This window comes from Culex pipiens, chromosome 2 (assembly GCF_016801865.2).
Source record: "Culex pipiens pallens isolate TS chromosome 2, TS_CPP_V2, whole genome shotgun sequence".
Classification (NCBI taxonomy): domain Eukaryota; kingdom Metazoa; phylum Arthropoda; class Insecta; order Diptera; family Culicidae; genus Culex; species Culex pipiens.
In genome coordinates this window covers 216,055,878-216,127,744 of record NC_068938.1, presented here as the reverse complement: position 1 = coordinate 216,127,744, position 71,867 = coordinate 216,055,878, and the positions used below count along the sequence as shown (strand labels likewise).

The following is a 71,867-nucleotide window of genomic DNA, read 5'->3' as shown; positions in this document are numbered from 1 at the left end:
TTTTTTAATCCGGCCGAAACTTTTTTGGTGCTTTCAGCATGTCCAAAGAAGCCATTTTGCATCATTATTATGTGCTAGAGGGTAACGAGCGGGAATTCGCGGGAAATCGACCATTTTTGGACCTCTCGATTCGCGGGAAATTTTACACTATCGAAGCAAAATTTTATAAAATAATCAGAAAAACATTTGAAAAACTCGAAATGGTTTAGAACATCAGATGTTAACTTGTTGAAAATTCCAATAAATATAATTGAGAGAAGCTTCAATAAATAATATGGACCACAAAATTTTCCTTTCAAAAGCATACTTAGCTGTTACATCCCAGAAATGAAATATAATGTTTTTTTTTTAATTTTTTTTTATTGTTTCTAAGAGAGAAACCCCTTTTCAAAAAGTTGAATTTCCATATCCTCTCTCGAGCATAGCAATTTCATTTTTGATGTCAATACCTCATTTTGTGTTTCACATCAACCTCAATATTAGGATATATTTTGGAAGATTTTTTTTTTTGCAATCTGTAAAGATTGCCTTAATCTTTGTTAATGTCCGCTAATTGTGAACATTCGGGTTTTCCTGATAAATGTAAATATTTCTTCAATGAATATTTTCAGTTGACCTTAAAAAAGAAAAAAATCAAATTGGATCCTAAAATGAAGCTTAGATTGCTGATATTATTGTTTACAGCGATAAAGCTTATTTTTCTGAGTAAAATGACCCTTTGTACGACCACAAAGAGTTTAAAATGGATTTTTAAATCAATTTCGAAAAATTAACCTCGCGGTCCTTCTTGACAGAAAAGCTCCTACTTGACAGCTCGTTCCAAGGGGACCATAGTTGATCCATCGAAAAAATGTTGTCTTGTCAAAAAAAAAAATTGCATTAAAATGAAAAAAAGTGATCAGAAATGGTTTTTAATCGTGTTTTTTTCCGTTGTACATAAAAATTGACATAGGGCTTTAGTACCCAATTGTTGCAAAAATGCCGATACTGGGAAATTATTCAGCAATTCCACTTGAAAAGAGCCTAAACCGAAAAAAAGTTTTCTGATCGGGCTCAAAATTATAAGACCCGTATTTTTTTTTTTTTTTTGCTGTTAGGGTGACCATAGTTCAAAGTTGGTTCGAAAATTGGCAATTTTCGTCATTTTTCGCAAAAACCACTTTTTTCAAAAAATCATATCTCCACGTAATTTCATCCGCTTTTAGCGCAAAAGAAAGGTGATTATAGTTTGGTTTTTTTGGGAAACATAGTCAGAAGATTCAAAAATCTAGCTTAACATTTCAAAAAGTCGTATGAAAACTTAAAATTACGTTTTGACCGTTTCTGGACCAAATAGCCTATGTCTGAAAATATGATTATCGGATTCCTCAGAAATGTCAAACCGTACGTTCCCGAGATATGATTTTTTGAAAATAAAAACTAAGTTTTTAACGCGCCACACGCAAAAACAGAAAAATTACGAAAACGAGAAAATAACAACTTTTTTTTTACTTAAACTGCGATAAATTCTAAATTTAAGCGATGACTTGGGTACATGTTTGGGTATCAACAGTTGCGTCTACCGATTACGAAAATTGAAAATAAAAAAATATACCTTTTCTTTTTAAATTATTGGCACTGTAATCATAGTAAAAAAAAACTCTCGGGTACTGGGAATTCCCGCGAAATGGCCAAATTCAACTCTCGATTCCCGGGAAATTCAAAAACTCGAGAATCGTTACCCTCTAGTTTGTCCATATAATTTTTCGTACAAATTTGGCAGCTCTACACTGAAAAAATGATACACGGAAAAACAATTGGTGATTTTTAATTTCAGCTTTTGTCACTAGAACTTGATTTGCAAAAAAACACCGTTCCTATTTTTTTAAATTTTCTGCTGATATGAAATTTTCAGAACGGGCAAACAATCTTTGACCGAGTTATAAATTCTTCAATCAATACTGATGTTTTAAAAAAATCGAAATATTGGTCGCAAAAAAAATCAACTTCATTTTTCGATGTAAAATTGAATTTGCAATCAAAAGTACTCAAGTGAAATTTTGATAATGTGCACCGTTTACAAGTTATTGCCATTTTTAGGTAACTTTTTGCCTTCCTCACCTTACTGAGGAAAGGCTATAAAATCACTCGAAAACTGAACTTCTCAATTAGACCTCCTAGACCCACCTTCATGTATACCTATCGACTCAGAATCGAATTCTGAGCAAATGTCTGTATGTGTGTGTAGGGATGTGGGTCTGTGCACCAAAAAATATGCACTCGATTATCTCAGCACTGGCTTAACCGATTTGGACCGTTAATTCGATTCGTCTTGAGGTCCCATAAGTCCCTATTGAAAATTATGAAGTTTAGTAAAGTACTTCAAAAGTTATGCTAAAAAAAAGATTTTGACTGAAGTCCGGAAGATTGTAAAAAGGGTGGTTTTTGTAAGAAACCCCAGCATGTTATACATTTTTAGAAAGATCTTTCCAACGCGACCAATACATTGAAGATCTGACAACCCTATCAAAAGTTATTAACAATTAAGTTTTATTTATGCACTTTTTGGAAGCCGGATCTCAGATATCACGATGAAAACGTTGTCCGGATCTATCATGCAACCCGTCGTTGAACAGGTAATCAAAAGACCTTTCCAACGCGTCCAGCTCCTGTGGTCTAATGGTTACAGGTTTCGCTTTACGAGCGGAAGGTCGTGGTTTCAAACCCACATGGCTCGGCACATCCTTTCCCCTGTACTCTTCACATGTATAAGGACCAACTGTTCTCTGTATAATTGCCCTGCAGAGCTCCACGGCCCGATCGCAAAAAGTGCTTTGAAGGGACGAGTTTTTCAGAAACCAGAATTTAAGGGCTAGCTGGGTATAAGTAAACGTAAAATGTGCACTTCGGTTCTAGCGATACATTTGGACAGTACAGAGTGGAAAAGGCAGAGCCAAAGAGGATTGAAAAAACATTCAAACCTCTTCGGCGGCGAAGTTACGGTAGTGGATCGCTCGACACACTTGCTCAACAATAGCGTGTGTGCGTGTCCCATCTGCCTAATAACAGAAGAAGCCTTTGTGATTCTATAAATAGAATTGCAAGTCCGCAATAGATCTAATTCCTGGTCGCAGTGGATAGTGGCATCAAACAAAAAAAAAAAAAAAAAAAACGCGTCCAAAACATTGAAGATCTGACAACCCTAAAAGTTATAAGCATACACTTTTTGAAGGCTAGTTCTCAGATATTTAGATGAAGGATTCCAAATAAATCATGCGACCTATCTTTGGAAAGGTAATTTAAAGACCTTCCCACGAGGGTGTCTATTTTGGATAGCATTACCCTTTGAATGAGAGGAAGGCACCAAGCTTCAATAAATAATATGGACCACAAAATTTTCCTTTCAAAAGCATACTTAGCTGTTACATCCCAGAAATGAAATATAATGTTTTTTTTTTTAATTTTTTTTTATTGTTTCTAAGAGAGAAACCCCTTTTCAAAAAGTTGAATTTCCATATCCTCTCTCGAGCATAGCAATTTCATTTTTGATGTCAATACCTCATTTTGTGTTTCACATCAACCTCAATATTAGGATATATTTTGGAAGATTTTTTTTTTGCAATCTGTAAAGATTGCCTTAATCTTTGTTAATGTCCGCTAATTGTGAACATTCGGGTTTTCCTGATAAATGTAAATATTTCTTCAATGAATATTTTCAGTTGACCTTAAAAAAGAAAAAAATCAAATTGGATCCTAAAATGAAGCTTAGATTGCTGATATTATTGTTTACAGCGATAAAGCTTATTTTTCTGAGTAAAATGACCCTTTGTACGACCACAAAGAGTTTAAAATGGATTTTTAAATCAATTTCGAAAAATTAACCTCGCGGTCCTTCTTGACAGAAAAGCTCCTACTTGACAGCTCGTTCCAAGGGGACCATAGTTGATCCATCGAAAAAATGTTGTCTTGTCAAAAAAAAAATTGCATTAAAATGAAAAAAAGTGATCAGAAATGGTTTTTAATCGTGTTTTTTTCCGTTGTACATAAAAATTGACATAGGGCTTTAGTACCCAATTGTTGCAAAAATGCCGATACTGGGAAATTATTCAGCAATTCCACTTGAAAAGAGCCTAAACCGAAAAAAAGTTTTCTGATCGGGCTCAAAATTATAAGACCCGTATTTTTTTTTTTTTTTGCTGTTAGGGTGACCATAGTTCAAAGTTGGTTCGAAAATTGGCAATTTTCGTCATTTTTCGCAAAAACCACTTTTTTCAAAAAATCATATCTCCACGTAATTTCATCCGCTTTTAGCGCAAAAGAAAGGTGATTATAGTTTGGTTTTTTTGGGAAACATAGTCAGAAGATTCAAAAATCTAGCTTAACATTTCAAAAAGTCGTATGAAAACTTAAAATTACGTTTTGACCGTTTCTGGACCAAATAGCCTATGTCTGAAAATATGATTATCGGATTCCTCAGAAATGTCAAACCGTACGTTCCCGAGATATGATTTTTTGAAAATAAAAACTAAGTTTTTAACGCGCCACACGCAAAAACAGAAAAATTACGAAAACGAGAAAATAACAACTTTTTTTTTACTTAAACTGCGATAAATTCTAAATTTAAGCGATGACTTGGGTACATGTTTGGGTATCAACAGTTGCGTCTACCGATTACGAAAATTGAAAATAAAAAAATATACCTTTTCTTTTTAAATTATTGGCACTGTAATCATAGTAAAAAAAAACTCTCGGGTACTGGGAATTCCCGCGAAATGGCCAAATTCAACTCTCGATTCCCGGGAAATTCAAAAACTCGAGAATCGTTACCCTCTAGTTTGTCCATATAATTTTTCGTACAAATTTGGCAGCTCTACACTGAAAAAATGATACACGGAAAAACAATTGGTGATTTTTAATTTCAGCTTTTGTCACTAGAACTTGATTTGCAAAAAAACACCGTTCCTATATTTTTAAATTTTCTGCTGATATGAAATTTTCAGAACGGGCAAACAATCTTTGACCGAGTTATAAATTCTTCAATCAATACTGATGTTTTAAAAAAATCGAAATATTGGTCGCAAAAAAAATCAACTTCATTTTTCGATGTAAAATTGAATTTGCAATCAAAAGTACTCAAGTGAAATTTTGATAATGTGCACCGTTTACAAGTTATTGCCATTTTTAGGTAACTTTTTGCCTTCCTCACCTTACTGAGGAAAGGCTATAAAATCACTCGAAAACTGAACTTCTCAATTAGACCTCCTAGACCCACCTTCATGTATACCTATCGACTCAGAATCGAATTCTGAGCAAATGTCTGTATGTGTGTGTAGGGATGTGGGTCTGTGCACCAAAAAATATGCACTCGATTATCTCAGCACTGGCTTAACCGATTTGGACCGTTAATTCGATTCGTCTTGAGGTCCCATAAGTCCCTATTGAAAATTATGAAGTTTAGTAAAGTACTTCAAAAGTTATGCTAAAAAAAAGATTTTGACTGAAGTCCGGAAGATTGTAAAAAGGGTGGTTTTTGTAAGAAACCCCAGCATGTTATACATTTTTAGAAAGATCTTTCCAACGCGACCAATACATTGAAGATCTGACAACCCTATCAAAAGTTATTAACAATTAAGTTTTATTTATGCACTTTTTGGAAGCCGGATCTCAGATATCACGATGAAAACGTTGTCCGGATCTATCATGCAACCCGTCGTTGAACAGGTAATCAAAAGACCTTTCCAACGCGTCCAGCTCCTGTGGTCTAATGGTTACAGGTTTCGCTTTACGAGCGGAAGGTCGTGGTTTCAAACCCACATGGCTCGGCACATCCTTTCCCCTGTACTCTTCACATGTATAAGGACCAACTGTTCTCTGTATAATTGCCCTGCAGAGCTCCACGGCCCGATCGCAAAAAGTGCTTTGAAGGGACGAGTTTTTCAGAAACCAGAATTTAAGGGCTAGCTGGGTATAAGTAAACGTAAAATGTGCACTTCGGTTCTAGCGATACATTTGGACAGTACAGAGTGGAAAAGGCAGAGCCAAAGAGGATTGAAAAAACATTCAAACCTCTTCGGCGGCGAAGTTACGGTAGTGGATCGCTCGACACACTTGCTCAACAATAGCGTGTGTGCGTGTCCCATCTGCCTAATAACAGAAGAAGCCTTTGTGATTCTATAAATAGAATTGCAAGTCCGCAATAGATCTAATTCCTGGTCGCAGTGGATAGTGGCATCAAACAAAAAAAAAAAAAAAAAACGCGTCCAAAACATTGAAGATCTGACAACCCTAAAAGTTATAAGCATACACTTTTTGAAGGCTAGTTCTCAGATATTTAGATGAAGGATTCCAAATAAATCATGCGACCTATCTTTGGAAAGGTAATTTAAAGACCTTCCCACGAGGGTGTCTATTTTGGATAGCATTACCCTTTGAATGAGAGGAAGGCACCAACCACCCAAGGGTGGATTAAGTAACGTTTTTTGAAAATAGTCGCAGTTATTCATTTTTTTAAATTGGTGGCCATGTTTGCCCACCCCAGAAAAAATATTTTTGATTTTAACAGGAAAATTGAAAATTAAAAATTGATCCGAAAATATCATTTTCTTTTTTTTTTAAATCAAAATTAACATTTCAAATGGAATGTTTGGTCTTTTGAAATGTTAGTCTCGATTAAAAAAAAATTAAAACATTGTTTTCGGAAAGATCGCAAAATTTCAAAATTCAAACCGCTGAAACTTTTTTTGTTGTGAATGAAATTGGCTGAAATTTTGGGTAATTTAAAGAAACTAATTCAGGATTAAGTGCTCAAAACATGAAATTGGTCCAATCAATACTTATGGAGATATCGTCCAAATAGTGAGTGTCTGTCAAAATCGCATTTTTTACGAAAATGTCAATATCTTTGAAATGTTAATAGGTAGCTAAGTTTTTCAAAAAGCATCTGAAAATAAACATTCCGAAATACTTAAGCTGAAAATTACATAAGGTTTGGTCGAAACATGAGCGAACAGGAACACCAACAATTTGAATTTTTCAGTTACAAATCGTCTAATGTCATATACTTTTGACCAGTACATAATGCAAACAAAAAATGTTTTGTTAATCCAAAGTGACGCAAATGACTTTATTTACACAGTTTGGTTTGATTCTTAATCACAGCTGAAATTGTTTATCATGCTAGAATTTAAAATTGAGAATTCATTTTGGAAAGACCAAATTTAAAACATTTGTGTCAATTTAACCATTTGCGTCAGAAAAAAATCCCCAAAACTTTCATTTTTTTTTTGTTTTTTTTTTTTTGTTATTTACACACAGAAATTATTAAAAAAAAAAACACCTTCAACAAACAAATCATACCTATAAAACCCACCTGCCTCGCCCAGTGAAGTCCCAGTTCAGATTCCAGCCTGAAACAGCCGACAAATTAGCCCAGCAAAATGAAGTTCCTCACCATCCTTGCCCTCATTGCCGTGACCCTGGGAGCCGTACTCGCAGCAAATACTGCCGCCGTCAATGGAAAATCCGCCGCCGCCAGAGGATTGAAGGCACTCAACGCTACGAAAATTGCCGAGCTTTCGCAAAAGGTCAAGACGCTGAAATTGAAGTACCCGAATTTCACCAGAAATGTGACCAAATTCATCCGAGAGAAACCGGAGCTTGTCAAGTTGGTTAAGTCGGTGGCGCCCAAGGTCGCGAAGGTCGCGAAGAACTAGATGCGAGTTCCAGACAAGTTGACGAATTTGTCGAAATTTGAAGTTTTTTTTGTGTAATAAAATGTCAACCTAATAATTCAAGTAACAGAAATACATGCTAATTAAGCTAAAACTGAGTCAGGTGATTATTGATGCAGTCCAGATTTCCTCTAAAAGCTAAAAAAATGGAGCGTTTGGTCCAAGAGTGTGCCACTTCAGGTTTCGGGCGCGGTGCTGGCTCGGAGACGGAACTTTTGAACTCCGAGCCAACTTTTCTGCCAAATTTGAGTACATTTGCTGAGAGTGTAACTTTTGACGTTTAGAAACGTCACGCTCATCTTGAAGTTGATTGTTTACCTTTTGAACACAGTTCTTTTGGTGGAATAAGCCACCGGAATTGCCGAATTAGAGGGTACCGGATTTTATTTCACGTTTGCGGCTGTCGAATCTACATGTGCTGGAATCAAGTGGCAAAAGTGATCGGTAGCCACCGTTTAAAGTCGGGCAACACTCAAGCGCTTTTTGGTGTTATGAATCGTGTTTCAGTGGACTTCCACGGATTTTTTATATCCACTGAAACACCACAACTGTCCCCCTTCCAGAATCTGATGTTCCGCCACCAAATTTGTCCCCAGCTTCTGCAGCCAGTAGCCAGCCGTTGGTTCAGCCGCCGATGTGGAGTCCTTTTTTTAGCAACAGCAGCAGTTGCCTAAGGTTTAACCACCAGCCGCACCAAAAACACACTGGTCCGGTAGCGGATTGACCGATAAGCCGGGATTCATGGCAACTGCACCAGCAACACATTTTAATGCTGATTACGGACCTGATGGCATTATTCGCGATCGCTTCCGAAACGCTTCACATCCACAACAAGCTGGCGTAATCTGGGTTACCCGCAGAATCAGGTGCTGGAGAGGATGTTTGGCGCTGCCAACCAACACCGGCATGATCTTGGTGAACAATTCGAACCGCAGATAAGCCAAGATCTGCCGTTTCACCAGCAACAGTGGGCGGTCGCATGCAGCAGAAATGCTCTGCACGACGGAAGGTTTTTTGGAAAGGGATTACCTTTTTTAACGCCAGTGACCGTTTGTGAGGGATAAAACGAAAGAGCTAACGCGTCCGACTGTAGACGGACTGTCGGACGTAGAATAGGCTTTTTAAAGTTAATTTCGATTTGGTTAATCGACACGTGTTGTTTTTATACCAGTAAATTGCAATTAAACAATCCCCAATAACCCCAACCTGTTTTATTCAGACACCCGAGCTAACAGTTCATTAGTGTGTATATGAGTTGCCTCCTATCATCTAATCTTTTTGTTTTTAAATTTGTTTCCGTTACAATATTTCGTATTTTTATTACTTATTACTCAACTTGGTTAAAAAGGTTCGATTCTTCGCTGATCAAACTCGAGTTCACTATCGGCGCGGAAAAAAAATCTTGCCGCGATGGATCCACAAGGGACAACACGACCGCGCCAGGTCGTTTTTTCCAGGAGGAGTGTCGCAAGCAAGCCCACTACGAGCCGGACACGGAGATCTGGCTGTACGAGGTGACGAATATCAACAAGGTGGTCAAGATGCAGGAGTTCTTCGTGATTGACTCGGCGCTGTCCTTCCCGATCAACGGTTCAATCATCATCATCGAGAAGGTCTTCTTCTTCCCTCTTGCTCTCGCTCTTCTCTAGCCTCTTCTTTCCCTCCTCTCTCTTGAGCGCACTGGCTGAGGGGGGAACTGAGCTCGAGTTCCCGAAGTCTGCGCGAGACGGCGCGACCTCCACAGGATCTGTACTGGCGTGTGACTATTGAGGCTGCTGTTCTCTGTGGACACGTGGTAACCCCAACGCTACTCGGGATTTACGCTGGATTTGCGCCAGTCCGCGCTGTGCTCAGCTGCAGCAGAACTCTCACGCGTCGTGTGTTCGTAAAGGGCCTCTTGCGCGGCTCTCTCGCTAAGGCTATTCATCGTGGATCCGCTACGTATATTCAATTCATCAAGTGTCTGTATAGATATTTTTAGCTACCTCTAGATCCCCCTGGCTCCTAGTACTCTCCCCCCAAACGAACTCTGCTCGATCTACGGCTTTCAGCTCGGAGGTCACGTTCTCTCCGGCCTCTCGACTTCTCTCTTCTGGCCATCTCCAGAAAGGATCGTCCACAAGTTCTCTCGGATCCATCTGTGGCTAGCCGCTACCGTGGCCTGGCTACGTCTCGTCGTTCGTTCGTTCGCATTCGCTTCAGTGGCTCGGGAACTTAGTGTAATACTCATGCAGTCTCTTTCGACCTACGTCCCACATGCGCATCTCTGTACCGGCTCCTCCTTAAACGCCCTCTTCAGAGCAACTCACTATACCCTGTCCCTAGACTCCGCGATACTAATGGTCGCTGTGATCAGCAGCTCGTTCGACTGTCACTTGCGTAATTAACTCGCTTTCTTGGTCGCCGCCTCTGCGGTGGCCTTGCTCTCTAGTACTCAACTCGGCTACATTGCTGAATCCGGCTGCGCCTGACTCTTTGCGTCCAGCCCGCTCCCGCAGCTCGTCCCGCGAGTGGAAATGTCCTCGACTAGTGCTCTCTTGCTTGACATATCTTTTCAACACCTCGTGAATCCGTTGGACTCCAGTCGCACGCTACGCTACTCAACATATGTCATGCTGTTGCTCTGCTCTGGTGCGCCGCGAATGGTTACTGTCTTCTACGAGCTTCTTGACGTCGTTGCGTTGCGAGTTGCATACCGCGACAACCAGACCGTCGTCGTCTAACTGCTCTCGCTCTCTGCCACCACTTGGCCGTCGTTTTCTATCTGCTGGTGGATTCTGGCTTCTTATACGGGTGTGTTCTGTTCTCCGGCTCTCTACTCTCTAATTCAGTGTGTACGAGCACGGCGACTCCTCCGCCTCTCCACTGCGTGCCTCTGTGGCAGCCGGACGGTCTGTCCTGCGGGCGATTTTGTTGCCGCTATGTTGGTCCCTAGCGCACTTCCTCTTGGCGTCGCCGGAATTCAGTGCCTCCCCTGCGACACAGCGACTTACTCCAGGACTTCGCTTTCCACAAACTCAGACACGCTTGTCGAGACGCGAAAAACTTGCAATACTAATTGCACATAAATGGTCAGCTCCTTCTGCCCCTGATTGACGTGTCAATTTGCGTCTTCTGTGTGTCCTAGGCTCTTAAGTGACTTTTTTTCTTCTCACTCTGTCCTGCCAAAATCTCGTTCTCTCGACGGCCTCTTCGTGTGTTTTGTTCCCTCTCGTTTCTCCTGGCCCCTCTTCGGTTATCGGCTCTCCCTTGCCTTACCAGCTGTCGGCCCAGCAAACGGTCGCAGGTCACCGCGGCTTCCTTGCTAGTGCGTCACCTCGGGACTTACCGGAAGAAACGCACAAATTAGTAAAAATTGCGAAAAAGTCTTGCAAATCCTGGCTGGAAAAAAAACGTGCTTTTGTTTTGATTTTGTTGAGTGACAGCTAACAGGCGATGCACGCTAAACAGAGTTAGAAAAAATGGCTACTTTTTAATCAAAGTTCCAGGCAAGGTTCCAGACCGGTGCTGGCTCCGAGCTCGAGGTTTCAGCCCCGACAAAACCGAAGTGTCACCCCCCTAGGTTTGGTCGGTATGTCCAAGCCTCCTCCCTTCCCGTGTAGATTCTGTGAGTGTGATCCGTTCGCAGAATCCTCCTGCGGTAAGCATGACACAGTAGGGTGGCTTGACAAACAGTAATAATTTTTTACTCCTGAAATATTCTTGAAACAAATATTTTCTTACAAACAAATCAGATTTTTTTCTGTGAGTGATTCAATCCTCTGAGTAAATATCCTTTTTAATTTTTAAAAAACAACGTTTTCTTGTTTGTAGTAATATTTTTATAAGTTTTTCTATTCTTTTAAACGGAATTAGTTCTTTCAAGAATTGTCGATTTTTAAAATATTTTGGAAGTTAATTTTGATTAAAAAAAACACCTATTCTTGATTGTCATAACATTTTTGTGACTTTTTTCATTCTTTCTAACATGAGCAGTTCTTTTTTTAAAAAAGTTCGACGTTTGAAAATGTTTTAAAAATATTTTAAAGTTTTCTTAATTGTGATTTTTTCCTAATATAGCGGTTCGTTACAAAAAGTTTTATTTTGAAATATATTCTACTTTTTTCATTTTATTTAAAAAAAACCCTTTTCTTGTTTGTCGTAATATTCATTCTTTCATAAATGATCTATTCTTTTGAAAAAAGGTCGACTTTTAAATTATTTTGTATGTGTAAGTATCTGTGATTTTTTCCCTTTCTTTTAAATATGAGCGGTTCTGTTAAAACTTAAGTTTCACTTCTGAAAAAATGTGAAAGTATCAATTTTTTTTGGAAAAAACTTCTTCTTGATTGCCTTAATATTTTGGTGAGTTTTGCCAGTCTTTAAAAAAAAAAATTAAAAATTTGACTTTAACAAATGGGAACATTGTTTTAATTAAAAAAAATCTTGATTTTGATATTCTTAATCATAATATTTTTTTAAGTTTTTTGAAAATTTTTAAAGAAAAAGTTCGACTTCTAAAATATTTTTTATGTTTTTATTTTTAAAATGTATTCTTTACTGCCGTATTGTGAAGTTTTCCGTTCTTTCAAATAAGAGCGGTGAAATGGTTAGAATATTTCTAGAGTAAATTTTCAAATTAACCTATGAGTCAAGGGTTTCCAATGCAGATAGGCCCTTTTGAAAATTTAATCTAGATTTCAGTGACTTTTCCGTTCATTCAAATATTAAAACTCCGAAAAACTTAACACGAAGCCTTACATACAAACTTTATTTGCGTTTTTCTCAGCTTGCTGTTTTTTGCATATATGGGACATTTATGCAAACATGGGCAGTAAACTGACTAAAAATCCGAGATGGTGATGATGATGTTTTGAAAAACTATCCAATTTTTTCTAAAATGGGGTCGCAGAACTCGAATTACCTGTATTCGGATTTAATGAAAAATAAACTAAATTGTCGGGCCGTCATAATTTTTTTTTTTTCAAACTATTCGTTGGTGTTTTAAAAAACTTTATTTTTTTTTTAAATTTTTACACCTGTATTTTTTCAAGAACACATTTCTTTCCGACTTTAAATATTGCAGCTATTTTTTTTAATATCAGCCAACCAGAGGCTTAATTTTTATCGATTTAGTCGTCTCGCACACTTTAGGCGGGGTATAATTTTGAGTCTTTTCCTTGCAATTCACAATCCTGTGGTCTCTACTCATTAAATAATCTAAAAACTTTTTTCTTTGTTGTTGGGCATCCTCATCGGCCTTGGACTTGGCCGAAGTTGCTGGAGCCTTTGAAGTTGTTACTTTACTGTTGGAATTATTTGGAGCATATGCACCCAGCACTACGGCAATCAGGGCAAGAAAAATAAAAATCTTCATTTCTACAGGTTGTTCTGGGTTCCAGGAGGCGATCTAAACTGTGTCTCAACACCTCAAAGCACCCACATTTTATAGGAGTGCCAAATTCGGGTACGTGAGAATCGAAAGGTTTTTTTTAATGTCAATATTTTAATTCCTCACAAAAATTTGAAACCTAAAACATCTGTGACAAACAAACGCATCAGCGTCATTTGGCTAACTTTCCACCGTTTTAGCATCTGCATCTTTGTAGAGAATCGTTAGACCTTCGAACTGTTTTTTTCTTATGGATTTTTTTATTTCTAAGTGATGAAGTTTTAAACAAAAAGAGTTCAGCTTCTTGTTCAATATTTGAAACCAGAAAAACTAGACTGGCTTTGAAAAAAAGGAAATCGATGCAAATACAAAAAAAAAATACTTTTTCTCTACAGAATTATTTTTACCTAGTGGTGGAACGTGCAGGGCTAGTTTAGAGCGCAATAAAAAGTACGCACCTTTATAAATATTGCCTTGTTAGCTAACGTGACAGATTGCGCATTGAGCGCGAGAGCGCGCTAGCGAGAGAGAACAAAGAGCGAGAAAACAGAAAAGAAGCGCGCGGCTGGCGAGAGAGAATGAAGATTGTGAAATCAGTATTATGGTTGATTTGTGTGGAATAAGTCGCGTTGTATGTCCATTGCAAAATATCTGTGTTTTTTTCACGAAAGAAAGTCACCAATCGCGACAGAACAAAATGACTAACAAATTTTTCGAAACATTAAATTCAAAAGCATGGTCAAAATTTTTGAAGATTCTGGGTAATTTTCTAGGCTCTAGAAACATTTTTTGGGAATTCGAAATCTCAAACAACTGTTTCTGTCTTACAATTTGCGTCAGTAAAAAAATCATTATCTTCATATTTGTTCTTTAGTCTGAATAACAACTCAAACAAACAAATCGCTGCTATAAATTCTGCTCGTTTCACCCAGTTTAGTCACAGTTCGAAATTTGAAGCCCGAAGCAGCTAACAGCGTTTTAACAAAATGAAGCTTCTTGCAATCGTTGCCCTGATTGCCGTGACCCTGGGGGCGGTTCTTGGTCAAAAACCGCGAAAAGTTACGATAGCCCCATGGCAGGATCCACTGCTCAACATTGCCTCTGAGTCTAGGATGCTCAATCTGCTTCGCCTTCTCTACTTAGCGCCCTTGACTTTGCCCTCGGCTACTACGCCTAATCAAGGTCTAACAGTAACCTCTAGGTCATTCCTCCATAATCGTCTCTGGGCCTGAAATTGTGGCTGTCCTGAGTGGATGCCGCGTGTGCTATGGCTCTTCGCTAGCCCCGGATCCGTCGTTTATCCCCGGGTCCCTTGCCTTAGCGTAGAAACCTACATCTTTGCTGATGTTGGATGACACGAATCTAAAAATTGTGTATCTTCCCTGACAATTTGCCTTATTCTCCCCTTTGCTAAGAAATGTGTCTTTTCTCTTCTCTTTGATTAATTTAGTGTCTAATTCCTCTTATTATCTGTCTTTTTTCTATATCTCACTTCTAATGCGCTCACCATAAGAGTTCTATCGTGATCTGCTTGGAACTAGCCCTTGCAGTATCCATCTTCCTCAGTTGCGGCTGATAATACTAAAACCATTGTTCGATTCTATGTTCATACCTCGTAATGTCAAAATGTCGCGAACATAATGTTTAGCTCCTACCTTTTTATTGCATGAAAGTTGAGTAATGTCCTATGAAAGAAAAAACCTTATAATTTGTATTGCTATCTAACTCTATGTTTTATGCGTCTCTGCCGAATCGAGACCCGAAATCACTCGAGCATCTCTCTGGTCTTTGGAGCTGAAATTCTTCAACTGAAGGTCGTCTGAAACCGTTATAAGGCTTGTACGCTGCACACTATACATGCTGTCCACTGTTCACTTACACGTAGCTTGCCGCTCTTTCGACTTAATTTTTTAAAATGTGCAATGCCACGCGCCACTTGCCCTATCGATTCGCTCTCATCTGCTTGCTGCGATGGCGACCTCGTCAGTTGGGCACACACCTGAAGTGGCACTCCAATTATGGGAATGCCCTCCTGAGCGCTACTACACGCTCAAGCGCTCATGGGGCGAACTACCACCAACGCGGCTATACCTGGCCTTGTCTCTTTTGGTCAATCCCTTGCTGGGAAGCGAGGGGCTCGCTTGCCTTTCCTGTGACGTCTACACATTTCGATTGAAACGTGAGCGACTAGGGCTCCTTCCTACATGGGGCAAGGTGCTGACTTTTTTCTTTTAATCGGTCTGAGAGTACCTCTAGAGACAGATCTCTTGTATTATCTAGTTTTCGGCGCGATGTTGTTTAAAGCCGATGTTTGTATTCTCTCTGTTATAACAATACTTGAATGCAGTTTCTATTTTTTTTTTTCAACCTCTTCTGCCTGCGACTAGAAATTTGTCGATTTTCTCACAATCTTTTCGAGTCTTCTTTGTCTGGCCTTGGAGTATTCTGAATTTTTCTGTTTGCCCGTCTACATTCGACGGATACATTTGCTTGTTTCGCCTCCTGCCTAGCCTTCAGCAAATATTAGCCATCATTGGAGACCAGAGCTTGTTTCTTTACAGCACTCTCCATAAAAAGCCCTCGCTGGACGCTTTAGCTCGTTGATGGTGGCTAGGCTCTTGCCTCCTCTCCTCTAGCCCTAGCTCCCACTGTGTAACTCTTCTCTTTTTTCTTGTTGGGGAACTTATTTGATTGAACAGATGCACTCATCCTACTACGGCCAGATCAGCGGCCTAACCGGCTATGCGAAATAATAATGTCATGTCTTCTTTTTTTACGAGCGGTGGTGATGGGCTTTACATGATCTGGGTGACTAAACTGTGATTCAAACCCTCATAAGCACTTGGAATTTAAGGAGCAAATTGGAAAAGTATTGTTTTTATATTTTTTTTTTAGCTCCTACCGCAGAACTAAACCAAACTAACCTCTATATTAAAGATTTCTCAAACAATCCGTGCTCGAAAACAAACGACATAGTGGGCTCAAAGACCAAATCCTTTAAACTCACTCTCTGTTTTAATCGTCCACACTCATTGCGTCAAGTGGTGGAAACCATGTTTCGGTCCTAACTTGTCCCAAATTGTTTTTTTTGTTTTTGCTTTGACTCTTTTCTTTAGGGGAACTTAACAAAATCACAAGAAACCAATTTTCTACTCTATATAACTCTACCCGCTGCAATTTTAACTCAGCTCTTTTACGTTGTAACTGTTCCAGGTTCCTCTGTTCTGAATCTATGTCCAGACCAAATAAGAAGAAAGCTTAAGAATGATGTGAAGCGCGACCCAACCATCGCTGCCCATCGCCCCTCGATCTCTTGCCGCTCGGACCCTCCTGGGGACTTCATCCTGAGTGCTCTGGACTATCACTGCCTGCACCTCTAAAACGTTTCTTTCCTGGGAAAAGCTGACTCCGTTGCCCACCTGAAGTCGTTTGACTACTTTACCAAACCTTTGCCTCTGAGTTTTCTCTGTCGCAACTGTGTTGAAGGCGGCTGCTAGTTTTGCTGAAAAACCGACTTCTCTCTCTCTTCCTATCCCTCTGGGATTACAACAGATCTTTCACATTATTCCTCTAGGGACCTGAGCACCTCCCGCACCGGCTGGGACTGCTGCACTTACTCTCTCGAAAAATTCTACATCAGTTGAATTTGGGTCACCATCCTCAAAGTGCTCGCTTACCGCTACGAATAAAAAATGATTTTTGTGGTCTCTTCTCCTCTCAGGTACGGTCAAACTTAAACATAGAAAAAAGAATATTTATGTCTTGAAAAAAACTAAAACCTGTGTGGCTTGTGCTCTGTTTGTTTACAATTTTAATGTGCGTGACTCGTACGGAAACACCCACAATTTCTAACCTTCCGCGTCGCGTTTCATTGCTGTGTGACTACTGTCTATGGGTGTAACAACTTTCGCCCGACGGTCTGAGCCTTAGCGTAATTCTCGTCCCTTCGTTTGTTCTCCCGACACCTACGAACCGTACTATGACTTCGAGCTGGCACATCGCGCAAAGAGTCACGTCACACGTGCTGATTTGGACTCCTCTCCGTAGCTACCTCTCCGCTCTTGGCTCTTGCGTTCACACATGCTATTGCTCGCTGTGACACCGCCCGAGCATCCGACTAAAGCTCTTCCCTCAATAAGACAAGAGAGAAAGAGCACTTGTGTCCTTGGCTGCTTTACTAGGCGCGCGCACTCTCTCTCTGCTCGTGCTCATGCTTGTTTGTCTGCTAAGCTCGTTTGGCATTGCCCTTCCGTATTTCGGCTTCGGGCTCTCTGTTCTGCCCTCTCCGTTCGTCTTTCGTCATCTCAAAACGGGAACATGTTCCACGCAATCACACTCTTTTACCGTACATTCCGGTCTGAAAGTTCACTTGAACTCGTCAAAGCATAAATCTCTCTCCTTGGTCTTAAACCATCCATAAATAATACAAAATTTACACTGACCGCAATTTCGACATAAGATTCGCTGTTTTCAGGCTTTGTTTTTTCCTAGTTTATTCGGTTTCTAAAATTCTTTTGCCTGTCTTAAAGTAGTTACTAATGCTCTCTGCAGGGGATCGTTTTTCTTCTCAAAGTTATACAAACTTCACCCCTGCTTTTTTACCTCAACTGATCGATAATGAAACCTGAACTGAAAAGCTTTTATTAATCTCTTTTCATTATCCTTCACAGCTTATGGGCTCTCCTGTGCAAGGACATACATTTGCAGTTTGGTCGCTTTGATATTCTATGTTTCTCACCTTGTTACTAGTTCGTGGTTTTGTCTATGCGCTGCCATGTAAAGAATTTCATTTTTTTTATTCTTACTGCCCGTTTGATGATACACTTTGATTCTTGTTAGCTTAGAGATTTCCTTTAAACCACACTTCTCTTTGCATATCCCCTCTGATCTGAAGGAAAATAAAATTAATTAGAACTGTCTTAGTCCTCTGTGATTTAGTTATAAACAGGCCCTTTCTTTTCCAAATGGATAAACGAAATAAAAAAAAACATGCAATCACTAAAACGGCTGATATAATTCAGGCTTTGTCCTTCACTATAGCAGTTCCCTGATTGTTCTTAAGCAGAAACCCAGAGAACTATCTTTTTACTTTTTTGTTTTTTTCTCTATTTCGGTTCCTACGTACCGCTAGATTCTTAACACTCGATTCGTTGAAGAATCATATACTCATCATTCATCTTCCAGACAGAAGATGATTGCGGACTCAATTTGCCTCACCTCCTTATAAACTCACGCCACATTACAGTGCTATTGTGCGCGATATTTAATCTATGTTGGTGTCTTTTTCGTTGCTAGAAGCTAAATTTCTAGAAACGTTCAATTAAGATCTTTAGCAGTACTGGTCGTATGGCCTATTTTTTTTGTCTCCTTGGCATTTGCCGTGTGTTTTGCTGTTTATTCTTCCTGACCTGCTCTCTTGGAGCAGACAACGCTCCTGTTTTTTCACTTTACAGATCTGTGTTTCTTTTTTTTTGTATTCTTCTTGCTCATCGATTCTTTCTTATAGACATCACTTTCCATCCCTGTTCGTTCCTACTTTCGGTTTCTTTTTTTTTGTTTTTGTGTGTTTCATCCTACACTTTTGTGTCTGTTCCTGCCTAATCTATTTTCTGGTTTATTTCTTGTCTCCAGCGTGCTAATCTTTTAAGGTCTACTCCTTACAGAAGACGTTTTTTCTCTCAGCAGGCATTTCTCTTTGTAGACCTCTTTTAGTGTTGAACACTTTAATTTTTTTTTTTGCTCCTTCCCTCCCTAAGGATACTGGGACTTCTTTTTTTCTTAAAACTCCCCCTTAGTTGCATGTTACTCCTATTACCGCACATTAAAACTGACGAGCTGGGGTAGCGGGCACTACATGGCCCTGCTGATCTAACTCTGCTTGCTAAAAAAATATTTCTCTTGAGCGAAATCGGTGTCCCTTATACACTTCTCTCTCGATTTGCTTTCGAGACTATATTTGCTCTCTTCGCTCTCTCCGTTCTGTTTCTCGTCTACAGACATTATTGGTGAACCTTGTTTTTTTCTTAGTGTTTTTTGTTTCTGTTTGCTTTTTCTTAAATACTTAGTTTTGCATTTTCAATGTTTTTACGCTAGTCTTCTTTTTTTTGGCAATGCTGACAGCTCACCATAAGCATGAACCAATTTTTTGCAAGACCTAATTTTTATGTTTTTGCCTAATTTCTTGGACCCTTTTGCTCTATAAACTCAACATTATTTTTCTACATATATTTCCTCGCGTTCCCTTAAGGTTGGCCTTGTTCTCCACGTTTTTTCTTTTGTCTTTTACGAATGTATTGCTAACCTCCTTCTGGTTACATTGCCGTCTCTTGTTTGCTACTGTTGGCTTTAAACGTGCTAAAAAACGGGTCTCTTCTAAATGGCTTTTTTGTTTGCATAAAAGTTTCGGCCTAAATTAAATAACTGAAACAAACACTTCTTGAGGATTACATCTTTCGATTGTTAAAAAAATGTCTCCGGTTTCCAAGCAGATTCTAATACGTCCCTTTTAAATCGCTAGTCCGAGACACCTATACTCTACCCCCTCACACACGCCCTGTGGCTTCTGGACTCTTGGTCTGTCGTCCGGCTAAATACTGCGGCTATTGACTCTCTCGCAACAAATGCCAACGATCACCCATTTTCTCAAATGATTTCACTTAAGAGTCACACGTCGGAACCTTTTGTGACTATGTTTGTTGTTCTTTGATTGTTGCAATAATTCACACTGTCAAACCTGTTCCGCGCTAGTGTTTTTTGCTGTGTTTTATGCCTAATCAACTTTTTCCTGATGTTTCAGATACAGGTTTTTTTTTTTTTTCAGGGCTGCGGGAAATTACCTCGCTCTCACTTACTGTTTCTTGTCTTAGGTTGAAGTCACCTCTACTCTCTGCTTGTTTCCGCCTTCTCCGGTCTTCTTTAATACTATCGTTTTTCTTGAGATAATATTCCTTTCAACTCGAGAAAAAAAGAACGTCTAAGCTTTTTTTCTATAATTAGATTTTTGCAGCACATGTTTTTCGTCCTTGTAACTCTGTTCTGCTGTCTGTTTTTCCTGACGTTTGAGGATTCTTTTTGTTCCTACTTTCCTGAGAGATTCAAAACTTTTGGATATAATCACGCAGCGTTTGATAATCAAAGATTTCGTTCTGTTTATTGTATAGACTTCGTTCTGGTCTTCAGTGTAGTTGTACTGCTTGTAGGTGTTATTTTTTGGTCTCTGACTCTGAAAAAAAAACACTTTCAGTCTCCGCCTCTTTTCTCCCTTCTCTTACCTCGCCAACCCCTTCTTTTACGCCGTTCTCTTCCTCTGTCCTTCTGGCTAGGTTCCGCCTCGCTTGTGCCGCGGGACTTCTTGTTGACTACTTCCACTTACTCTCGTGGGACCTTGCCTCGAGCGCATCTTCTCTCTTCTGCTATCGCGACTCTCTCCTGCATCCTTCCTGCGGACACGGTTCTACGCGAGGATCATCTCTCGCCGACCGTAGAAGGAGTACCTCGTCGAAGCGCTTGCCACCAGCGGCTCATTGGAAACTCCAGGCCCCGTGATGCGGGTGGCCTAGCCGCGGTCCTGTCTGGTGGTCCTGTTACCGGAGTCTGGCGGCTACGTGACTCTGCTCTGCTATTGATCTATCTGGTGGTGTCTGAGCTCGGGCTCCGCTTCTGTATTCTGCTGCGTCTCTGGGCGTCTCGTGTCCCGGACGGGTGTTGGACCTGTCTCCGGCTCGCCCAGGTTGTTGGCGCTGCTGTCGTCTTTCTCTTCTTCTCCTCTTTTGTACCTCTGGCTTTCAGTCTTAGTGTTGTTCTGTCCGGGGACGCGGGTGGGTCTTTCAACCGTCCTCCTTGTGCTTCGTTTAGTGGGTCTGCTGTGGTCTTGTTCGTGGTTGATGTACGCTTCTTGTTGTGTTCGGGCTCCGGTAGTCGTTTGCTTATCTCTGGGGTCCTTCTGCTGTGGCCTCTTCTGAGGGTCCTTGGGTCGTGGCTTCTCTGTCTCTTTCTTCTGCTGTGCTTGTTGTCCCGTCGAGCGCGTTGGCACTCTGGACTGATCTGGCTACAGCCTCTTCATTGGCCGACTTGCTTGACTATGAATTAGTCTACTTTTGCTCTGCGAAACGGTCGTCCATAGACCTGCTCTTACCGTTGTCTATGTGTTCTTTATGCCTCTGGTCAATTACGGCTGGTGAACTGCCTGCGTTTTCTGGAGGTCTGGATCACGATGATTACTGAAAAAAATTTATAGTTTACTAAAGAACGTGTATATCATCTTATTTTAGGAAAATACGAACCATTTATTAAAGGATCTAAATCTACAAATTAATGAAAAAATAGCCTCACTTTATTAATCCTTAATAAACAAACTAGCTCCAATATATCAGAATAACCAGAATGTAAAATTACGTACCTATCTTAAATTAACAACGATTTTTTGGAATGGATGATCTGCCACGTTCTAGGTCTTTCTCCCAAATCTGAAACACCGGTCTTAGCGTATAGGTTCACATATTAACTCCGCTGGTTCTCGGCTTAGCCCTTTCCCATTTGCTGTTTCAATCCTGGTTTCAGTGATACCCTCCCATGCAACTTAACCATGGCGCTCTTAAAGCACGGGGCCTCTCTCTAACCCTAGCTGCTTATGATTAAATAACCATCTGTTGGAATATTGGCGCGACACCTTGCCTGTATAACAACTATTCGTCATACTAGTCGTCTCTAGCCTCCAAATGTTTTTGACTTGTACCACATTCTATTGTGACACCGGTTAACATTCGTTCACACTCTCTCGCACTCCATTCGTTACTCACCGGAACCTGATTCCTGTTACACCGCCTATCACTCGTTACTCCACGTAACCTTCGTCTATACAGACCGGCGTCGTAACTTTGTCGCTTGGACACAGGTAGGAAGGGATCGGACACGCGTCGCTCCTCTGTGTCGGTCCCCCTCTGCAACACAAATAATTCGCCTGTACACATTGTTCTACACCACCTAATGCATTTAGTACACCGTTACGAAGCTTGGTTATCACCTTACAGGTCATTATGCGGTATCACCGTAATAATTTCGCTTTACATCCGCTAATCACTTTGTGGTTAGACACGCTAGGAACGCTGTTGTTTACTCACCGGATAACTTTGCGTACACCTTCTCTTACGTTACATCTGTATCTTACCACCCTCTCCCTCGTACACATTTATGTTACACCGCCTCTATTACGCTATTCTTTGCGTCTTACACCGTAACAATTGGTTCACCGTCCTCGTAACATTGTCGCTACACCGTACTTGACAATTGCTGGTCTCCTTGGATCACCATAACATTCAGTCTGGCTCGCCTTGAGCCTTTATCATTACACGTGCACCTATTCTCTTTCAACTCGTCTAAGAATTGATTACGCTGTCTGTCAATACAGTTACGGTCGTCCTACTCTGTAAACTACATTCGTCTCTTTACGCTGTGTCTCTACCAATGCTAGCTTTCGGATCTCTCTTTGCTGTGTAATAATATGTTACTCGCCGTTCCTTAACAATCGTCTTACGGTGTAACTAAATGTTACGGCTTCTGTTTAAACAATGCTTTATCGCTCTGCTCCTCGCTTTCTCTCTCTGTCTAACATTGCGCTTACGCGTCTTTACTCTTTGCTAGCTGCCCTACTACGGTTGTAACTACTAGCTTGCCGTTTTAGCGCATCTTTAACTCATCTTCCTTTGATCAGGTTTCAAGCCGGGTTAAGCTTTCTGGTTCTCCTAAGCACATTGTGTTCTCTTTTTTGCTGCTCCTCAGCCTTCAGCCTGGGTCTTTCTGACTACCAACTACTTTTCTTGTACCATAGTGGGTCACGGCACTCATCTGTGAGCCGCTGACTGCCGACTCGAAGCGTTGCTCCGACGTGTCGGGCTCTCTCTACTCCTGTTGAAACCCCTCTGTACTACCAGAAAAAAATCAAATGATGACCTCATAGCCCTTAGCCCGATGGTCTCCTCCTTCTCTTAGGGCTCTTCGTACTTGTGGCTGACTAACTCACTGGATGATTCTGTGAAATTTGTTTCGTTCACAGAATCTTCTCTAATGTAAACACAACGCAGTGGGGCTGTCCGCTTTGTTGTATGAACACTCCATGCTCAAATTCGACCCATTTCAACGAATCATCTCTGCGGTAAACTCCACGCTGTAGGCCTGGCCGCTTTAACGTTTGTGATGTTTTAATGCATTCTAATGCAATGGCACCAGTTTTTCTACAATGTAATGCTTTACAACTTTGTGGAAAAAACCAAAGCTGTACAACTAGATCCTGAAAAGGATTTGGAGATTTTAAGAAGTTTTTTTTTTGAAAATCATTTGAGAGGCTGGTTTTTCCAAATATTTCTCTAAGTCAGCAGTCACGCCAGAAATACATAAAAATCTGTATTTCGATCCTATGCATCACAGGTATATTTGTGTAAATTGATTTTCTTAAATAAATGTATTTAAAAATTTCCACGTTTTAGCTTTTAATAATGGTTTAAATGAATAAGAAGCTTGAATCAGCTTAAATTCAATAGTTGTTTCTGTAGCTTCAAATTGGGCACAGACCAAATACCTATTTTTATATTTAGTAAAAAACAGATCTCCGATAAAATAAACTGACTCGGTGTATATATTGTGGTATGCTTTCACTCTTAGTCATATTATAAAAACGTATATTAAATTATTTTTTACTCTTGAATAAACTGTATACGGAGGTATAACATATCGTAATAAGGGGTATGAAGAAAATAAGAAAATTTGTATGGGAGCTGGTCAAAAGATGTACAGGAACGAGACCGACTTTTTTCGAATGATATCGCCGAGACATGAAAAAAAGTCTTCTGGACTCTCTAAATCTTTTTAATCTTTTGTACTCAGTGGAAAGGTCTTTCGTTCACTTGATAGATCCGGCCATGTAATAAATTTTTACAATCTTCCGAACGTTAGCCAAAGTCGTTTATTAGCATAACTTTTGAAGTACTTTTTTAAACTGCATAATATTAACTAGGGCCTTAAGGATCGAATGAGACCAAAACGGTCCAAATCGGTTCAACCAGTCCGGAGATAGTCGAGTGCATTTTTTTTTTGGTGCACGAACTCACATCCTGACACACGCACAGACATTTGTTTAAAATTTGATTCTGAGTCGATAGGTATACGTGAAGGTCGAATTAAGAAGTTCAGTTTTCGAGTTTTTTCATTTCATCAGTAAGGTGAGGAAGGCAAAAATAAAGCAAAATTGATAAAAAAAAATATTTTCTCAAACCTCGAAAAAAAAAACTACTTCAATTCATTCTATTCTCTGATTTCGAATTTTTTATTTGTAGAACACTTTTATGTCTATTAAAATGTCCTTTCAAATTGAAGAAAAAGCATTATTACAGTCTGGAATCGTTTATTCAAAGCCTAGATTTTCCGAAATTTCAATCAACAGAAGTTCAAAACAAACAATACAATTATTTGCTTACTTCCAACATCAAATTCGGGTTCCAATTTCAGTCCAATTCGAAGGGTTGAGCACCTATTACATTACCAAATGCATTTTATCAATATCTAAACAACGCTATTTTGGCCGCCATCTTGGATTTGAAATTAGTTTAGAGCTAAACTACTCTTGTTTAAGACAACGAAAAAAAAAATCATGGTTCTATTATCCGAAGTGAAATTATTCCATCGGTTTATCGAATCAGAACTATAAATGTATTCTGAATAGTTTACAGTTGATTACTCAGGGTTTTACATCTAATATAAATATTTTTAGATATTTTTAGTCAGTGATTTCTCAGGAAAAAGAATTAAGGAATGAGGGAAAACATGCTTTTTTAACAAAATTTTCTGAGTTATATTTGGGTTTAATTAATGGAAATAACCCGAATCGCAAACAACAAGACCATCAAGTTGCCATCCAGATACCTGAAATTAGTTATTCAACCCATGCTCTTGAAGCTTCTGCTCGAAGCGGAATATTGATCCAGAGAAAGTGTGTTGGTAGTCCTCACTGAACCACGTCAGTCCCGCTGCAAGTCAACGCGTCACTTTGGTTGGTTAGCCTCCTTCCATTCGACCCTTCAACCACCCACAAACTTCCCGTTAGTGTTCGATTCCAGGAATCGCCATCACTAATCCCGTCCACTACACACTCAACCGTCTAGTAGTGTGGGACGGGGAAGGGGAAGCTCTTATCTGGTTTATTTCCAATGTCATCGCATTCTGAAAAAAAAGCCGGCCCATGTCCAACTCTATTTCTCTCATTCAATGTGTGCACCAGTTGGAAAACAACAATCCAACTATTACGTGCATTTAGTGCGCGCCTCTCTCTCTCTCTCCCTCTCTAAAGTGCAAACCAAAGCGAAATAGTATCGCATCGGAAAGTGATAAATCAGCACAACATGAAAACTATCGAACGAGCGAACTAATACAACGAACGCTGCAAATCAGGCAGCAGAGACGAGTCGGTGTTCGTCGTCGTCGCAGAATTGATAAAGTGGCAAATAAAGAATCTCTTTGCAGCCAGTAGTGTGTAAATTGCGCGAGTACACACGGTTATGCGTGGCGATGGTGACCTTTCACGGCGAGGGGAAATTCACGGTCACGGTTAATCTGCCTGTTCAATTTGCTTTAGTTGGTACTCTCGCTCTCTCGAGCAAACGAGAGCAAAGCGGAGATAACGCAAGAAACCGAAAAAAGAGAGATACTCTTTTGGTCACTGTCTTTGATCTGATATTTTCAAATTATCTTAACTCAGAGATGTTTTGAGCAAACAAAACCAGATTTAGATGTTGATCAGTTGAAAATATATATTTAAATACACTAAAAAATTATTTTAAAAAATATTCAGAGATCCAGAATGCTCAAAACATGCTATTACTACTAAATTTATTACATTTTTTTTTTGTCAAAACGTCCATGATGTTGACAAAAAGCATTTTGATAGCTTATATGCTCAAATTGGCTATAACTCAGAAGTGACTTCCCCATATAACGTGGTATGGAAAATATGTTTTTAATTTTTAATTATTTAAAATATTTTTTTCAAAATTATTTTAGAAATTTATTATTATTGTTATTTGTTTCATTTTTCACATTCGACCTTTTGTCCTTTCGTCGTTTGGTCCATTCGACCTTTTTCCCCTTTCGACCTTTTGTCCACTTTCGACCTTTTGTCCACTTTCGACTTTTTGTCCATTCGACCTTATGTCCTTCGACCTTTTGTCGCACGTCCAAATTAACAATGAGTTTTTTAAGCTTTCCGTGACATCGTGACTTATCAACCAACCCTTTATCACAAGCCAACATGGTGCTCACTTCGCTTACCCCCTTCGATGGCGAAATTGCGTTTCTAAAGCTGAAATGATTTGCATATGTTGCTGGCTGCTGCAGCACACAATACCACCATCAAAATAATAATATGTGTGTCAAGTTTGTGTGCGGGAAGAAAGTTCCCCGGGAGATGATTCATCGCGGCTCCTTCCTGCCTTGAACCTCTACGAAAAAATAAACCCACGATGCCCACTTTACCCTTGACACGATGCCCCACTTTCCTACTTCCTACCACCTACAACTCTGAAACTCAGCTGACAGCTGACAAAGGTAAACAAAAACAAGTGATAAACAATGGATTAAGGGGACACTCACCTGCCGCCGCCGCTTGGTCGGTTCCCCACGCCACGGTGGCCATCATCAGGCAGGACACGCCAACGACCAGTGCAAACCTCGACGGAGTCATCTTTGCTTTTGCTCCAAGATCGGATAACTTCCTTTTATCACCTCGTCCTTCTCTCCTCTTCCTCCTAGTTTGGCTCTGCCTTCAGCAGTAGAAAAAACGATGATGGTCGGGCAGTCGCCGGAAATCGATCGATCGATTGCAGTAGGCCTAATTCCCCTTGGATTTCTTTTGTTCTATGCCGTGTTGTGACGGTGATTTCGCGGAAATCCAAGGTGGCGTTGACGCGTATGGTCTAAATGGACTCCAGGCTACTGGGACCAGATGTGAGAGGCTCGTAATTGATTGTTAATTACGACGACGGCGATGATGACGACGGTGCCAGGGTTCTTTTGCGTGTAGCACTCTTATTTCTTCCTCGATTTGACTCCCGCACACGAATGACGGCGAGTTTGTGTCGTTCTTTTTTGTTCTGCCTATTCTGGCTGCCTTGCTGCACTGTACCTGGCAGTGTTGGCAAGCGACCGGTTGTTACAGGTTGTTAATTAGTCATAGAATCGAAATTGGTTACCTAAACTAAGGCTTTAGACAGCCATGTTGTTTTCAAATCCATTAATATACTTAAAACTCTTTCGGTACATGAATGGGTTTACCTTTTTTTATGAATACATAGAAAACTTCATTCAAAAGCCAATATAAAGCAATGTTCACTTTAATTTTAATTTGTTTGGCATCACTTCTGAGTATTATCTTCTGTCACATTAGTCGGTACTGCAGATGTGAAATAACTGTGAAGTCGTTGCTGAAGGGCACAAACAGTTAAAAACCACGTTTGTTGCATACAGAACAGCGATTTTCTATTTGAGTTTTTAAATGTTACGTTTTGTTCAGAAAGAAGCTGAGTTTTTTTTTTTAAAGACACGTGAAGCTGAATCTGAACAGTAAATGTCCAAATAAATAGAGTCAGTAGAGACTAATTGTTTTGTTGAGTGTCTGCAATTGCACTATGCAACTGGTCACCGTACTGTATCACCTTAACTATTCTATGGCGCTTTATTTACCAAATTTGTCTTATTGTCTAATCAATCAATTTTAACTAAAATTTAGGGTTTCGTTCAAACGACAATTGTATGCATACGTGTTTTTATGTTCTGTTTTTAATTAATTCCACTATGAAATCCGAACAAACCTGCACACAGGTAATTGGGTTCTAAAATAAAGTATAAATTTGTTTTATTATTGTTCACAACGATAAAGCTCATTTTTCTGAGTACAATGACCCGTTGTACGACTGCAAAGGATTTGAAATGGATTTTTAAATTTGGTCCTAAAATTAAGTTAAGATTGCTGATATTATTCTTCACAACGGTAAAGCTTATTTTTCTGAATACAACGATTTTTTGTACGACCACAAAGAGTTTAAAATGGATTTTTGAATCAATTTTGAAAAATTAACCTCGCGGTCCTTCTTGACAGAAAAGCTCCTACTTGACAGCTCGTTCCAAGGGGACCATAGTTGATCCATCGAAAATATGTTATCTTGTCAAATTTTTTTTGCATTAAAATTAAGAAAAGTATGATTATAAATGGTTTTTAATCATGTTTGTTACCGTTGTTCATAAAAATTTACATAGGGCTTTAGGACCCTATTTAACCCTGTAACGCCCATGGTTGCACTAGAGTACCATTATTTTTTACTCCAAATTGACATTTCTCGAAAACTATTGAATGAAATGAACTCATTCTTCCTGCACAGTGTTATTTAGGATATTTACTGCCTCAAATTCAAGTTTTATCAAGTTTGGTCAAGTTTGCCATTGGCAAGGAAAAATGTAAAAAATCTCGATTTTGCTCTGAGCGGGAAACGGGTAAACTAAAGTGTAATTTTAAATTTGTGTCTTTGATTGGAATGAAGCCATTTTGCATCATCGTTTTTTTTTCTATTCAAGGCTTCATACAATTTGCGGGCTGGTCATACAAAATGGGCTATAAATACACATATTCGAAAATCTGTATCTTGAGAAGGGATTTTCTGATCGACTTGGTGTCTTCAGCAAAATTGTACGTTATGGTTGAGACTTTTCAGAAATAATAGGTACACGAAAAAAAATCTCGATTTTTTTATTCGGCTATTTATTTCTAAAAGTTGAATCCTCAAAATAAGAATTTTTGATATGACACTAAAAATGCACCTTTTACGCTAGAGTTTATGATGGTGCTTAATCCTAAAAACTGTCAAACCAAATTTCAAAATTCATTTTTAGATTTAAAATGAAATTTGCAATAGAAAATTACATCCTCGAGTTTTAAAAAAGGGCACCATTTTAGAGTAGCACCGGGGAAATTAAAAAAAAAATGTTTTTTTTGCTATTAAAAAATATTTCACGATGGAAAATCACCAATGCGAAAATATTTTTGAAGAGTTGAGAATATTTTTAACACTTCCATGTTTATGACTTTGTTGATTGGACTACTGGTCATTGTTATATTGCCTCTTAAAGTTTAAGTTTTGTGAAAAATGAGTTTATCTCAATGTTCTCTAAGGGAGCGTTCTTTTATTACGTAACGCAAAATTTGGGATTTTTGACCCCCCTCCCCCCCCCCCTTTGTAACAAATCGTAACAGATGAGCCATCCTGCCTACCCGCCTGTAACGCGTAACGCAAGGTCTTTTTGCAAATTTTTATGAGTGCTTATATGAAAACGTTGTTTTACGTAACAGAATTTTTCAGCACACCCCCCCCCCTCCCCCAATTTTCGTAACATTTCGTTACAGACACCGACACCCCCTCCCCCCCCTAACTGCGTTACGTAATAAAAGAACGCTCCCTTAATAAGCTCTCACTTCGAGTTCGATTTTTAATGTTGAAAGGTGAAACTTTTGTGAAATTTCCTGTTCTTTTCAATAAAATGGATATTCAAATTTTAAAATCAAGAAAAACTAATCCAAGTGGCAAAAACACTTATGTTGGACATTTTCAAATGTAGGGCTGAATTTTAAATTACGAAATCATTTTCAGAATATAAAAAAAAAAAATTAACATTGAAAATCCAATTGATAGTCTCCAAGTAGAAAAATGGACACTGTGAAAATCTAATTTTTCTCAAAATGTTATGCTCTAACAGGCTGTGTCTCAGCAATCACAAGTACGATCAAATTGGAGGAAATCTTCTCTTTTCTTCTTCTGCGGGGGTGCTTTTCTACAAAAAGTATTTTTGAATAACAAAAACTGAACATTTGACAAACAAAAATAATCAACAACAATTTCACCTCAAAATGCCTATAATAGCAGGGTGGCCACCCAAGTCGGAAAAGTCGGAAATTCGCAAAAATCCACAAAAATCGAAAAAAGTCGGGAATTGGTGATTTTTCTGTCGTAAAGTCGGGAAAAGCATTGCCAAGCAAACTCTTTTGAACATTATTTTCTTCTTTTAAATATGTTGTACAATTTTCAATACAATTGCACTCAATATGTTTTTTAAGTTTTAAAAAAATTTAGGTTAGTCTATTGAAGAATTAAAAGGCAAAAAGGTTATGCCGTAGCCTTTAAATTATTTTTGAATATTTTTTTTTTAGAAAAAAGTGGTGCTGTGGAAAAAACAATTTATAAATAGAGGTTAATTTCAACAATTCGATGCCTCTGTGCTCTCTTGTACTTAGCTTCCTGGTTTTCCTATCTAGTTAGCATAAGAGAGCACAAAGGTATCGAATTAGGACCAGCGTAAAGTCTTTATTCTGTTTCATTTTGTCATTTGTCACATTGATAAAATATTTTTTAAATATTTAGAATCACCCGACTTGAGTTTGGCTATCGATTTTTTTGTAGTGTTTGAAAGTGTTTATCCAAATAATTGAAATCATTTTTTTTTTCAAAATTGATAGCTTGAAAGCTTACAAATAACATTAAAGAATTTATCTCCATAAAATGTTTGCATAAAATTAGAGGTGAAGGATAATTTCTTATTTAACTTTTAATTCAATAAGGCTTTCTAGTCAGAAATTTACCAACACATTCAAAGTATGTTTACATGACAGCTGGACGTTTGTTTGCATCAGGTTTCCTATCTCTTTCTAGCAAAATTTTTTGGCAGGCGACTTCTAGCTGGTTTTTTTGACTGACTGCCCGATGTCAGCCAACATACTTCGCAGGGCTGTGACAGCTAGAGATCCTAAATAGGGAGACTGGTCGAAGTGAATTTGACGTACCCAAACAGACACGAGTTTGACGTATCCAAACGAGCAATTTGCCTTTACGCCCAGCTAAACTTATCAGTGTTGCCAAGCTCAAAGCATACGTTGCCAGATCGATCTAGCAAGCTTAGACCAGTCTCCCTATTTAGGGTCTATAGTGACAGCTACAGCTCGATCATTGTTTGCATCAGGACACTGTGACGAGGAGTTCGTCATTTTTGAGTTAAATTATATTTTTTCACTGGGCCTAGAAAGCCTTATATCAAAATCCAAAAAATATGCGAAACCTGTTTTTTTTTTAAATTAATTAAATTAGTTGTTAGGTTTGTATTAATGCTAAAAACTTAAATCATCTTTTTTGTAAATAAGGGTGAGTCCAATATTTTTTAATGAATCCGGGTTACAAAAACCATAAAAAATACTTGCAACATCCTCATTTAGAAATTTTTTTGTATGTTGTGAAAAGTTATCTTCAATAATTTTTTTTGCGATTTTTGAAATTTTGTTGGAGAGTATTTAAGACTTTTCTAAAAAATCCATTACTAGATTTTACACCATTCATAACCTGGTCCATTTTGCGATACCTCGGGACGGTGGGGCGGTACGACCCCTTCCACTTTTGAACATTCGAAAAAAATACGTCTTTATAAATAATTTAAACAATGGTGATGATATGGAAATTTGAAGTCAAAGGGACTTTTTTTTGTAAAATTGTACGCCCGATTTAATGGCGTACTCAGTACATTTTTTTGAGATATGCCACAACATGGGAAATTGAATGTACTTTTTGAATCTGAAATAACCCAAAAGGGTTATTATTTCATTTACTACAACAAATTCAGTTTAAAATTTCGTATTTTTTTCTAACTTTCCAGGGTTATTTATAGAGCAGACAACTTAAAAAATATGTCTTAGCATACTTATAAGTATTTTTTTTTACTCTTTTGAGTTGGCGAAAAATGACCCAAATTTGACTCTTTTTTGACAAAACAAATAAAATTTAAACGACATTCTAAAAGATCATGCCACCTGCGAATGCTCTTCTACTTCTAGCAACACAACGACCGTGCCACGTGGCACTCCATTTGATAACGGCTGGACGCAAGCGTGGGTGTAAACATAATTCATCACTATCATCATCTCTTCGACAAACAAGAACGGTATGGTGTCATTAAGATTTCGCCTGGTACCTTCGGCAGTTTTTCGACCGTCCTGTGATAATGACGATCATCGTGATTTGGTTAAAAAATTTGAGATTTTTTAATTGCTCGACTGTCGTATAGCTTTATGACTTTTTTTAATTAAGGTAAAGTGTGTCACTTGATTACACCATGAGCTAAAATTTTCCCCTGTTTCCAAAAATTCTTACAAAACATTAAAATAATCAACCTAGTTATGACGACAGTTCAAAGAAAACTCAAGAAGAGTGTTCCTTTGCAAATTAGCCAACAAGCGACTAATACGGGTGCAAGTGTAAACAAATAAATACACAAATACGGATGGGGCGCGTACGATCGGCAACCGGTCAGCGAAACAAACAAAACCATGCAAAAACAGAAAGCAAAAACGACACTCGAAAGCCACGAGTTTGTGGAAGAAGAAAACAACAACAACAGCACCACAGAAGGTAGAGAGGAGAAGTTGTCTACTACAGACAGTTTACAACAAACAACCTGTTTGTGTTGCGATTTCTGCGACGCAGGATGATCCTTGAGATGATTCACGTAGCAGGCCGCGATCCTTCTCGAAGGAGGCACACTGCGATTGAGGTTAGATCAACTCGCGAGGATCGTGCGTCTCCACAGTTGAACGACGACGCATGGCATACTTCGTCACGAGATCGTCGAAGATTGCGAAGCTTTTCCTTAGCCCATAAAGAAAACGGTAACTGATCCTGAATCGATCTTCGAGGGTGACGACAAAGGCGAACTCGCGAAACACCACAAGAAACGCAGAGGTTCTGGGGTTTCTGATAGGTCGACAGACGACGACGACGACGACGATGGCTTAAGGCCTGCCCAACGAGTCGTGCGGTGAAGCCAGACCAGTTGGGTTTTAAATTTCGTACCGATCGGTTCGGTTTGGACGGTCGTGGTCGTTGGATTTTGTGAGACTTTTTTTGGAAGCTGAGCTGTTATCGGGAACTGGAGTGGTTCTGTTGGCCTGTTTTATGTTGTGACTGATTTTTGTTTTTGTGGACGTGCCCTGATTAGTTCGGTTATTTTTTTTGTCTGATCGTGTGTGGTTAAGCTGCTCGCTTTGTGCTGATTAGAGGCAGCTAGCTTGGTGATCAACCGTGCGGATCGGCCGTTGCTTGCTTCAAGTTTTGGTTGGGCAAAAAATCTTAAATGGTGCCTAGAAGTTTGCGATCTAGATAGGTAGGTTAAAGAGTTGAACTGTTATCGTCATTGGAACCAAAATTAAACGATCCGGGAGGTCGTTGGACTGGTTTAACTCAGAAATGAACTGTTCAATGGTATAATCACGATAAAATATGCCGTAAAAAATGAATTGAATTGTAAAATGGTTGAATTGTATGGAAATTCTCTGTTCAAAAAAAAAAATCAAACCATCCCCGGGTCTTTTGTGGTCTCTATTGCAAGTTTCTGCTCGAACCTAGGAGTCCGAAGGCTTGAATGGGGAGAGCACCCAAACCTCTTTCTACTCCAAAGAACCTTCCACCCCAGTGTTTGAACTGACGACCTTTGGATTGCGAGTCCAACCGCCGCTAGCGATTCCACCGGAGTAGGCTTGGTTTGGTGTGTTGTTTGTACTTATGGCATGGAGACGACTCCTACACCTGGAATGACTTAACGGCCTAACAACCAACGCCGGGACCGACATTTTACTTCCTCATCCGATGGAAGGTTGCAGCAGATGGGAATCGAACCCAGTTTCTTACGTTTACCTAAAGAATCGAATCAGGGGGTATCTCTTAAGATTTTTTTTCTTTTTTCCAGCAACTGCATATATTAACGAAAACGAGCCCAAACATGCTAAATATGATTTTCAATGCAGAAAAAAATATTTTGCAATGTTTTCAGTTGATAAGACTACTATTTCCTACGTAATATTAATGTTTTTTTTTTTTGAAAAAATATTTTGCTCATCCCTTGATTTTTTGGACCAATTTTGAAGGGGAGGAGAGGGGACGGGTCGACATTAAAAATGAAAATGAAAAATATTTGTGATTTCGCCCAATTAGTGCGTCTATTCCGGAAATTTCAAGGACAAAATTCCCGGGATTTTTCCAAACCCGGGAATTTTTATATTTTGTCCCGGGAATTCCAGAAATTGAAAAAAAAAATGGTCTGAAAATTCAGATTTTGTTGAGGAAATAGATGAATAGTTAAATACATAGAAATTGATAAATAAAATAGAAATATTCAGCATATCGTCGCCATCGTGCTAACTTGTCGTACGTGCATTTTGGGCAAAATTGAGTTAAGAACGTCATTTTGTGCAGCTCACAATGCCTCACCTTTTTATCTTCACAGATCCCCAAATTTCGATTTCAATCCTGAGATTTCCAACAAAACCGAAAAAACTCCGTGCATTTTTGTCACTTTACATATGAAAGTAGTTTCAATCTTGTCGTGCTATCTTGTCACTCCATGAAAATTGATGTAAGTGCGACAAAAGGCCAAAGGGATTTCAGGCCAGGAAAGTCAGGATGCGTTTGTCGCACGTACAAGCTAGACTACCGTAAACATTTGTAATTATTACTCGGGACTCCAGCAACCAACTTCAACCAAACTTTGGGACAATGCACAGAATGGTCAGCCAAACAAAACGTGTTTGTTATTGTTTACATTGCGTTCTCTCGTTTTAGAATATTCAAGGTCAAACATTAAAACGCGTTTTTCTCGGAACGTCGAAATGGCGGGGCGACAGGATAGCACGACGACATCGATATATAAGCATTAATTTGGCTTTTTGTCAAATTTCTAAATTAAAAAAAAAATTGTTGATGGATCCGCAAAATGACTTTAGATAATTTCTATTCAATTTTATATATTTCGCACAGACTATGTACATTCATGATTTTAAATTAAAAACATTATAACATTTTGAATTATTTTTCATCAAACATCTTTTCCAAATTTGGACAAATGTATTGAATTAAGACATATGTTTTAGTGATTATTAAAAATTAAAAAAAATATATCTATAAATTGTTCAATTTGAATCACATTGAATTCAAGTTTTCATAAATTAATGTATTACTAACTTTTCACAACAGCATTCCTGTAATCATAATCTTATGGTGTCAGCATTTGAAAATATCCCCTCCCTCATCGATTTTCATCAATTCCGAAAACTTTAAATTCAATTAAGTTATTATTTTTTAGAATAAAAAACTATTTTAATGAAATTCGCAAAGTAGCTAATTGAAAAACGCTTCCTTATATTTTTATGTAAAAAAATATGTATCATGCAAATAAATTTAAAGATTATCTTTTATTTAGGCTTTTTAAAATTGTATTTAATTTTGTTGTCACTTGGCTCTGGGAAAGGTCGTGGGAGAGGCAGATTTTGTATATTTTTTTTAAATTCCAGCCTGATTTTAAAAAAATTTGAGCAAATATTATTACAAAATGCTTTATACTCTATAAGAGTTTTGCTACTGTCAAAAAATTTCAACACATCAATAAATTGAATATATGTTCCAAATTTCAGACAAGACCAAAATTGGAAATAAATTTTACATGGTTTTATTTTATTTTTCGGTTTTGGAATATTTCTTACCACGTTTCTAAAGAAGCCACGAGCAATTTTTTACATATTTATTCATTGGATCTTTATTTAAGTTAAAGTCATGTTAATAAAATTAAAAAAAAAAAACAACATTGGACCTTTACAAGAACTCTAGAATTCTTGGTTATGTTTAGTACCGTAAACCGGGGTGACTGTGATAGGATTTCAATTTGGATTTGAAATATTTTCCAACAGGTAAGGGTTTTCTCAAGATTAGTATTTTTAAAACATGTACTGGGGTAGGCCACACAAAGTCCGTGCACTATTTTGGAAAAAAAGTTGTTTCAATAGTGTTTAGGAAAATATTTACGTAAAAAAATCTCAGTTTAAATTCCGGGGTGATAGTCATAGCTTTTCTTGTTAAAATCACATTGAAGATGTTCAAACTTTATTTGTACGTTAAATGTACCACCACTAAAGTAGCTGATATAGTTTTTAAGAAAAAAAAAATATTTATGTTAAGTTTATAAGCTTTTTTACAAAATACATTTGAATTTTAGGTAAAGTTGCTCAAAGGTCGGAATTTTGCCTGAAATTTGTTAAAACTAGTTTTGTTTATAAAATTATCGATTTATATTGCATTTTATATTGAATTCGAAGCACGAATCACAAGTTTTCACATTTTACATGAAATTTGTTCAACTGAAATTGCCTATAAATTTTGAGATTTTTATAAATTGTGTTTCAAAAACACATACTTATTTAACCTTCTCCTAGTGGAAAATTGTCCAAAGAATCCGAAAATGCATTCCGTTTTCCGATTCAAAATCATGTTCATTGAGAAAATCATGACACTTTCCGAAGTTTGAAATAATGTCTTTCATATTTTTTTCTTTGTTAGGCCGTTGCAAATATTTGTTTATGTTAAGTTTATGTTGGCCTGAATAATCAGGGGGCAAAACAATATTTTTTCGAAAAACTTCAAAATTTCAAAGAAAATTAAAGTTAAATCAACTGAAAACCAGTTAAAATGCATTTCCCGCGTTTACAATCATATTTAGCATGTTTGAACTCCTATGAAAACATGTTAAATTTTCATGAAATACCAATGTACAAAACCGTCGAAACCTCGATATTTTCAAAACTAATGATTGGAAAGCAACTGTACGCCTGTAAAATGCATTTTAAAAAAAATTTTCCATCCAAATGTTGAAACCACGGCTAGTAATTTCAATTTACTTTGGTCAGAGCCGAGGGACATAAACTTCAAAAAATATTTGCGACGGCCTTATTGTTAACTAACCTGTTAAAATTTTCAAAATTTTATGAAAAGTTCTTCTTGAGGTACTTTGAACACTTCTCTACCACGGTCAGTATGGTTCTAAACCATTCCTTACGTATTTTAATTGTTCTCTTCATTTTTCGGAAAAATCGCAAACCTATCAAAGTCACCTCGTTTTACGATAATTCGAGTAAGCCAATTTCCTAATGAGCTTGAAATTTATATTTGATGGATGGTCAACACAAACTATTGTGATTGTAATTTTCATAATTTGTTTATCAACAAAAACTGTGAAAATCACTCCCAATTACAATTATCAACAAAAGTTAATGCACCAGAACCTCAACAATTGACAATGCTTTCGGCTTATTAAACTTGAACCTAAACCACCAAAATGTTCATTTTTCCTTACCCCTTCCAACCATCCGAGTTCCCGCAGCCAGTTCTCGACCTCGATTCGACCGCGAAAAAAGGAGGTTCACCAGAGCCTACTATTCCAATTTCGCGACAGAGCCACTTTGATTCGAGTCTCGTGACCAGCAGCGCCATATTTTGCAACCATGATCATGACATTCGCTCAGGGTCTGGGCGCTCTCTGCCTACCTGATGTCTATTGTAAAAGATATCGGATAGTTTCGCGAATTTAGCGCGAAATCTAGATAGATTCGTGGCCCAGAAACAGGTTTTCGCTCCTCGATTATCGGCTTGATGGGGTGTGAAGATTGGGCTACACCAAAATAAGCTTATAATGCTGGATTTGTTTACGAAGGAAAAAGGAACGCGCAGAGGTTAGGGAGGTTCTAAGGAATTTTAAGATATATGAGATCGGTTTAACTGACGTGGAACGAGTTTGGCATGGCAAAAGAAAAAAAACAGATGGAATGTTCTCGAAATTTATTGCCAACATGCGGGTCAAACAGGTTGAAGATTGTTGGCAAAGGAGGGGGTCAATCACTGCAAGGGGTTTTCGCGATTGACCATCACAAGATAAAACACGCAAATAAGATGGATTACATTTTACGACTGAATGGTTTTTTGGGTTGCAATGTTAGGGTGAATGACTGAGAAAATTTTACAAAAATACAAAAGACCAATTCTTGGGTAAACCACCCTAAGGACGATCACTTTTTCTCAGGGATCAAAGTCTCGTGATCGGCCCAAACTGGTTTCAACCGTAAACATTCGGTACTGACCGGAATGACTGGAGAGGAGTTGCGGATAATCTGTGGCCGCAGGTTTTTGCGCGCTTGTTAATGCAAAATTATTTTGGATTTAGATTGGGCTCCCCGTGGGAGGATGGGAAGGGTATGAGGTCTTCCTTTCTTCCATCATAAGTGGCCAAGTGACGTAAGTGAAGGCGCGTGATGCCTTCTGAGTGGATTGATTGGAAATGACGAGGGGGTTTAAGCAGCTTAGCGTCATCATATTCAAGGTCTTTCGTAGAATTGTTTATTTTATGCTAAAGTTATTATGGTATTAATATATTTTAAAAAGTTTAATAAATCATCGGTATGATATTGGTATTCAATACCAATCATGTGTTAGTGATGCTACTTGAGATTTTAAATAAAAATTCATAAAATTAATTCCACCTTTACAATAATAATTATTTTCTAATTCACCTTCCCGAAGCGTCATTGACCCCGTTGCACTGCATTTTCACGATAGTTCACACTTCGCCACTCTCCTCTGTTTAAGTGCTGATGACTAAACTAGTTTGTTCTGGATTAAAGCGTGTACACTATTGAAACCGTTCTTGAGGCAGCTTCTTCCGGCAGAGTGCATCGAATTACCCTCAGTCGTCGTATAAGCTCTCCCTTGCTGTTTCCCATTGCCAACAGCTTTTGCTTCCGACATATCCGTTTGGCGCGTGTGCGTTTCGCTTTTTGTTCCAAGTTCCAACGGACAATGTATTTTAAGCTTCTAACGAGTATATTATCTCTCTCTCCCGGAATAACATACTCTCTATTTATAAAGGTAAGCGCCACTGACTGCCGGCGGCGGTGAGAGTGAATTATGGTTGGATCTTCGGAAGAAAAGGGGTTACATTGTTGGGATTTGTGCACTTTGTTGTTAAAAAAAAGGTTTTTAATTAAGGTTTAGTTTTTTCTTTCTTTTTATGTCCTTAGATATTTTAATATGAGTTGGGGATTTATAAAGGATCAATCACCAGCACAATTAATTTTCGAGATATTTTATAATAAGTTGAAACATATTTTATAATAAGTTGAAACATCAATTTATAATAAGTTGAAATATCAATAATATTTAACATCTGGGTTTACTATTAAAACAAATGCATTCCCATCTGGTGTGAGCTTAGACAAGCACAAAGAAATGTGTTTTATCTTTGCACAGTTTATCAACAGTTTAAGTCCATTGAAACTTATCATCATGATAAGTTTGAAAAAGTCTTTATTTTATAATAATTCATTTGAAAAATTTTCACTGCAACATAGTTGAGTCTCTTTTCTTCTTCAAAAATTATAATATTTTCAAGCAACTCACTTCAACCTTTTCGAGCATTTTTCACTAATCTTTTTCGGTTCTAAGAGGTTGATACTCGAAAATTTTTAACAAAACATTGTATTCTATATAGTTTTTAGCAAATACGTACTGGTATACAGTCCAGACTTGATCCCGAAGCCTTGATTATCCGAAGTTCGATTATTCCAAGGTTTTTATGGGACTTCAGTTAATCTAATTATGTTCGATAAAAAATTCTCGTATTTTTTTCATTTTTAGTTTTTAAAATCAAATTCGAGCTCTGCGAACCCATTTAAGTCAAATTTGAATAGTTGATTGCCTATTAAATTACAAAATGCATTTTTCAATCTTTCATCACCACCATTTTGGCCGCCATCTTAAATTACGTTCACGCAAAGCCGAGATATTTACATTTTAGAGAACAGTAAGTGACTTTTTTGATTAATTAGGTAGCAAAAAAAAAAGTATTATTTTGATAAAAAAATTAATTTTCAAGCAACAAAAAAAGAATTTTAATCGATTGTAAACAATTTTTAATACATTTTAAAACTTAATTTTTTGAACATTTAATTGGATCACAGATCGGAAAATCAAATCACGGAGAATTTTTCTTTTTTTTTTCGTTGTCTTATTTTTTATTGTTGAGCTACTCTAAAATTACTGTATACATTTTTGATTTTTCAATAGAATAAAAATAGCAAAAAAAATATATTTTTAATATTCACAATTATTAAATTATTTTCCCTAGAAACAACAAAAACATACTTCTTTTTAGAGTGAGTTAAAGGTGCTCATCAATAATTTAGAACAAACGAGTATTTTTAGCTGTTTCAAATATTTGTTTTTCAAAATTTCATTGGATTGTCATACGTTTATTATATTTTTTGATTTTGTTTTCCTCAGGTACTTTCAGGCCTTCTCTGAAACCTCCATTGCTGTTTTTCATAACTTTTCAGTCATTTTTTAAATTTATGGCGTTTTTTTCACATTTTATGATATAAACTTAGACCATTTGTTTTTAAGTCGCAACATGGTGTGTTTGTCACAATCTGAGGCAACATTAAACTTCCTCCGTACTTTATTTGACAAAAAAGGTGGGAACGTTAGTAATATGGACAAAATTGACTCAGACATTTTTTTCAAGCATTTGCAAATTCACATGGATCAAGCAAATTCATCAAATCAAACATTTTCAAAATTTGCAAGTTCCTATGATTTTCGATAATTAAAAAAATCGTTCAATTGTGCCTGTAGGAGGAACGACAAACAATAGTAACCTTTACTAACAAATTTCAGCTAAGTTTTAGGCCGATGCAAAATTTTTTAAAAGTTTTTGTCCCTCGGCTCTGGCCGGAGTCGAGGGGAGGGGGGCAAAAAAATAAAAAAAATATAAATATTAAAATAACATAGTTTCAACATTTGCATGGAAAAAGTGTTTTAAAATGTATTTTACACTAGTTCAATTGTTTTGCAATGAAATTTTTCAAAAAATGTAAAATTTGACGAAAACAAAAATTTTAGCGAAAAAAAAAACTTTAGCGATAGTAGACATCGAAAATTTTCAAAAATTCATAAGATTTTTAAATCAACCCAAACATGCTAAAAATGATTCTAAACGCAGGGAAATTCATTTTAAATTGATTTTAACTAATTTCACTTAAATTTTCATAAAAATATTGAAGTTTTTTGAAAAAATATTTTTTTTGCCCCCTGATTTTTCGGGCCAACATTGAAAAAAAAACTTTAAATAAAATTTGTACCAGCCTTATTGAAATCGGTTGTTTTCAGTTGAAAATCGATAATGTTTTATCATGTTCGGCAAAGAAAAATGATTTTTAGCAAGCGAAAAACTGTAATTTGCAATTTCAAAGCTTTAAAATTAAATATTAACTCTCTATAACCTAACCGCGCCTCTAGACGGCCTTTGAATTTTTGATCTGTAAAAAGCATTAGAAAGAAGAACTCTTAAAATTTTAGAAAATTTTATGGTTGGAAGTTTAACTTGTTTTATGGGATTTTACGAATGTTCATTTCTTTAGGAGTTAACTTAGGCTGTTTTTTTTAAACTAACATTTCCTATATTTTCAATAATAAGCAGTATGCAGTAATTTTTGTAGTGTCTCATACTATGCCTCTACGCATTTTTTTACAATTTTACTGATAATGGTGCCATTTATAGCAGATAATGTTAAAAACACGCAAAAATTTAAAAAAAAGTGGCTGTAAAATAATGAAAAAAAAAACGACATGCAGAATGTAATTATATTAGGTGGTAGAACAGGCCAAATACTACCAAAAACAAACTTAAACTAAACAAGATAAATGCAAATTAAAATACCAAAAATAAAACAAGAAAAACATAAAATAAGAGTGTTATAGAACAAAAGTAGCTCAAAATGATCTCCTAAACACGGGAAAAATAAACATTTTCGAAAAAAAAATGGGCAGCAAAGCGTTAAGCCTTATTTTCAAATTCTGTAAACATTTTTTTCTCAAATTGCTTGTAGGGGAAAGTGGGGCAAGTGTAACAAGCTAAGGAAATGCTCGTTATAACCCATTAAAAACGTTAAAAAATCTGTCGGATTTATTGGAATCATCTTATTCCAGGTCTTGACTGAGATTTTGAAAGAACAAGTTTTTTGAAAATTCTGTTTTTTAATGTAAAAAAATATTTTTTTTTTGATTTATTTATACGTTTTTTTATACGTTCTACTCAACTAGTGGGGCAAGACGAACAATGCATGAAAAAACATGCTAATTTACTAACAATTGAACTATTATCACTTAGATACATCAGATTAGGATGTATTTGAAACGTTTCTTTCATTTTTAGATTGAAAAATAATATTTTACTAAAAATTTGACCGTTTTTACGAAAAAAATTTACTTAGATGATAAATACTAAATTTTCATGATATTATTATATCGTGTATGGACAATTTATTAAACAACTGATTATCAGTTTTTAAGAACTTTTATGTATTTTTTTTCACAATAAAATATGTTGCTGAAGTAATTCGCATTTTTTCCATACTAAAAATCCACCTCTACAAAAAAACCAAAACATAAATCATACTTTATAATACGTGCAAGTCATTGGTAGGGACACTAATGATCTAGGAAAAATAGCATTTTGATAAAATGAGCCTTAAAACAAACCCTTAGCCTTATTTTGTACTTTCCAAATATTATAAGAAAACAAAGGTTTTGAAAAAAACTTCATTAAATCTTATGCCCCGTGGCGTTTACGTCGTTTTGGCGGTTATGTGGTAGTAGAATCAGCTAATTGCATTGCTAGCAAAAGTTCCTCATACTGGAAATAATCAAAATTGTAAAAATTACGGCCGTACGAGCGATTGTTCATCTTGCCCCATATGGTCGTCTTGCTCCATGGGTGCACCTTCCCCTACTGTAGAATGTTTGCAAAATATCTATGAATTTTATATTATATTATTTTTTTCAAGTTTAACGTCTTTTTCTGAGCTGTCGTCCACAAATTCTATATTTGTAAAATCCTAAAAATGCTGTTCGTGAAACGCAGAAATAAACATTTTATAATGTATTCTTTATAGTTTCCAATGAATTGTGTATGTTTTTGCAATACTTTTTTTTAAATACGGTTTTATGCCAAACTATTTAAGGAACTCTGGTTACTAAAAATCTATGAGATTGATGTGTTTATTTTTAATCTGATGATAATTTTTTAAAGGATTTTTCAAGGAATTTTGAACAAAAGACACCTATAATTTTAGCAAGGTTTTGGGACTGGTTGGTTTGTTACGCAAATATTTCTAATTAATCATAAAATGGACGTAAATTTTAAAATGATGTGATAAGATTTTTTTGTTTCTTTCGAATAGCCAAGAAAATATATAAAGAAAAAACATTTTATTCTGTGAAGAAATTTTGTGAAGACAAATTATTCATGAAATTCTCAATTATATTATTTACTTGACATGTAGCCTCTTAACCAAATGCAATTCCTTACGATCTCTTATCACAACTGGCTTGTTTTAATGAACAAATTTGCATAGAGAAATCCTCAAAAAACTGCACTTCCCATGTAAACGTTGTTGTTGATGAGACATTCATAGCTATTTTTGCTCTTCCCTCTCTCTTTACCTTTCAGCTAATAAACCTCCCACGAACGACGATACCAACTAAGCTCACCGCCTACTGCGATCGCGCATTAAAACTCCCCACCGGAAGTAACGCGATCGCGCAGTCTCTCCTCGGCCGTCGCTCGAAACGGACCTCAAATGAGCAAAAAGGGACACTTTGATCCGCGGTTCAACATCGGCGGCGGAGTGGCCGGAGGTGGTGGCGGCGGTGGAAACGCCGGGGACGGTTTAACGAACCGTGGCTTCTACCAGGACCTCACGGACGATGGCGGCCGGTCGCTGGATGCGACCGACTCGGCGGAGAAGCTGCCTCAGCTGACCGTGGCCAGACCACACTACCAGCAGGAGGAGCTGAACAACGAGATGAACTACCGGAAGCCAAAGACGCGGATGTGCCAGGCGGTGCTGGCCGGCGTGAAATCGTTCAGTGCCCGAAGGTGCCTCGGCAATGTTCTGCCGATCTTCAACTGGCTGTCGGAGTACTCCTGGGAGCGGGACTTCCTGGCCGATCTGATCAGCGGTTGTACGGTGGCCGTGATGCACATCCCCCAGGGCATGGGGTACGCCCTGTTGGCTAATGTCCCCCCGATCGTGGGAATCTACATGGCGTTCTTCCCGGTGCTGATCTACTTTCTGCTCGGGACTTCGCGCCACAACTCGATGGGCACGTTTGCGGTGATCTCGATCATGGTCGGCAAGTCGGTGCTGACGCATTCGACGGCCGGGGCGGCACTGAAGATGGCCGAGTCGGGGGTTGGGAATGGGACTGATGTGGTGGGTGGTGGAGTTACGGTGGCAGATGTTACCTTGCCTGGGCGGGGGCCGATCGAGGTGGCAGCGGCGGTGTGCTTCATTGTGGGAGCGATGCAGGTGAGTAACTCCACTAGGCTAGTGGCTGTTTTGTGAATGAGAGGGCTTTGTGAAGAACTGGTGAAGAATGAGATCGATTGATCAGTTTTGAGAGAAAGAAAATCGACGAGTGAGCGATATGTTGTGTTAATTTGTTGGGTGTGTAGAAAATTGGAGATTGCTTCATTGATATATTTAGTTCGAATTATCTCTGAAAAACCTTCAAACATAAAAATAGAAAAAATATCAATTTAAAATAAATTATAACGGACAAAACTGTTATCTTAATTGGGACTTGTTCGTGAAATATTATATTTAACAAATTTTGGCATTTGCTGACTTCTGCCCTATTTGCGAAGTATTTTAATTTAATTCTAAAAATATAAAACGTATAATCATTGTCCTATATTCATAACAGTATAGAGATCGTCCAATGTTAAAATTTCTATTAAAAGGTCAAAAGTTTTCCTTTTGTCTTAGATGTGAACAAACTAAGATTCAAAAAATGGGACGTTTCGCCGATCAGACATGGCACCGAAAGCCATTTTTGCCTAAAAATTCAAGGGTTTTTTTTCAGTTTTGGGATGAAAAAATACAACATCAATAATGCAGTTTGAATCTTGTTTTCACATTATTCTAAATCAAAGAACATTACTTGTTGAAATGAAAACCAAAATCCATCAGTTTTATTTTGCGATGCCAATTATTTGGCCAATAGTTGCTATTTTTTTCTCTAAAAATCAGGTCTGTTCGAATCAACAAAATCTTAGAGTAATTCTCTGAAACATCGCAATTTTTCAGCTCGCAATATCTTGGAAACTGTTGGTTCGTTTTTCATTGTAAAAAAATATGAATCTTAACTGTCGAAATTTAAGAATCAAGATTATTGATATTGCAATTCTTTACAAGTTTTTGCACAGAATTTTTGGCGTAGAAGCGTTGGATTTTTTTTCATTGATTAATTTAAATCTTTGCAAATTTTTGGTAGTAGCATAACTGTAATATTGTTAAAATGCAATTTGTCATATTTTTTCTCCAAAGTTTAAAAATTTGTATATTTTTTTTGAAGCAAATATTATAAATAAAAAAACACCCATGTGAGATTTTTACGTAGAAAGTTTTGTTTCACCTTCCTGATTAAGAATATGTTTGGTTCAAAATATTCTATCGGTGGTTTTTCCCATATAAAAGGCGCATGGTGGCTCAAACAAATTTTAATTATTTTTTTAATAGGCCTTGTTATATGTCGTATTTCTTTTGCATTTCTTTTGCCTTTACTATGCATAAACTTTGAAAAAAGATTTTTCTACTAAAAAAAACAATTTTCAATTAGCATGTCTCCATTAGTATGAAAAAACATTTTTTTTTTCTGAAAAACGCAATTTTCACCGATAGAATATTTTGAATCGAACATATTTTTAATCAGGAAGGTGAATACAACTTTCTACGTATAAATCTCCCATGAGTGTTTTTGATTTATAATATTCTGCTTCTTCCATACCGTGTCGAGCTTGCCCAAAGCCGTAGAACTTTGTTAGTTCTTTGTAATATTTTTTGAGGGGTTGATTTTCTTTTTTATAGTTATTTTTTAGTGCCATATCAACAGATGTTTTTTTTTTTTAAATTTCGCTTCAAAAAGCATATTATTTGAAAACTGTGTACTTGAAAAAAATGTGTAAAGTCATACTCGATTGCAAAATTGGATTTTGCATATTTTTTTAAGTGACATTTCTTATAATGTCTCCTGTAACGAATTTTGCAAAATTCTAAAATCTAGCGCGAAATATGCATTTTTTAGGCCCCTTGATTTAAAAAAAAAATCGTTTGTTGAGAATCAACTTTTTAGTATACAAATTCAAATAAAATAACTTAGATTTTTTTTCCGTGTCTCTATTTCGATCAAAAATCAATTCGGAATATACTGATTTTCGAATATTCACATGTCTATCTTGTATGGAAACACTAATGATGCAAATGGCTTTTTTGACATAAGGATTGCATGAACAAAGTTTTCTTTTCAAATAAAATAACACTTAGAATAGTTGATTTGCAAAAACGAAGAGAATTATATAAATGAAAATTAAATTTTAAGAGTCAAGAAACTGGTATAACCAAAGGAATGCACCAATTCAATTCAGCAATACATTGAAAAGAAATGTTTTAAAATGTTGCTGTGTTCATTATTTTTGCACGGAAATTGTTATGCTCAAAAGATTGCAAAATCGCAAAGAATTTAATAAAAAATATCTCTATAAATAATTTAAATAACTGCTACTGTTCAACAGAATGCCAAAACTACTAAAAATAATAATTTTAAGCTCACAAAATAAATTTTTTTTCTTAAATAATTCATAAACTCATAGAAAATATTTAGTTCGGAAAAGTTCACTACAGAACTCATTTGAATTTTGTACAGTGCAAGCTGTTTAAACAGCACGAGCCGTATGATTTTTAGCCGAAAGTCTTTTTTGCTTTAAAAAAATCATGGGAAAAGTTTGTATTTATTTTTACTTTACTATTCTCTAATTTTGTTTTCCCTTTGGCAAAAAAATAAAAAAAAATATAATATTGAAATAACAAACCATATAGTTTCAACATTTGCATGGAAAAGTGTTTTAAAATGCACTAGTTCAGTTGTTTTGCAATCATTAGTTTTCAAAAAATGTAAAAATTGACGAAAACAAAAATATTTGCAAAAAAAAAGTTAGCGATAATAAACACCGAAAATTTTCAAAAATTCACCGGATTTTTAAATCAACCAAAACATGCTAAAAATTGTTCTTAACGCAGAAGCATGCATTTTAAATTGATTTCAGCTGATTGTACTTAAATCTTCTTTGAAATTTTGAAGTTTAAAAAAAATTGCCCCCTGGTTTTTTGGGCCAACTTTGAAGAGGGCAAAAACTTTAAATAAAATTTGTACCAGCCTTATAAAAAAACCTCATCATCCATCCATCCAATTTGAAATATTAAACCAAATATTCTTACCCAGCTCCTGATGTACGTCTGCCGGCTGGGCGTCGTCTCGTTCCTGCTCTCGGACACGCTCGTGTCGGGCTTCACCACCGGAGCGGCCATCCACGTGCTCACGTCACAGATAAAAGATCTGCTCGGCCTGTCGCTGCCGCCCATCACCGGCAACTTTAAGATCGTCAACGTGAGTTTGCCAGCTACTCTTCCCACTAATCCTTGGTCAACCAACAACTCCCGGTCTTTTTCAGACGTACATCGCCATATTCTCGGATATTGCCCGCGTCAACTACTCGGCGATCCTCATATCAACCGTTACAATTGTGTTGATAGTGATAAATAATGAGTTCCTCAAGGTAAGCAACTTCGCCTCTTTTTTTTTGCCTAGATTTGCACCAGTTACCATAAATGTAGCGGCGTGAGGGTAATTGACTTGTTTTGTTCTTCAACGCGAGCCCTCATTACATGCCGTTAAAAAGTGAGGTTATTAAACGCCTCAAGAAACTTTATCAGTGTGGTTTTTTTGTTTTTGCTAGCTCGTGTTTACCTTACAGTAGGCTGGTCAGAGAAATCAGTTCAGTTTGACGGCGAGATTTCCCTTCACGAGAGTGTCATCCAAGCCTACTTGATCCAAACCAAAAAAATTAACGGAAACTTTTCCCTTTTCCTTGTAGCCAAAGGTTGCCAAACGGAGCGCCATTCCGATTCCGATCGAGCTGATTGCGGTCATCAGTGGGACGCTGCTGTCGCAATACCTGGGCCTGAACGAGCATTATGCCATCAAGACGATCGGCCACATTCCGACCGGCTTCCCGGGTGAGTGTTTGTTGGATTTGGGTTGAACTTGGCTGGGGCTCGATTTGCATAATTTGTGGATGATTTGAATTAGTACTAATTTATTTAGGGGTTTCGTGGGCTAATTTGGGAGATACGGGACGATCTAACCTTGATCTCATAAATAATATTTTGAATTTTAAAAAAATATCTGTTCCCTATAACTTTGATGAATAGAAAAATGTTTTTTTTTTTAAATTTCATGAGCATGAGCATGAGCATGAGCATGAGCATGGTTGACTGCCAATGAGCTGCTACTCCGTTATTGACAGATCAGCTGAAGTTAAACAATGAATCAAAAATGATCAGTGGGAGCCAACCATCCGTTCACTGTTTAACCTCTGAAGATCCCTACTTTATTAGTCAATACCGGCGCCCTCCCAAGAAGCCTGCAGTTCAACGAAAGGGAGGAATGTTAGTCCGATAGTTGAAGTTGCAGACTCATCAAGCACACAGTTTTTCGCTATATACTTGTTGATACCGCTTGAGACCGTTGAATCCACAGCATCTCCTTCAAGCATCACGTGATTATTTTTTTTTTGTTGGGTTAATAGGATAAGGTATTGGCTTTTCAATGCCTCCCGAGCTACGACGCTATGGGGAGGACTTTCATAACAGACCCGTCGGCGAGCCTTCCGAGCAACGATGCTATGGGAAGGTCTTTTTGGTTAACACACAAAGTCACTCACACACAATTATTTCACTCCACTATTAATTAATCCAAAATGTCAGTGCGTCTTTCGATCATTATATAGAAATGGCTTTTTCACCATTAAAAATAAAACCTTATTCAAAACATTATACACAATTTACCCGACGCCGTGCCTTCCGATCAACGATGATATAGGAAGGGCTTTGAAAATCACAAAACAATTAATTAAGATCTCAAAAAAAAAAAATCACAAAAAAACACCAATTACTCAACGAAAATTACGCTCAAGACACAAAAAATTCAGTAAGTCATGCTATTATTCGATCACCACAATCACTCACCCCTAACGTACAGCGACACAAAAGCACACAACAAAAATTAACCTGCATAATCACGATTTCGCGTCCCCACTTCCAGCGCACCAATGATGCTATTATTCGATTAGCACAATCACTCATCCGATACGAATAGCGACACAAAAGCACACAACAAAAATTAACCTGCATAATCACGATTTCGCGTCCCCACTTCCAGCGCACCAATGATGCTATTATTCGATTAGCACAATCACTCATCCGATACGAACAGCGACACAAAAGCACACCAAAAATTAACCTGAATAATCACGACTTCGCGTCCCCACTTCCAGCGCACCAATGATGCTATTATTCGATTAGCACAATCACTCATCCGATACGAATAGCGACACAAAAGCACACAACAAAAATTAACCTGCATAATCACGATTTCGCGTCCCCACTTCCAGCGCACCAATGATGTTATTATTCGATTAGCACAATCACTCATCCGATACGAATAGCGACACAAAAGCACACACAAAAATTAACCTGAATAATCACGATTTCGCGTCCCCACTTCCAGCGCACCAATGATGTTATTATTCGATTAGCACAATCACTCATCCGATACGAACAGCGACACAAAAGCACACCAAAAATTAACCTGAATAATCACGACTTCGCGTCCCCACTTCCAGCGCACCAATGATGCTATTATTCGATTAGCACAATCACTCATCCGATACGAATAGCGACACAAAAGCACACAACAAAAATTAACCTGAATAATCACGACTTCGCGTCCCCACTTCCAGCGCACCAATGATGCTATTATTCGATTAGCACAATCACTCATCCCATACGAACAGCGACACAAAAGCACACCAAAAATTAACCTGCATAATCACGATTTCGCGTCCCCACTTCCAGCGCACCAATGATGCTATTATTCGATTAGCACAATCACTCATCCGATACGAATAGCGACACAAAAGCACACAACAAAAATTAACCTGAATAATCACGACTTCGCGTCCCCACTTCCAGCGCACCAATGATGCTATTATTCGATTAGCACAATCACTCATCCGATACGAATAGCGACACAAAAGCACACAACAAAAATTAACCTGAATAATCACGACTTCGCGTCCCCACTTCCAGCGCACCAATGATGCTATTATTCGATTAGCACAATCACTCATACCATACGAACAGCGACACAAAAGCACACCAAAAATTAACCTGCATAATCACGATTTCGCGTCCCCACTTCCAGCGCACCAATGATGTTATTATTCGATTAGCACAATCACTCATCCGATACGAACAGCGACACAAAAGCACACCAAAAATTAACCTGAATAATCACGACTTCGCGTCCCCACTTCCAGCGCACCAATGATGCTATTATTCGATTAGCACAATCACTCATCCGATACGAATAGCGACACAAAAGCACACAACAAAAATTAACCTGAATAATCACGACTTCGCGTCCCCACTTCCAGCGCACCAATGATGCTATTATTCGATTAGCACAATCACTCATCCGATACGAATAGCGACACAAAAGCACACCAAAAATTAACCTGCATAATCACGATTTCGCGTCCCCACTTCCAGCGCACCAATGATGTTATTATTCGATTAGCACAATCACTCATCCGATACGAACAGCGACACAAAAGCACACCAAAAATTAACCTGAATAATCACGACTTCGCGTCCCCACTTCCAGCGCACCAATGATGCTATTATTCGATTAGCACAATCACTCATCCGATACGAACAGCGACACAAAAGCACACCAAAAATTAACCTGAATAATCACGACTTCGCGTCCCCACTTCCAGCGCACCAATGATGCTATTATTCGATTAGCACAATCACTCATCCGATACGAATAGCGACACAAAAGCACACAACAAAAATTAACCTGAATAATCACGACTTCGCGTCCCCACTTCCAGCGCACCAATGATGCTATTATTCGATTAGCACAATCACTCATCCGATACGAACAGCGACACAAAAGCACACCAAAAATTAACCTGCATAATCACGATTTCGCGTCCCCACTTCCAGCGCACCAATGATGCTATTATTCGATTAGCACAATCACTCATCCGATACGAACAGCGACACAAAAGCACACCAAAAATTAACCTGAATAATCACGACTTCGCGTCCCCACTTCCAGCGCACCAATGATGCTATTATTCGATTAGCACAATCACTCATCCGATACGAATAGCGACACAAAAGCACACAACAAAAATTAACCTGAATAATCACGACTTCGCGTCCCCACTTCCAGCGCACCAATGATGCTATTATTCGATTAGCACAATCACTCATCCGATACGAATAGCGACACAAAAGCACACCAAAAATTAACCTGCATAATCACGATTTCGCGTCCCCACTTCCAGCGCACCAATGATGTTATTATTCGATTAGCACAATCACTCATCCGATACGAACAGCGACACAAAAGCACACCAAAAATTAACCTGAATAATCACGACTTCGCGTCCCCACTTCCAGCGCACCAATGATGCTATTATTCGATTAGCACAATCACTCATCCGATACGAACAGCGACACAAAAGCACACCAAAAATTAACCTGAATAATCACGACTTCGCGTCCCCACTTCCAGCGCACCAATGATGCTATTATTCGATTAGCACAATCACTCATCCGATACGAATAGCGACACAAAAGCACACAACAAAAATTAACCTGAATAATCACGACTTCGCGTCCCCACTTCCAGCGCACCAATGATGCTATTATTCGATTAGCACAATCACTCATCCGATACGAATAGCGACACAAAAGCACACAACAAAAATTAACCTGAATAATCACGACTTCGCGTCCCCACTTCCAGCGCACCAATGATGCTATTATTCGATTAGCACAATCACTCATCCCATACGAACAGCGACACAAAAGCACACCAAAAATTAACCTGAATAATCACGATTTCGCGTCCCCACTTCCAGCGCACCAATGATGCTATTATTCGATTAGCACAATCACTCATCCGATACGAATAGCGACACAAAAGCACACAACAAAAATTAACCTGCATAATCACGATTTCGCGTCCCCACTTCCAGCGCACCAATGATGTTATTATTCGATTAGCACAATCACTCATCCGATACGAACAGCGACACAAAAGCACACCAAAAATTAACCTGAATAATCACGACTTCGCGTCCCCACTTCCAGCGCACCAATGATGCTATTATTCGATTAGCACAATCACTCATCCGATACGAATAGCGACACAAAAGCACACAACAAAAATTAACCTGAATAATCACGACTTCGCGTCCCCACTTCCAGCGCACCAATGATGCTATTATTCGATTAGCACAATCACTCATCCGATACGAATAGCGACACAAAAGCACACAACAAAAATTAACCTGCATAATCACGATTTCGCGTCCCCACTTCCAGCGCACCAATGATGCTATTATTCGATTAGCACAATCACTCATCCGATACGAATAGCGACACAAAAGCACACAACAAAAATTAACCTGCATAATCACGATTTCGCGTCCCCACTTCCAGCGCACCAATGATGCTATTATTCGATTAGCACAATCACTCATCCGATACGAACAGCGACACAAAAGCACACCAAAAATTAACCTGAATAATCACGACTTCGCGTCCCCACTTCCAGCGCACCAATGATGCTATTATTCGATTAGCACAATCACTCATCCGATACGAATAGCGACACAAAAGCACACAACAAAAATTAACCTGAATAATCACGACTTCGCGTCCCCACTTCCAGCGCACCAATGATGCTATTATTCGATTAGCACAATCACTCATCCGATACGAATAGCGACACAAAAGCACACAACAAAAATTAACCTGCATAATCACGATTTCGCGTCCCCACTTCCAGCGCACCAATGATGCTATTATTCGATTAGCACAATCACTCATCCGATACGAATAGCGACACAAAAGCACACAACAAAAATTAACCTGAATAATCACGACTTCGCGTCCCCACTTCCAGCGCACCAATGATGCTATTATTCGATTAGCACAATCACTCATCCGATACGAATAGCGACACAAAAGCACACAACAAAAATTAACCTGCATAATCACGATTTCGCGTCCCCACTTCCAGCGCACCAATGATGCTATTATTCGATTAGCACAATCACTCATCCGATACGAACAGCGACACAAAAGCACACCAAAAATTAACCTGAATAATCACGACTTCGCGTCCCCACTTCCAGCGCACCAATGATGCTATTATTCGATTAGCACAATCACTCATCCGATACGAATAGCGACACAAAAGCACACAACAAAAATTAACCTGAATAATCACGACTTCGCGTCCCCACTTCCAGCGCACCAATGATGCTATTATTCGATTAGCACAATCACTCATCCGATACGAATAGCGACACAAAAGCACACAACAAAAATTAACCTGAATAATCACGACTTCGCGTCCCCACTTCCAGCGCACCAATGATGCTATTATTCGATTAGCACAATCACTCATCCGATACGAATAGCGACACAAAAGCACACAACAAAAATTAACCTGAATAATCACGACTTCGCGTCCCCACTTCCAGCGCACCAATGATGCTATTATTCGATTAGCACAATCACTCATCCGATACGAATAGCGACACAAAAGCACACAACAAAAATTAACCTGCATAATCACGATTTCGCGTCCCCACTTCCAGCGCACCAATGATGTTATTATTCGATTAGCACAATCACTCATCCGATACGAACAGCGACACAAAAGCACACCAAAAATTAACCTGAATAATCACGACTTCGCGTCCCCACTTCCAGCGCACCAATGATGCTATTATTCGATTAGCACAATCACTCATCCGATACGAATAGCGACACAAAAGCACACAACAAAAATTAACCTGAATAATCACGACTTCGCGTCCCCACTTCCAGCGCACCAATGATGCTATTATTCGATTAGCACAATCACTCATCCGATACGAATAGCGACACAAAAGCACACAACAAAAATTAACCTGAATAATCACGACTTCGCGTCCCCACTTCCAGCGCACCAATGATGCTATTATTCGATTAGCACAATCACTCATCCGATACGAATAGCGACACAAAAGCACACAACAAAAATTAACCTGCATAATCACGATTTCGCGTCCCCACTTCCAGCGCACCAATGATGTTATTATTCGATTAGCACAATCACTCATCCGATACGAACAGCGACACAAAAGCACACCAAAAATTAACCTGAATAATCACGACTTCGCGTCCCCACTTCCAGCGCACCAATGATGCTATTATTCGATTAGCACAATCACTCATCCGATACGAATAGCGACACAAAAGCACACAACAAAAATTAACCTGAATAATCACGACTTCGCGTCCCCACTTCCAGCGCACCAATGATGCTATTATTCGATTAGCACAATCACTCATCCGATACGAATAGCGACACAAAAGCACACAACAAAAATTAACCTGAATAATCACGACTTCGCGTCCCCACTTCCAGCGCACCAATGATGCTATTATTCGATTAGCACAATCACTCATCCCATACGAACAGCGACACAAAAGCACACCAAAAATTAACCTGCATAATCACGATTTCGCGTCCCCACTTCCAGCGCACCAATGATGCTATTATTCGATTAGCACAATCACTCATCCGATACGAATAGCGACACAAAAGCACACAACAAAAATTAACCTGAATAATCACGACTTCGCGTCCCCACTTCCAGCGCACCAATGATGCTATTATTCGATTAGCACAATCACTCATCCGATACGAATAGCGACACAAAAGCACACAACAAAAATTAACCTGAATAATCACGACTTCGCGTCCCCACTTCCAGCGCACCAATGATGCTATTATTCGATTAGCACAATCACTCATCCCATACGAACAGCGACACAAAAGCACACCAAAAATTAACCTGCATAATCACGATTTCGCGTCCCCACTTCCAGCGCACCAATGATGTTATTATTCGATTAGCACAATCACTCATCCGATACGAACAGCGACACAAAAGCACACCAAAAATTAACCTGAATAATCACGACTTCGCGTCCCCACTTCCAGCGCACCAATCTGTTTTTTTTTTTTTTTTTTTTTTTTTTTTTTTTTAAATTTCATATTAAAAATTCGTGAATAATAATATTGTTTCTCTCTCTCTCCCCCCCCCCTTTCCAGCGCCCTCCCTCCCGGACCTGGCCCTGTTCCGTGTCCTACTGCTCGACTGCTTCACGATCGCGATGGTCGCGTACGCCGTGTCCGTCTCGATGGGTCTGATCTTCGCCCAGAAGCAAAACTACGAGATCGACTTCAACCAGGAACTGCTGGCGATGGGTGCCAGCAACGTGTTTGGATCGTTCTTTTCGTGCATGCCCTTCTCGGCGTCGCTTTCCCGCTCGATGATCCAGTTCACCGTTGGAGGGAAGACGCAGATTGCTTCGGTTATTTCGTGCGGAATTTTGGCCGTTGTGTTGCTGTGGGTTGGACCGTTTTTTGAACCACTGCCGAGGTGTGTTTTAGCGGGGATCATCGTGGTGTCGCTGAAGGGACTGCTGATGCAGGTGACTCAATTTGTGGACTTTTGGCGGTTGAGCTGCGTGGACGCGCTCGTTTGGATGGTGACCTTCCTGACGGTGGTGCTGGTCGCGATCGACATCGGACTGCTGGTGGGGATCGCGTTGAGTGTGATCTTCATCTTCCTTAAGGGCATGAAACCGTACACGTGCCTCATGGAGAACGTCCCCAACACGGACCTGTACCTGGATGTGAAACGCTACAAGGGCACGATCGATATCGCCGGCGTCAAGATCTTCCACTTTTGCGGAAGTCTAAACTTTGCGACCCGCGCCGGCTTCAAGTCCAGCCTCTGCCAGCTGCTGAACATCAACCTGACCGAGGAGATCAAGCAGCTCAACAGCGGAGACTACAAACGTCAGCAGAACCTGCTTCGCTGCCTGGTTCTGGATTTCACCGCGGTCAGTTACATCGACACCTCGGCCGTTTCCTCGCTGAAGTCGCTGATCAACGAGTTCGATAAGCTGTCGATCAAGATCCTCGTCGCCGGGGCGCCCTGTCCGGTGTACGAGATGATGCTCAAGTGTAAGCTGGTGGGCCCGGCCGTTGAGCGGGAGTACTGCAAGGTTTTTCCCACGGTGCACGATGCTGTGCACTGGGGCAAGGAGTGCATCGCGCAGGACTCCGGCCGGATTAGTGTCGTGGGGTTGGAGGGCGGCGTTGTGTGAGCAGCAGTTTTGTGTTGTTCGTTTGGGAGAGTGTTGTTGTAATTTTAAGGATTAAGTATTAGAGGAAGCTTTGTCAGAATTAAAATGAAGAGAGATACTTAAGTTAGGTAGGATTGTGATAAGCTATTAAATAAAGTTGAACAATACATTACTTGAAAATCTTTATTTGATTCCATTGCGCGTTAACCTAAGTTTGTGTTTTTAAAATACACGTATTTATTTATTCATGAGCCAAATCGCAGTCTCTGCTGTTTTATTTCTTAACCTTTAAAGCAACATGTAAGTAGGGGGGAGTATAATATAATAAAATTACTACAAATAGTTTTTTGGTAAGTCTTTTACCGTTGTACCCATACAATTTGGCTTTAGGACGCAATAACTTCAAAATGCTATGAAGAAAATTTAAAGGAAGTTAGTGCTGTGAATACAAAGAGACGAGTTGTTCCTTTTAATTCCTTTTAATATCTTGACAGATACGTATTTCGTTTACTACTTGCAGACTTCATCAGTGTTCTGTTCTCGACTGAAGATTCATCGCTGGTGTATCCGTTTTGATAGTTACGGTAGGTACTACCTCCTCGTTCTCCTTTGTTGTTTGCTCGTGGTTTATGGATGGTCTCTTGATGGTCCTGCGTTGTCTTCACGTACGATCACTGCGAAAAAAGAACAACAAAATATGTGTCATACAACTGATTCGAAAAAGGTGTTGTAAAGTGCATTAACCACTAGTAGGTACAGTTGTCTAACAACCATTAGTTTCCGAACAATTTAAGTTGTGACGAAAAAAATAAAAACATAAAATGATCATCAACGCAATTCAAATTGTTTTAATAAAAAATAGATCGGCAAATGGTGTGTTTCCTAGAACGAACCAAAGATAAAAAAAACACTTGTTTGATATTTAGCACCATGTTAGAAGGGCTCTTTCCCGACATTTTGCAAAATATTTCGTCTGGGGAACGTTTTTTTTTATTTTTATTTTACAGGATTTATGTAAATATCCATCAATTTCGAATGAATATACCTCAAGAGACTCTAAATTACATTTTGGACCACAAACAAGTTTTCGCACCAAATTATTTCAGGGTGGCCACCTAAGTCGGGAAATCGGGAAAGTCGGGAAATATCCAAAACTTACCAAAAATCGGGAAAAAAGGAATTTGTGATTTTTTTGTCAAAAAGTCGGCAATCCCATGCATACTTGTTTGAAACGTATTTTTTACCTCTTTAATAATTCTGTAATATTTTGTACAATTTTACAATTAAATTCACTCAAACATTTATTTTATTCTTCTTTTAAAAACTTTAAGGAATTTAAGTTTACTTTCGCTATGTCAATCTATTAGAGAATGAAAAGGTTATTAAAGACATACAACTTTTACAAACAATCATAATATTTTTTATGAATATTTTTTTTTTTAATTTATTTTAGTTTATCAAATGAGACATTTAACATAAAACAACAACAAAGAGCAATTCTCTACGAAATCGGTCTTTTTTCTTCAATTTTAATTTTTGTATTTTTTTATCCGACTGAAACTTTTTTGGTGCCTTCGGTATGCCCAAAGAAGCCATTTTGCATCATTAGTTTGTCCATAAAATTTTCCATACAAATTTGGCAGCTGTCCATACAAAAATGATGCATGAAAATTCAAAAATCTGTATCTTTTGAAGGAATTTTTTGATCGATTTGGTGTCTTCGGCAAAGTTGTATGTATGGATACAGACTACACTGAAAAAAAATTATACACGGTAAAAAAAAATTGGTGATTTTTTATTTAACTTTTTATCACTAAAACATGATTTGCAAAAAAAAACTATTTTCAATTTTTTGATATGTTTTAGAGGTCATCAAATGCCAACTTTTCAGAAATTTCCAGGTTGTACAAAAAATCTTTGACCGAGTTATGAATTTTTAATAAATAATAATTTTTCAAAAAATCGAAATATTGGTCGCAAAAATTTTTCAACTTCATTTTTCGATGTAAAATCAAATTTGCAATCAAAAAGTACTTTAGTGATTTTTTTTTCAATATTACGCCCTTTTAAAATGTTAGTCTGGGTTTTAAAATTTTGAAAATATTGTTTTCGAAAAGATCGGAAAATTTCACAAATGTTTCATATTTTAACATTGAAAATCGGACCATTACTTGCTGAGATATCGACAATTAAAAATGGTGGGCTGTTTGGGTGAGACTTAGAAAACATCAATTTTCCTGTTTTTAAACCTTTGCATTTCAATATCTCAGCAACTAAAGGTCGTATCAACAAAGTTCAAGAAAGCAAAATATAGAGAATTTTCTCAGCTTTTCAAAAATATTTTTTCCAAGAGTGGGCAAACATGTGCACTAATTTAAAAAAATGAAAAACTGCGACTATTTTCAAAAAAGTCACCTAAATATGGATTTAACTTGAAAACGGTGCACTTTATCAAAATTTCACTAAAGTACTTTTTGATTGCAAATTTGATTTAACATCGAAAAATGAAGTTGAAAAATTTTTGCAACCAATATTTCGATTTTTTGAAAAAATCAGTATTGATTCAAAAATTCATAACTCGCTCAAAGATTTTTTGCACAACCTGGAAATTTCTGAAAAGTTGGCATTTTATGTCCTCTAAAACATATCAAAAAGTGTGTCACCTACAACTTTGCCGAAGATACCAAATCGATCAAAAAATTCCTTCAAAAGATACAGATTTTTGAATTTTCATGCATCATTTTTGTATGGACAGTTGCCAAATTTGTATGGAAAATTTTATGGACAAACTAATGATGCAAAATGGCTTCTTTGGGCATACCGAAGGCACCAAAAAAGTTTCAGTAGGATTAAAAAATACAAAAAAAATCGAATGACCGAAATCCTAGAGAACTGCTCAAAGTAAAAAAAAAAACTTATACAAAAATAGGGTCAAATTAATTCAATTCTGGCCAGCGTAATGTTAAGATTCTTTTTCACTTTCACTTTGTTTTTGATTGAATATCAGGAAAAATATTCCAATTTGAGTTTGGCAATAGTTTTTTTTGTGTGACAAATATGTTTATTTGTTTAAAGTTAGTTTTACATTCATTAAGGCATTTCAAATATTCTTTTTTTCCAAATGTTCCCCTTAAATTTTTTTGTGAGTATGATTTTCAGTTATCAGAAAACTTAAATATCGAATAAAATCCAATCGTTGTTAGCTCTGAATTAAAAAAAAAATTAAAAACTGATTTTCGTTTCGAAATCATGAAAATAAATATTGAAACTGCTAAAAAAATTGTACTTGTTTGGGATGTTATCAAACTAAATTTCTCATTTATTAAAATTTAAGCAATAAAATACTGTATTAGGAACTTGGTAAAAACTTTTTATCGAATTCCTGGATATTTTTCCTAAATCCCTTTAAAGAAATAATAACATTGGTGATGTTTTGAGCGTTCTTTTTGCTTAAAAAAAAATAAATAAAAACTTTTATTGAATTTCTCCTTAACTTTTTGCCATTTCCAGTTGAAAGTACAGAGAAACCTCTTTTTACGCGGTGCTTTACGATTTTCTAATTAGTCGATTTCTGTGGAACGACGCGACATATCTGCAATCTTTTAAAACAACTTGTAGGCTTTGTTCAGATCCACAAAGCATCCTGTTATTTTTCCAAGACTAATTGTGTGCTTTCATTTTTGAATAATTTTTTTTAGGTGTCTGTATTTACGAAAATTGTCAATAGCTTGATTTTTTTGCAGTCATTTAGATTTTTCTTTTTGATGGTTAATTCTTACTCATTCATTGAGTTTTTGGAAAAGTCGGGAAAAAGTCGGAAATTTGAAAATGGTCACCCTGCAAATTTGGCAGATTTGATATTTGATTAAATTTATGGATGATATTGGCTAGAATCATAGAAAAATCAGTAGGCGGTGTTCATGTACTGTATTTTCATGACAAATTGCACAATTATTTTTTTTAATCAGGTCGTATTGGAGTTTGGATTCAGCAATGAAAAAATCTGGCAAATTTGACACGAAAACTTTTTTTTTTAGATCAATTATGAGTCTCTCAAGGCATATTAATAAGAAATTTGAAATTTGATTATCCATCGATTTTTAGCGGTTTTGCTGAAGAAATATTCCATAAAACCGAAAAAAATTCTTCATTGCTTTAGACACCCTGACGAAAAACATTGACTGACCCCGCAAAATGTCGGAAAACAGTCATGGTTCCACATTTTTTATCTTAATGTTCTCGAAGTACACCGTGCGGCATAAACTTTGAAAATAATTGTACAAAACACAGTAATTGTTCGGTAACTGAACGGTGTTTGAATGGGTTGCTTTTTTATGACGGTAACTTACGTTTGGAAAACTCTGCTGTTTTCACCACCACTTTGAAGGGGTGCAAAAATGTTGCTATGATATAGTATGTCCCGACAGCCGCAACAATTGTCGGACCAATCTGCTGCCAGGAAAAAAACGCGTAGCCAAGCGGAGCCAACACGCACATCGGGGCCAGGTGTAGAAGTTGAAATATAGAGTCGGTGTCCTGCAGTGAATCTTCACGAAGCATTTTTCCCGCGTGCTTGGCGCTGGCGATGAAGCTCTTGCCGGAGATGGCACGCACGATGTACGCATTTTTAAAGTTGGCAAGCTGCAGATATGCGTAAATTTTTCTGATTCGTTTCCCCAGGCACAATTGCATAGCCATCCACACTATCTTGATAACAAACAGTATGATGAATCCAATTGCCCCCAGATTCATCCAGTCGTAAATCTGCCACAAAATTTTAACACTAAATATTATTGTGGCTGCAAGTTCCCATAGGCCGATTATAATAAAGTCGTTCGATTCGACAAAGCGAAACGCAGCGCCCAATGAAAGAGCTGCCTTTTTTGGGATTGCTATGTATGCCAGCACCATGCTCTTGAAGGTTGATAAGATGAACTTAAACAACAGCATCACGAATACCGGCAGAGCCTACAATACGGGTACAAGTTAAGGTTTAATTATTAAAAAATTGGGAGTTATTTGGTATTACTTACACTTGAGTACGTATTTCCGACGGATGCCATTTTCAGCGCGACCATGCCGCTTAAAACGATCGCCATAAATAGCAGGCAGTCCACCCCGGATGAAAAAAACACCGCCGACAACCTTATGGATCTGAAAGTGTCCAGGTTAAACCAATTTTGAACAGAAATAAAAAAAGTGGTGCTTCAGCTTACTTGCATGCCGCCTTGATGCTCCCGATGGCTTCCTTACTGTTGCGGCGAAAAAGCGCCATAGCGAACCGAGCAGCATACAACAAGATCAACGGCAGTAAGAGGATCCACATGAGGCTTGTACCGAGCCACGTCTTAGCCGAAGTTACGTTTCCTTCCGACCACGTAGTGTAAGCCTGGATCGCAGTGTAGCACAATGCTAAAAGTAGAGATGATATCGATGAAGTAATGAGGTCGCTTGTTTAGTATGTCCGCAAGATTGTTTACCTAAGGCTAAGGAGACCAACGCGATTATAAAGAAAGTATTAACCGTGGCCGCCACAGAATAGGCAAACAAAATGCTGAATACCAGGATCACCAGTATGCACACCCCCACCAAACACATGGTTTCCCAGGAACCGAAACTGTCGACTATCTGGTCCAAAGTCTGTAAATAAGGAGGGCATATTGAATCCTGCAGATCTTTTTTCCGCAATGACTTTTTAGGGCGTAAACATGCCTATTTTTGCCTATAAGGTTGCGCCGTATTGTAAACATATTACGGATTTTAGAAGTGACTTACCCGGTTACCATTGATGGTGGTTCCGTTGTTCCTCGCCGTGATGTATTCTGAAACTGCACGATAAGTGAAATATACCATTAATTTATTTCAAAAAAATATGCAAATGCATCAACATTTAAAAATTATAGTATACGTTGTTTTCCATGAAAAATCCAACGTAGAAAACCATTTTTAAATTGCGTTAATTAAATAAGGCGACAGTGAATAAATATAAACGTTAAATGCACATCGACCGTAAACAAGTTTCACATCAATGAATTTTAATATAGAATTTAACTAAAAGTACTAGTTGCAAAGAATAGTATCTAGATGACTTCCAATAATGAATGATAAATTTTGAATATTCTACGTTAAAATTATGTACATCGACATATCTGTTAAGAAAAATATCTACAAACAAAATGGTTTAAATTGGTTTAAAGTTGTAGGGGAGTGCAGGGTTATTAGAACACCTTAAGGAAAATGACCGACCACAGGCAACTTAAGGTGGAATTTCAGAAAATGTTGAAAAAGAAAAAGTACCTACTTGATTTCTATATTAGTTTACAACGGTTTCTTCTAATGGCGCTTACAATGATTTTTTAAAACACTTCTGCTACCAAGCCTCTAAATGATTTGAAGTTCTGTATTTGTTTTTTTACCTTAAAAATTGACCCTAGTAGCATTCTGAGCATAAAACAAACATTTTTAAGTTGTAGAAATCTTCAGAAGCGTCAATTTGTGTGGTTATGTTATGAATTTTACACTTTTGCATATAACTCGAAAAATACAATTATATGTTACGTCGTTTTCGGTGTGCTGCTATTATTTTACATCTGTTTAAAGTTACAATTCGATGCCTCTGTGCTCTCTTATGCTAACTAGAAAGGAAAACCAGCAAGCTTAGTACAAGAGAGCATAGAGGCATCGAATAGTTACAGTTCGTCGCCATCGTGCTAACTTGTCGTACGTGCATTTTGGGCCAAATTGAGTTAAGAACGCTATTTTGTGCAGCTCACAATGCCTCACCTTTTGACCTTCAAAGATTCCCAAAACTCGATTTCAATCCTGAGATATTCAACAAAAACCGAAAAAACTCCGTGCATTTTTGTCACTTTACATATGAAAGTAGTTTTAATCTTGTCGTGCTATCTTGTCACTCCATGAAAATTGATGTAAGTGCGACAAAAGGCCAAAGGGATTTCAGGCCAGGAAAGTCAGGATGCGTTTGTCGCACGTACAAGCTAGACTACCGTAAACATGTGTAATTATAACTCGGGACTCCAGCAACCAACTTCAACCAAACTTTGGGACAATGCACAGAAGGATGAGCCAAACAAAACGTGTTTGCTATTGTTTACATTGCGTGCTCTCGTTTTTGAATATTCAAGGTCAAACATTAAAACGCGTTTTTCTCGGAACGTCAAAATGGCGGGTTCGACAAGATAGCACGACGACGTCGAGTTGGTCTAAATCCATTTTAAAGCCACAAACCAAACTTTGCTCATTCTGCAACCCTGAGTGATAAAACTGAGTTTTCATAAGTAGGTACTTTAGAAAATTCCCAATTTTTATTTTACTAAAATGGCTGTATCTTGGCAGTAAAAGGACAAAAACTTATAATTCAAAAAGCAAGATCTAAGGCAAAAACCAGGCGAGTCCGAATGTTTCCGCAAGAATATTAGTTTCCTCTCCATATAGGTAACTTACCTTGGACGAGTTTTTCAAAACTCCAGTCCCACATTTGGTTCCAGCTGGATTGCGTTAGTGCTGTCGATAAAATATTAAATTCGTTATATTCCGTTAGTTAATTATTTAATTAATAACAATTATATTACTGTAAATAAATAAACCCATGCAAATGGCCAAACTGATGAAGAACAGAACGGTGAAGGGTCTTTGTTTGGTTGGGGTTGCCTCAATAAAGGAACTCGAACTGGAAGAAATCTCATTTCTACTGGCCTGCTCAAAATATTTGATGTTTTCCTTCACTGATGTAGAGTTCTCCATTTTCAGCTCCTGGAGGAAGAAATAAAATTTGTATAAGTACAGATAAATTACTGTCAGTCCACGCTAAACTAATAGGGCCACCTACACCGTGTCAGGGTGGTTCCAAGAATGATAATTTTCTTTCTTTTTAAATTATAACTCCACACCCAAAGGAAAAATATAGCTATAAATCTGCAACAGTGGATTTGCTGCAGAAAATGTCACAATTTATAACATTTTTTGCAGCAAGCCTGTAGATCATGTTTGCCCGCGTGTAGGGTAGAGTAGTCATCAATGAGACACGGGGAACAATGATAAAATGGCTCTCACAAGTCGTAGTTTCAACCAATCAGGCTCATATTTGGGGGAAATGTGTGTCTACTAGATACACGTCTGCCATATTAGTGGCTTTGGTTATGGACGCTCCCTTGAAAAGTAATTCATAATTGTTTGATTCTGGGGTGTAAAAGTAAATTATGGACAAAAAAAACTTTTTCGCTCGTAGGCTGCCATTTACACCAAAACTAATATTTCTTCAAATTTCTTTCGACGTTCCATAGGGATTGAGTTGGGCTACAATGTCCTTTCATTAGATTTGGCCAAAATTTAGAATATACTCAGAATCCAGGGCTGTCTCATTGTTCCCCACTCATTTCAGCCCATGGGTAACAATGAGACACTTTGATTTTTCTTCAATAAACTTTTCAAAATCGATGGAAATCTTTCAAAACATGAATTAAAAGTGATTTTTGGCATATTTATAGAGTTTAAACTTCATTTAACCAAAAATACAAAGTTATTTGGTATTAATATATGGATTTTACAAAATTGAAATACTTTTTAGTGTAACTTTTGTTATTAAAAGTTTCATGTTGGAAAAATTGCTCTTAAATGTTCAAGGCAAGTCACCTGCAATGGAACAATACAAAAACATGATGTTTTGCTAGAAAAATGTTGATTTTCGTAGAGTGTCTCATTGTTCCTCAGCTGTCTCATTGTTCCTGCCAAGTGCGTCTACAATGAGACAGTTGAATAACTCTGGCTGTAGATGTCGGATCGATCTCATATTTTTGTCAATGTTAGAACACATTAAAAGAATGATAATGCAACTAAAAGCTCATTAAAACATGCTGATGAAAAAATTAGAAAAATCGTTAAAAGTTGAAAACCAAAAGTGTCTCATTGATGACTACCCTACCCTACACATTACAGTGATCTGCAGTTCTCACCAACACATATAACGCTGGCCCGTCCCCGAGCAACACTCCAAAGAGAAGAATATGTTGATGCTCTTTCACTCTCATTTCATCAAGCGTCCATGGCGCGGTGGTAGCGTGTCGGTTCAATAATCACGAAGTCGGTGGTTGAATCTTCATTATGGTAAGGGTTTTTTTGTGAAATACAACCAAAAAGCCGTCGGTTATGTCGATAATTGTCGGTAACGGGCAAAAATGTCATACCCCTTTATCGCAAAAAATGCATGAGGACAGATTTCATGCAGAATCTAATATACTTTCATGCCACCATGCATCACAATCATGCGACCGCCGGTTGGGTGAGTACTTCAGGAAACTGAAAATTACCGAATTCGGTTGTTCATCGTACAACCAAAATCGGTAAAATTTTGTTCATTTTGTTCGCTCAGGTTTACTGATCTTACCGATTTTTCAACTACTGAATTCGGTAAAAAAACTAATTGTGTAGTGTGCTTTTATTGTGAAATTGGCTCACCAGAAAATGGGATCTAAGGGGTTTCCCGAGTACAACTCAACACCAAAAAAAGTTGGCAATGGAAAAAGTTTCTATGTATTTTATATATGGGTGATTCTCAGCCAACTCACACGAAATCGGAAAAATTGTCCCGACCTCTCTCAATCGTGAGCGTCAATCTGCAGCGGCAGCAAATACAGTCGACTCTCTGGCTGTCGATCTTCTCGATATCAATAATTCTCCATCTATCGATGAATTCTTCAGTCCCTTCAATCTGCATACTTCAATTATCTTTATTCCTCGATATTTTCCCTTGCTTGAAGGATCTCTTCCTCGACGGTCCCTTGGATTCTGTTTGCTTTAAAAATCTCTTCCGGTTGTCAATAATTTCACTTTCTCATGGCTTGCATAGACATTTTTCTTGGCGAAACGAAGCTTCGAAGGGTGTTTGACATTAGTTTGTTTTTGTTGGATGGACGTTGCCATGATTCTCTCCCATAGCTGGGTATCAAGAAAAAAATATTTTCAATCGAATCTTCATTTTGCATCGTTCTGTAAACTGATGATTCTCTTCCTCGACGGACCCTTGGATATTGACAACCAGAGAGTCGACTGTAGCAATGCTGTTAATCGATGAATCAACGTCATCGATGTCGTTGATCGTTGATTTAAACGTAATCGTAATCGCAGCCATCGTGGATTTAATCGTCAACGTCAACGGAGTCGTTGATTTAAACGGCGTTGATCAACGCGTTGATTATCGATAATCAACGAGTTGATCAACGGCGTTCTATTATAGTTTTCTAGAGTTTTATGAGGAAAGAACGATTTTTTCATAAATGTATTGATTGGGAAACATTCTCATAAGATGACCGAAGTGACCGGATTTTAAACCGTAATTTAAGCCTTAGCTAATTACTGGTCACTTTCATCTCCACTTTGGTTCCCAAGTCCAACCAGGATTGTTCTTATGTAAATGACACCGAGGACGAACGGGAACCGAGATATGGTCGGATTAACACCGGAATTATTGTTCCGGCGGGCTCAGTAAGAGTCTCGCATGGCTAAATAACGACAGAATTTGTTTTTCTATGATACAATACTGAATTGACCGCATGACCCATGTTCCAGAACCCAGATTGAGATCGGCCAAGATGTCAAACTTCATGACAGACCGGAGTAGCCTACTGTTGGTGATCAATGAGTTTCGATTGAACCCCACGAGAAAAATCTTTCGTGTGGTGCCGAAAACCGATCGCAGTAGGTCATAAATATTTTGTTTACTCTTTGAATACTAGCAGGTAGCTACTCCGGTCTGTCATGAAGTTTGACATCTTGGCCGATCTCAATCTGGGTTTTGGAACATGGGTCATGCGGTCAATTCAGTATTGTATCATAGAAAAACAAATTCTGTCGTTATTTAGTCATGCGAGACTCTTACTGAACCCGCCGGAACAATAATTCCGGTGTTAATCCGACCATATCTCGGTTCCCGTCCTTCCTCGGTGTCATTTACATAAGAAAAATCCTGGTTGGACTTGGGAACCAAAGTGGAGATGAAAGTGACCAGTAATTAGCTAAGGCTTAAATTTCGGTTTAAAAACCGGTCACTCTTGGTACACCTGGATCCCCGAACAACCATGTCACATCTATTTGAGAATGTTTCCCAATCAATACATTTATGAAAAAATCGTTCTTTCCTCATAAAACTCAAGAAACTATAAAAGAACGCCGTTGACCAACTCGTTGATTATCGATAATCAACGCGTTGATTAACGCCGTTTAAATCAACGACTCCGTTGACGTTGACGATTAAATCAACGATGGCTGCGATTACGATTACGTTTAAATCAACGATCAACGACATCGCTGATATAAACGCCGTTGATTTCAACGATTAACAGCATTGGTAAATAGTAACTTCAGTATGACCCGAGAAACGTTCACTAGAACTATAGGCGAACCGTCAGGGCATGTGATTCATCAGCATCCACCGCATCCAACATGAACGGCGGATTTCCGCCGCCACTCTTCAACCGAGTACCACAGCACCAGCAGCAAAAGCAAATGCGGCAGTCTCCAGAAATTCTTTAGTAACCTTGGCGTGACATTGACGACATCCCAGTAGGATCTTACGCCCGTTTAAATCTTTCCATACACGATGTTCACTAGAGTACGTCACGATGACGCCTATTTGATTTTATCTGTGGTTTATGTAGAACAACAACGTGTTGCACCGGGACATCGATTATGCCACCGGTTTGCACGCATTGTCATCTATATTTGGGATTACACAACTTTTCTTTGTAGGCCATCAGCTTGCCCACATTCTGATTGAGAAATTAGTTTTAATTTATAATTTGTTTGTTTGTCGATAACGATAGCCTGTTGATGTGTTCACTTTGCCTCAGTGCACGGTTAAGAGTCAATGCTATTCGGGAGTGATTTCCATTTTTTGACCCTATTTTTTTAAATGAGTCCATTGACTTACCTGACACTACAATTTTTCCACTTTGTGCACTTAGTTCGTCCCGAAATCGCACTACCAAGGAAGAAAAACGACAGTCTTGTTTTTCGCGCGTAGATGCGCGGTGTTCTTAGCTTTGCGAGACAAAAACGACTGAGAAGGGAAAACCGAACCAACAGACCCGCGGCCGTGAAGGCAGAGAAATAGAGAACGTTACCAACGCGGACTGATGGACTCTCTCGTCAGCGCTCGCAGTGAGCGGTCGAGAAGCAACCGGCGACGGGCAAGAAGGATGACTGGGATGACGATCCGGATGTCACACTCCGCGTTCGCAAGTACCTGGCCGGCCAAGGGGATGAATGGATTGTTTACTTCCGGCCGAAGTGTAAACCGTTGAATGCGATGCGGATCTCAGCCGACCTGTGGAAGCATTACCCCGGAGTGACCAACGTGACCAAGCTGAACCAGAACAAACTCCGTGTTGTGGTCAACAATCTGAACGAAGCCAACGACATCGTTTGTGATCCGCGATTCTGCGTCGAGTACCAGGCATGGATTCCAGCACGTTCGGTGGAAATCGACGGAGTGGTGAGCGAGGAAGGACTGACAGCGAAACAGATTCTGAACGGAGTTGGCCAGTTCAAGCGAAGGAACCTGCCGACAGTCCAGATCATCGAAGTCAGACGGATGGCAACTTCGGAGGGCGAGGGCGCAAACAAACGGTTTATTCCTTCAAGTTCGTACCGTGTTACGTTTGCCGGAACAGCGCTTCCGGATTTCCTGCTAATTGACAAGGTACTCCGACTCCCCGTACGAATGTTTCACCCCAAGGTCATGAGCTGCACGAATTGCCGAAAATTGGGACACACGAAGTCTTTTTGCTACAACAAAAAGGTCTGCGGCAAGTGTGGCGAGTAGCACCAGGACGAGCAATGTCAAGCAGTGGAAAACAAGTGCCTGCTCTGTGGAGGGGCTCCGCACGAAACTCGTTCCTGTCCCAAGTACAGGGAACGTTCGGACAAGTTGGAGCTGGAACTGAAGAGGCGCTCAAAGCGATCTTTCGCGGAGATCGTCAAATCAGCTGCAGCTACAACCACGAACGAGAATCCATTCGCTGTTCTTTCGGACGAAGAACCGGAACATGAGTCATTCGGCGAAGAGCTGACTTTCCGCTCTGGAGAGGGAGCTCGCAAGAACAAGGAAAAACCTCGGAAACAACTAATACTACACTCCCAGTGGACAAGGAAGATTTCATCCGAGCATTCCCTCCGGCAAAAAAGAATCATCAGGAGATGGCAAAACTGAAAGTCCCTCTTCCTCAGAAGGACGCTTGCAAGACTGCTCGAATAAGGATTCCGTTTTCCAGCATCGTCGAGCTGGTTCTGTCGACGATGAGCGAACCGACAAGAGCGATGGTGGAACCTCTGGTACCTTTCTTGCGAGCAATCGGTAAACACTATGCCGAGAATTCGACCCTCTTGGAGTTCATTAGTTTTGACAGTTAGAATTTAGGAATCAATCATGTAATGTTGACCCTCGGTCCCAACCTGAGATGTTAATTTCTAAAAGGACCTAATAAAAATAAGTTTACAGAAAAAAAAAACGCGGACTGATGCAGGACTGCCGGAAAGCTTCGTGCCGCTGTAAAAAAGTACACTCAACCCCCGGTGGTTGGTCAAAGTCAAACTAAAAAGTGACGAACTGTCACGCACACACGCACACTATCAAAACAAACGTTCAGTGGTGTGTGTGTGTGTGAGCTCCGTGTAAAAGGGGTGTCAAACTAAAAAGTGACCCCGTTCGTTTGACAACAGTTGGTGTCAAACCATCGGGGTTTGTGTGTACATAATGGGTTTGATAGCGAAAATATCTTCAGTTTTTTTGGCATCAAGGTTCCTAAAATTTCTGCAAATACAACTTGTAAATAAATACAGTCCAGACACTATTATCCGAAGGTCGCAGAAAAAATTCATTTCGGATAATCGAATAACCAAAAAACATTGTTTTAACGATGTTATATTTTTTGATTATCGATTAAAATCGATTTTTTTTATGAAAACATATTTATTAGAGCAATTCTCTATACGAAATCGTCTTTTTTCTTTGATTTTAATTTTTGTATTTTTTATTCCAGTTGAAACTTTTTTATTGCCTTCGGTTGCCCAAAGAAGCCATTTTGCATCATTAGTTTGTCCATATAATTTTCCATACAAATTTGGCAGCTGTCCATACAAAAATGATATATGGATATTTAAATATCTGTATCTTTTGAAGGAATTTTTTATCGATTTGGTGTCTTCGGCAAAGTTGTAGGTATGGATAAGGACTACACTGAAAAAATATGATTCTCACTGATTTGCAAAAAAACACTATTTTTATTTTTTTTATTTTCTGATATGTTTTAGGAGACATCAAATGCCTACTTTTCTGAAATTTCCAGAATGGACAAAAAATCATTGACCAAGTTATGAATTTTTGAATCAATACCGATTTTTTTTTCAAAAAATCGATGTAATTCAAATTTGCAATCGAAAAGTACTGTACTGAAATTTTGATAAAGTGCACCGTTTCCAAGTTACCTCGCATAGTGCGCAGGCGTTACGCTTTGTATTTCTTCAATTACTCTAAAATGAAATAATATTTTCGCAATCTGTTCGTCTTGTTCCAATCTTCAATTAGCTTCGAAGAGATTGCAAAAGTATTATTTCGTTTTAGAGTAATCGAAGAAATACAAAGCGTGACGCCTGCGCACTATGTGAGGTTTAACTGTAAAGTCATTTTCAGGTAACTTTTTTGAAAATATTAGCAGTTATTTTTTTTAATTAGTGCCCTTGTTTGCCCACTCTTGAAAAAATATTTTTGAAATGCAGAGAAAATTCTCTTTATTTTTCATTTTTGAATTTTGTTGATACGACCCTTAGTTGCTGAGATATTGCCATGCAAAGATTTAAAAGCAGGAAAATTGATGTTTTCTAAGTCTAACCCAAACAACCCACCATTTTCTAATGTCGATATCTCAGCAACTAATGTTCCAATTTTCGAGAAGGAATCTCGCAATCGAGAACGCCAAGGCAAAGCTGTAGAGCGAATAATTTGATTTTTTTGATTTTTTTGATTTTTTGAATATCTCAGGATTAAAATCGAATTTTGGGGATCTGTGAAGGTCAAAAGATGAGGCATTGTTTTCAGTTGGCACAAAATGGCGTTCTTTACTCAATTGAGCATGAGCATGAGCATGAGAGACCACCCATGGTTGCCCCTCCGTTGCTGAACAAAACCGTAATACCCTTTCAGCACTACTGATCATAGGCTTCGACGATCTAGTGGTGTTTCCCTTATCAAATTATCGCGAAAAAAAACAGGACTGCGCGTCCCCAGAAGCACTGCACTTATTAAAATGGCGTTCTTTACTCAATTTGACTCCAAATGCACGTACGACAAGTTAGCACGATGGCGACGAACTAGAGAAATGACGCCAACCGTAAACCACGTGGACACTTTAGAATTTCA

The 71,867-nt window shown here is 38.2% G+C and overlaps 3 protein-coding genes and 1 long non-coding RNA gene across 4 annotated transcripts; 1 reads left to right on the top strand and 3 right to left on the bottom strand.

Moving 5' to 3' along the window:
* Positions 1-20,698: 20,698 nt before the first annotated feature.
* Positions 20,699-26,806, bottom strand: LOC120429780 (uncharacterized). The gene is made up of 2 exons (XM_039594839.1): positions 26,716-26,806; positions 20,699-21,084 (listed from the first exon to the last, which is right to left on the bottom strand). The coding sequence occupies exons 1-2, from the start codon at positions 26,804-26,806 to the stop codon at positions 20,699-20,701; spliced, it is 477 nt and encodes a 158-aa protein (XP_039450773.1).
* Positions 26,807-32,986: 6,180 nt separating this feature from the next.
* LOC120429777 (solute carrier family 26 member 10-like) lies at positions 32,987-56,609 on the top strand. Its single transcript, XM_039594837.2, has 6 exons — positions 32,987-33,312; positions 43,531-44,392; positions 47,364-47,528; positions 47,593-47,697; positions 48,016-48,157; positions 55,395-56,609. The coding sequence occupies exons 2-6, from the start codon at positions 43,661-43,663 to the stop codon at positions 56,456-56,458; spliced, it is 2,208 nt and encodes a 735-aa protein (XP_039450771.1). The 5' UTR covers positions 32,987-33,312; positions 43,531-43,660; the 3' UTR covers positions 56,459-56,609.
* A 222-nt stretch (positions 56,610-56,831) lies between these two features.
* LOC120429778 (uncharacterized) lies at positions 56,832-62,633 on the bottom strand. The gene is made up of 6 exons (XM_039594838.2): positions 62,213-62,633; positions 61,918-62,077; positions 61,654-61,849; positions 61,471-61,591; positions 60,787-61,405; positions 56,832-57,111 (listed from the first exon to the last, which is right to left on the bottom strand). The coding sequence occupies exons 1-6, from the start codon at positions 62,288-62,290 to the stop codon at positions 57,065-57,067; spliced, it is 1,221 nt and encodes a 406-aa protein (XP_039450772.1). The 5' UTR covers positions 62,291-62,633; the 3' UTR covers positions 56,832-57,064.
* Positions 62,634-63,901: 1,268 nt separating this feature from the next.
* LOC120429779 (uncharacterized) lies at positions 63,902-68,498 on the bottom strand. The gene is made up of 3 exons (XR_005607486.2): positions 68,382-68,498; positions 64,030-64,210; positions 63,902-63,961 (listed from the first exon to the last, which is right to left on the bottom strand). It is a non-coding gene; the product is annotated as an uncharacterized LOC120429779 (long non-coding RNA).
* Positions 68,499-71,867: the final 3,369 nt, after the last annotated feature.

Coding starts and splice junctions, on each gene's coding strand:
- LOC120429780 (XM_039594839.1), bottom strand. CDS start 26,806: ATGACTCCGTCGAGGTTTGCACTGGTCGTTGGCGTGTCCTGCCTGATG. Junction 21,085..26,715: donor CGACCAAGCGGCGGCGGCAG/GTGAGTGTCCCC, acceptor CGGGACAACAAG/CACAGCAGAAGAAAGAGACA.
- LOC120429777 (XM_039594837.2), top strand. CDS start 43,661: ATGAGCAAAAAGGGACACTTTGATCCGCGGTTCAACATCGGCGGCGGA. Junction 47,698..48,015: donor TAAATAATGAGTTCCTCAAG/GTAAGCAACTTC, acceptor TTTTCCTTGTAG/CCAAAGGTTGCCAAACGGAG. Junction 48,158..55,394: donor CATTCCGACCGGCTTCCCGG/GTGAGTGTTTGT, acceptor CCCCCTTTCCAG/CGCCCTCCCTCCCGGACCTG.
- LOC120429778 (XM_039594838.2), bottom strand. CDS start 62,290: ATGGTATATTTCACTTATCGTGCAGTTTCAGAATACATCACGGCGAGG. Junction 62,078..62,212: donor CCACCATCAATGGTAACCGG/GTAAGTCACTTC, acceptor CCTTATTTACAG/ACTTTGGACCAGATAGTCGA. Junction 61,592..61,653: donor AGCATCAAGGCGGCATGCAA/GTAAGCTGAAGC, acceptor GGACACTTTCAG/ATCCATAAGGTTGTCGGCGG.